This window comes from Miscanthus floridulus, chromosome 19 (genome assembly GCF_019320115.1).
Source record: "Miscanthus floridulus cultivar M001 chromosome 19, ASM1932011v1, whole genome shotgun sequence".
Classification (NCBI taxonomy): Eukaryota; Viridiplantae; Streptophyta; class Magnoliopsida; order Poales; family Poaceae; genus Miscanthus; species Miscanthus floridulus.
In genome coordinates, this window is record NC_089598.1 from 41,251,915 (window position 1) to 41,324,003 (window position 72,089).

Below are 72,089 nucleotides of genomic sequence, written 5' to 3' on the forward strand. Positions count from 1 at the left end.
TGGTGATAGAACTTTTCACCGACGGTTTGATTGCTATCCAAGCCCCACCGTGTCACTAACCGATGGTGAAACATATCCACCATCGGTTATGTAATAACCGGCCGTGATAATGGTGATTGGGATAGCTCAGTCTGTATTAGTGGTTCTTCTTTGGCAATATATACTGGTCATGCACATGGTGTATATCACGGATGGTAGAATTCCAGTGACAACTAGATTTGTCATATTAAACCGAGTGTTGATCAAAGGTTGACAACTTAGTTTGGTGTGATTAATTGGTGGGTCATCGCAGATAGCTAGGGTGATGCTAGAGCCACCAATAAGAGAGAGATATGGATGGCCTAATATATTTTTAATTTATATAAATTGGTTGGGCAATATTCATATTGCTAGATGAAAAATGGGATGTATATAAGAAAACCAACACATCTACACAAGCACATAGTCCTCTCCTTCTCACTTACCTATGGATCTACTCCATAAGTTCCAAATCGTAAGCCGTTTTGACTATTCTAGACTCATAGCTTTTACTATATATTTAGACATAAAGTATATCTAGATGCATAGCAAAATCTACGGGATCTAAAAAATCCTAAATGACTTACAATTTGAATGGAGCCAATGCTTGTCATGCTTCTTCCACAATGCCATGACAATTAAAATAGGGCTTATGTAATTAGCAAACAAATGAGAATGGAGTTTTCGAGTTGTCTCCAATTTGACTTGCATTGTTGATCCTTCCACTACTACAAAAAGTTTAATCACCGCCAGGACTTTCACCAACGGTTTTGAGACGACCGACGGCGATAATTATCACTGTCGGCTTGTGGCCTGAGGGACCCCTTCTAGTTGATTAACCGGAGGTGATAAAAGTTTTCACCACTGTCTCGGCATATGATCCAATGGTGAACAAGTTGCCAAACTTTGCCACCGTATTGTACGCCAAACCAGCGATAGAACATTTATCATCGTTGGTTGTTCATCCAATGTGCAACGCGCTAAGGAACCGGCACAGGTGTGAAGTTTTCACTAATGGTTTGAAGATGGATGGACACACCCCGTTGCACCCAAGGATGAAATAATATAGTACCGTCAAATGGTCTTATGATCTGGTGGAGGAAATTGCAATAATTCGACGTCTTGCCGCCTCACCATACCGACGGTGATAAGAAGACTTAGATGGTGAAGAAGGTGAAGGTAACTCAGAAGATGATGGTGACTAGTACGTGAATCCATATGTGGACACGGGAGTAAGAGATGTGCAAGTTTCTACTCATGTAGAGGAGACTACTCACTATGATTCATGGGTGAGGTTGAGCGAAGCACGACAGTACATTTTCCTTAAGCCTTACACAACCATTGAGATGATGCAACTGAGGTCGGTCAACATACCCTATAGCGATGTTCCCAACTATAGGGACATTAGCATGATCGATGAGGCTATTTGTGACACTGGCCTACAGTTGTCTAGGAAATCAATATATGACCCTCAGAATCGTTGGGGTAGTTGGAAGGAGGCGTACAACAGGGTTCCTATGATACTGTGTGCAATGGCTTAATACAACCTTGGCTTGAGATGGTTTCCATACACTAGAGGGACGTACTTTGTCTCCTCTACTAGTCTCATAACACATGTCCCACAACGTGTCTTTTGGTCCTTTTCATAGACGTAATAGTCTTTCCAATATTGTCGCCTAGTCATACTCGATGATGGCACTTTCCTTACGGGCTAGTACAAGGGCGTGTTGATGATGGCCACAGCTATTGATCTAGAGGATCAGATAGTGCCAATAGATTTGCATTGGTAGAGGGAGAAAACAATGATTCATGGTCATGGTTCATGTAGCTTCTATGGATACATGTGCTTCGCACCTCTCGGCGGGTATGTATGATCTCAGGTTGGCACATCGGATTGCATAATGCATCTAGAGAAGAGATTGATGGTTACCCACCTCTTGAGCTATGGCAGAACCACCCAAAATAACACACTTACGAAGGCGCTTGTCTTCCACTAGACACTAAAGCACCCCAAGAGCGAGCTACATCGGGGGGATTCCGTCGAGCACACCCCAAGGGAGAGCCTGAATAATCAACATTTTCCCCTTAGGATCCAATAATGAGAATGAGTTTACATTACTTAGTCCATTTCATACATCCAGAGTTCTTAAAAATACATTATTACAAGACCAAATATAGACTGTAGAAATTAAACAACGGAATGAAAAGAAACATCTATCAATAATATATAAGGATCCGTCTGTGCCCACCAGAAGAATCCTTCACACAACGGCTACTCCTTAAGTTGTACCTACAAAAGGGGTAAATAAACCCTAAGTACACAAGGTACTAGCAAGACTTATCCGACTAGTGGGAATAATTTCCCGACTCCAAGGGATATGATAAGCTTTATGGTTTGCTGGGTTCCTTTTTGCGGAAAGCAATACTAATAGTGAATCCTTACATATGTTAATTATTAGCATTCAAGATTAGTTTGTTATCTAACCATTCTATGTAAGAACCTGTTCTACTTTCAAGCCAGAGTTGAGCAAATAGTTCCATCTCACCACCTTTCATCTTTTAGTTCTTACTACGGTGCTAGACTATAGACAGGCCGTACCAGATCACTGGTGATTCGTGAATCAATGTGCCCAGCTGGGTACCCTAAAACATATGCCCCGCTTGTACCCCAAGCACAAGTAGGACCAACCCACCACTCTCCTATCACGGGGTCCATGTCCCTATCCAAACTTAGACTCTAAGCCCCCGCTCCTAAGTCCCAGACTCAGTGCGGTGCTTAGACCTCCACCATCCCAGCCTCCAATCAGTCGGTCCAGAAAGAGCCAGAACCCACGACAAGAGAGCAACAAGCCTTCTCTGCACCCATACATAAGTATGTGCTCGGGATAATAAGTCTGTGACTTGCCTAGAACCCAATGCAACGGCCGGTCCTTAACCGACACAGATAGGGAAATAGTGTAACTAAGCTATGCCCTGTTGGCCGTAGTACACAACCTCTTACACCCACCAAAACCCAAATCATATCCCTGCCCGGTCTTCATTTTTCCTTCCACCATTTTATCATGAATGATCATAATAATCACCTATTGTGAGTAACAGCAGGTTACTCATGCTACCAAAAATCCTAAGCATAGCAGCTATTCGATCTATGCTAGTAGGACTCATAGGTAGGTATATCTATGCATGTAGTTTCTATAAAATGCCTGTAACGTAAATGCACATCATATATATATTCAGTGATCACTCAAAATAAGGGTTATGCATCGGGGCTTGCCTTGGGCAGGCGGGCTATCAACAAAGTCAGCAACTGATGGCTCTGGGGCTCCCTCCTGTACGAGAATCTCCTCCTCGTACCCATCGATGATCTCCTCATACTCCTGCTCGCCTGTAGGCATGAACTCTACCAACTCGTTATCTACATGTACGAAATGATGTTGCAGCACTTAATAATACGGCAACAGAAACTCTTAAAACAAGAATACACCTATCAAGCTACTAAGCTAGTTCTACCGGCCAAGACGCTAAGTTACCTATTATTACCACTAAACAGGTGTGAAACATTGCATGTATTATCTTAGTAACTAAAGGCATTCTTACTCTTAATACCGATTTACTATATATATAATAAAACAAGGAGTATTAGCTACGATATTTATCAACCTATTCTAATGCTACAAAAATTACAGTGAGCACATAATAATCTAATGAACCTACTATAAAAATTTCATGGCTAAAGTTATCACAGATTTGCCACAAAACTCCTACAAGATTTATCCCAATAATATTAAGCATTTTCAATTGATTTAATGGACCTCAGCATCACCACTAATATGTATAAACAAATCACACTATCAAATAGGTCATGAATTTAGGGACCTAACAAAATTGATCTCACAATTTTTGGACACCTAGAAGAATTGATATTAATTATCAAAGTTCTGTTTAGATTAGAAAATACAAAACTATTGCTATTTCTTACGAAAAAGGAAAGGGCAAACTGGCCCAGTGCAACCCAACACTGCACGGCCCACGTATGCGAGACAGCCCACGCGGGGAAGCCGCACGCATGCTGGCAAACTTACAAAAATGCCCTTGAGCTACCCGATAATTGTGCGAGCACTAAACGCACTATTCCTTCAGTCAGCGACTACGCAAAACGGCCCTTGCAAAAATCTGTCTTCACATCGAGGGGTCCTTAACCTGGCCGCACACACCGGCACGGTAGCCGATGGCACCGATGACCCCCACCGGGCAACCGGGACCCTCCCAGCCCTAGCTAAGGAGCCGATACTTGCCTAGGCGCGAACGCGAAACGCTGGGCGATGAAAACATGAGCCGGGACGCTGAAGTAAAGCCTGACCATGGCGATAGAGCTCCTGTGGCAAAGCGGTGATGTTCTAGTGAGCCACAACGACGCCAGAGCAATAGGGGTAGCGCGTGAGCTCAAGGAACTCACCATGGACCCAGCCGAGGTGGTGGTTCGGCCAAAGGTAGCCCAAGCCAAGCTAGCCACGTGTGCACGGACGGTGCGGTGGTGCACCGCGGTGGCAAGACCGCGTCAGGGGCATCTAGGAGGTGGTAGCAAGTCGGCAAAGGTGCGCTGAGTGATGGGATGGTGGAGACGAGGCTGGCGGTGCAACGAATTGAACGCAAATGGCTCTGGAGTGGGGGTTCTACCACCGACGCATGCCGATACGGTCTTATCGACCCGGCGGGACAAAAACTCCAAACTAGAGCATGGCACAGCACGGATCAATGCGAGATGGGGTCTGGTGGCTGGCTGACTTCACAGTGAAGCCGTGAGCAAGATTAATTGGACCAAGGTGACTCCACCATGCCGAATTGAAGGTGCGGGTCTGGCGACCATGGCGATAGAGGAAACAGGGGAAAGAGTAGGCATGGTTTGGCTCATCGTTGCCTTGGAAGGACGTGGCTAGCAACTCGTAGTTCAAGCGCGCATATGCTACAGGCCGTTGGGGGATCAGCAAAACACACTCTAGAGCAGTTGGCCGCATTACCATAAACAACAAGCCAACGGCGGCTCAGCCATGTGCACCGCAGTGGCTGGCACCGAACTGGGGGAAGGCAGTCGTGCAGCATCGCAGCGAGCGCGGATGTGATGGCAATGGGCAGGCGGGGCAAGCCCACACGCATGTAGACGTGAAAGGTCAGCAGCAACAGTGGCTGTGCGATAGCAGTGGTCGGAGCACAGCGTGACCGTGGATGTAGCACAATGTGACGGCAAGCAACTACGGCACCACGCGGTAGCAGCCAGGATCGGCCAAGCCGTAGGCCAGCCGTGGCTAGGCCAAGGATGGCCCTAACACTATTAACATGACCACGCGCTCCTGGCATGGCCGGGACAACCACGGCGAGCATGGGCACAATGTGACCACGCACCCAGAGATAGGCGGCCGAGACATGAGTGTGTGCACGGTTATTAAAGCGTCCTAAAAATCCAAACCATCGATTCAATTGCCAAACCACCTATGCTATACTCAAGAGGGCATGTGAGGCTACTAAAACAAACCCTAATACCACATCACTTCTTAACCCAATTCTTCTACAAAAATTACCAAACCTAGCTTCGTCAAACCATTTTTCAGACTTACGAAATCGACTAAGTCTTGATCGGATTCGCATCAAATTCGATTTTCAAGCTATTAGACCAGTTAGCTAGTGAATTCATTATTCGACCATAGGTATTTCATCGTCATCTACAAAGTTTGTACTTCTAACTTTATTAAAGTTCCATATATACATTCTATAGTGTTTTCGTTGAATAAAAATTCATGAACATCCTTACTTGATAATTTCATAAGTCACGAACAACCTTTCGTTATGCATTTATGTTGGTCATTTTAAGTTACGGAAATTAATCCACACTCTATATTACATGCATTTACACATAAACATGATGCCCATGCAGTGCTTTAGTAAACGATTTACAGTGTAACACCGAGGGTGTTAGAAATCTACCCCCCATATACAAAATCTCGTCCCGAGATTTCATGTGCCTAGTGTGGGAAAAGAGATAAGGAATACATTTCAAGTTAAACAGCTACCTCAGTGACCATAAAGAAGGTGGGGATAATGCTCTAGGATGTAACTTTCTTGCTCCCACGTTGCTTCATCTTCTGAGTGATTTTGCCACTGAACTTTGTAGACCTTTACTACATTGTTTCTAGTCACTCTTTCTTTCTCATCTAAGATCTTTATAGGATGCTCAATATATGCCAAGTCAGGTTGGAGGAGAAGTCCTTCAATTTCCATAGCTTCATCAGGTACCCACAAACATTTCTTCAACTGAGATACGTGAAACACATCGTGTACCGCCGATAAAATATCTGGAAGTTGGAGACGATAAGCAACTGGGCCACACTGCTCCAAAACCTTATATGGACCCACATATCGAGGGGCTAGCTTTCCATGGACACCAAATCAATGCACCCCTCTCATAGGAGACACCTTGAGGTACACATGATCCCCAACTACAAACTGCAAAGGCCTTCTTCGCTTGTCCGCATAAGCTTTCTGTCGGCTTTGAGCTGCCTTCAAATGACTCTGAATAATACTGACTTGCTCTCGAGCTTCTTTGATGAAGTTAGGCCCAAAGTATCCATGGTCTCCCACTTCAACCTAGTTAAGTGGTGTCCTACATTTCTTTCCATACAGAGCTTCAAAGGGTGCCATACAAATGCTTTCTTGATAGCTATTGTTGTAGGAAAACTTAGCTAAGTTCAAGCATTCATCCCACTTCTCAGGAAAAGAAATGGCACAAGCTCTCATCATATCTTTAAGTACCTGGTTTACCCTTTTTGTTTGGCCATCAGTCTATGGATGATAGGCTGAACTGCGGAGGAAGCTAGTACCAAGACACTCCTAGAGTTGCTCCCAAAAGCGAGAGACAAAGACTAACCCTCTATCAGAGATGATAGTAAGGGGAACTCCATGCAGGGTCACAATCCGGTCAAAATATAGCTTGGCATACTTTCTAACTAAATATCTAATATCCACCAGGAGAAAATGAGCTGACTTGGTAAGGCAATCCACAATGACCCAAATAGAGTTATAACCATTGGACGTGTGGGGTAAACCCACAATGAAATCCATGGAAATATCTTCCCATTTCCAAACAGGAATGGGCAAGGGCTACAAATATCCTGGGGTATGCATATGGTCTGCCTTAACTCTCCCACAAGTGTCGCACTCTATGATGTACTTGGTGATATCCTGCTTCATATTAGACCACCAATACAAGTGACGCAAATCATGGTACATCTTGTTACTACCAGGATAGATAGACAACTTGGAATGATGAGCTTCATTCAAAATCTTCCTTCTAATCTCCTCATTTGATGGAACCACCAATCTATTCTTGTACCTTACAACCCCTTGCTCATCAACACTAAACTGAGGACCACGCCCTTTGGCAATTAATTTCTTGATGTGAGGAATTTCTAAAGTGTCTTGCCTTTGCTCCATAATAATCTGCTCAAGTAAATCTGAGACTAAGGCAATGTGAGCTAGCACCTTAGCATGGTTGAGAGACAGAGGTGCTTCTTTAACCTGATATGACTTCTAGCTCTAAGCATCAGCTACCACATTAGCTTTTTCGGGGTGGTAATGTACCTCCAAGTTATAATCCTTGATCAATTCCATCCATCTCCTTTGCCTCATATTTAACTCAGACTGAGTGAAAATATATTTGAGGCTCTTGTGGTCCGTAAAAATGTGTACTTTATTTCCCAATAGATAATGCCTCCAAATTTTCAGAGCGTGCACCACAGCAGCTAGCTCTAAATCATGGGTGGGGTAATTCACCTCTTGCTTTTTCAGCTGACATGAAGCATAAGCTATCACACGCCCATCCTACATTAGCAGACACCCCAACCCCATCTTCGAGGCATCACAATATACATCAAAAGGTCTGTCAATATCTGGTTGGGCCAGAACAGGAGTAGTAGTAAGAAATTTCTTCAAAGCTTGGAAGGCTTCTTCACAAGCCGGGCTCCAAACAAACTTGGCATCTTTCTAGAGCAGCTTGGTCATCGGCTGGGCTATTTTGGAGAAGTCAGGAATGAAACACCGATAGTATCAAGCAAGACCAAGGAACAGACTAATCTGGTGCATTAACTTGGGAGACTTCCGATTTAGCACATCTTGCACCTTGCTTGGGTCTACAGATATACCTTCAGGTGTCAGAACATGTCCCAAAAACTGCACTTGATCTAGCCAAAATTCACACATGCTGAATTTAGCATATAGCTTGTGTTCCTTCAATCGAGTCAGTACTATCCGAAGTTGTTGGGCATGCTCTTCCTTGTTCTTAGAATATATCAAGATATCATCAATGAATACCACCACAAACTTGTCCAACTCTGGCATAAAGACTGAATTCATGAGATACATGAAGAATGCAGAAGCATTGGTGAGACTAAAAGACATGACTAGGTATTCATACAGCCCATACCTAGTAGAAAAAGTTGTCTTTGGTATATCTTGTGGTCTAATCTTAATTTGATGATAGCCTGAATGGAGATCAATCTTGGAGAACACCTTGGCACCAGCTAGTTGATCGAACAAAGTATTAATACGAGGTAAAGGATACTTGTTCTTAATAGTTACCGCATTGAGAGGGCGGTAATCCACACACATCTGAAGAGTGCCATCTTTCTTCTTCACAAAAATGGCTGGACAACCCCATGGTGAAGAGCTAGGACGGATGAATCCCTTTTCCAACAACTCTTCTAACTGCTTCTTCATTTCAGCAAATTCCTTTGGGGTCATGCGGTACGGGCGTCGGGAGATAGGAGCAGTGCCAGGCTCTAACTCAATGGAGAACTCCACATCTCTATCTGGTGGCAACCTAGGTAGATCTTCAGGAAAGACATCCAAGAACTCATAGACTATAGGAATAGAGGCAAGATCAGGAGAAGCTTCAGCATGAGCAGCAATAGGTAAGGCTAGATCGAAGGGCATAAGAAGAGACATCCTATCCTCAAAAGAAGGAAGTTGTAGCTCAACAACTCTCTGCTTTAGATCCAAGACTACCCCATATACACACAACCAGTTCATGCTCAGAATTGCATCAATGCCTTGCCCAGGCAGCACCATGAACTAGAGATGATAAGTGTGAGTGGTTAGTACTAGCCCCACTATGTCCGTATAAGTATTAACGCACAGCCGTGTACCCAGAGTACTGATTCTATAGGCAAAAGATATAGCCATAAGAGATATATTGTGTCTGTGTATAAATCCCATGCTAATGAATGAATGTGATGCACTAGAATCAAACAACACATAACCTGGATGGGAATCAATGGTGAACATACCATCTATCACCGGTTCATTTTGCAATATTTCCTCAGCCTCTGTGAAATTAACGTGTCCAGAACGGCTCACTGGCACCTTCTTGATAATTGTCCACTTGATCAGGCGGGAGTTAGCTGAAGGCTGAGCAGACTGGGCAGGCTGGTTTTGCGGACACTCCCAGGCATAGTGGCCTTCCTTGCCACACTTGAAACAAGCACCAGGCTTATTCTCCTATCCTTGATGAGGTGGGACCTGCTGTCCTTGGGGCTGCTGAAGTTGCACCTGCTGAGTAGGTGCATGATACTGAGTGGAAGGTGCCTAAAAGGTCTGTTGAGGCTATCGAAACCAATGCCCACCCGAAGACTGATAGGGCACCCGTCTGACAACCTGTACCTTCTGTGTCTAGGGTGACTAGAAGACCCAGTAGCCACCCACTTGCGCTTCCATTCTGCCTAAGAGTCATGCTGCAATCCCTCCATGGCAATAGCAGCATTCATCATAGCCCCAAAGGTTTGGTAGTTCCCAGTATATAACTCCTTCCGTAGGCTGCAAGAAAGGCCATGATAGCAACGGTCCCTCTTCTTCTCATCCGTATCAATGTGAGTCCTAGCATACTGTGACAAGTGGTTGAACTTGTTGACATAGTCCATCCCGGACATGCTTCCTCGCCTCAGGTCTAGAAACTCTGTCAACTTCCTATTTAGAACTCCAGCAGGAATGTAATACTCTCTGAAGGCCACAGTAAACTCCTACCAGATCACCCAGTGATCCACCGGCTGCATGGCATTGAATGTGTCCCACCATGCACTAGCAGATCCCAACAGCTGTTGTGCTGCAAAGCGCACCTTCTGCTCCTCAGTTATGGTGAGTAGTAGAAACTTTTGCTCCTAAACATGAAGCCAATGCTCCGCATCCAGAGGCTCAGCAGTCGACGTGAACGTGGGTGGGTGCGTCTTCAAGAAATCCTGATAAGAGCAGGGTCCATCGGGACCACGGGCACCACCCCTGTTCCCACCATTTCCTCCATGGCCTCCATGAGTGAAGCCACCGATAGCCAGTGCTAACAGCTCCATGGCACGGGCTTACTTGCGACGAGCAGCCAACATCTCCACCATCATCTCCGTATGAGTCATCGGAGGCAGCGGTGGCGGAGGAGGAGGAGCCACAAGTGGGGCCTCATGGCTCTCCCCGTTGTCGTGCTCATTGCCCCGGCCACTTTCATCTTGGCCTTCACCAAGACCATGGCCCACTCTGGCACTGGTGCTCCCACGACTGAATCTCAACTTCATCTGAAAATAGATAGGAAGCAACCATTTAGGACAACCCACCTGATTAGGAACAAGAGAATAGAGAAATGATAAGAAATTTATTAAAGCATTCTTTTAGTTTAACCTATCCATGCACTAATCCAAATTATACGTGTAGGGGAAGTTTAGTTTAAGCAAGATTCTCTTATCATGATGCATGCATCGGCCTATACGTTCACTCAAGATGGAATATAGCGACATTCGCAAAAAATTTTGGCACATCGCACACTTGCTTTCCGTATGCTAAACGATTCTTACGCAGCGTAACTTAGTGTACCTATAGAAAACTAATTAGATAAAACCAGTGCCGCTATCCTAGATAGACCATCTTGCTAGGGCTTATACTTATTTATATAATTTTATCGCATCCTACTTTTTGCAAAACTTTTGTTGGTCAAATTTTAGGTTTTGGAAAAGAGTGATGAAACTCGTAGACTCATTATTGGCTCTGGTACCAACTGTGATAGAACCGCCTGAAATAACACACTTACGGAGGTGCTTGTCTTACACTAGACACTACGCACCTCGAGAGCGAGCTACATCGGGCGGATTCCATTGAGCACAGCCTAAGGGAGAGCCCAAATAATCCACATTTTCCCCTCAGGGTCCAATAATGTGAACGAGTTTACATTACTTAGTCCATTTCATACATCCAGAGTTCTTAAAAATACATTATTACAGGACCAAATTCAGAGTGTGGAAATTAAACAGTGGAATGAAAAGAAACATCTATCGATAATATACAAGGATCCATCTGTGCCCACCAGAAGAATCATTCACATAACGGCTACTCCTCAAGCTATACCAGCAATAGGGGTAAATAAACCCTGAGTACACAATGTACTCGCAAGACTTATCCGACTAGTGGGAATAATTTTCTGACTCCAAGGGATATGATAAGCTTTATGGTTTGCTAGGTTCCTTTTGCGAAAAGCAATACTATGTGTGAATCCTTATGTATGTTAATTATTAGCATTCATGATTAGTTTATTATCTAACCATTCTATGTAAGCAACTGTTCTACTTTCAAACAAGAGTTGAGCAAACAGTTCTATTTCACCACCTTTCATCTTTCAGTTCTTACTACGGTGCTAGACTGTAGACAAGCCATACCGGATCGCCGGTGATTCGTGAATCAATGTGCCCAGCTAGGTACCCCAAAACACACGCCCCATTTGTACCCCAGGCACAAGCAGGACCAACCCACCACTCTCCTGTCATGAGGTCCAGGTCCCCGTCCAAACTTGGACTCCAAGCCCCCGCTCCTAAGTCCCGGACTCAATGTGGTTCTTAGACCTCCACCATCCCCACCTCCAATTAGTCGGTCCAAAAAGAGCCAGAACTCACGACAAGAGAGCAACAAGCCTTATCTGCGCCCATACACAAGTATGTGCTTCGGATAATAAGTCTGTGACTTGCCTAGAACCCAATACAATGGTCGGTCCTTAATCGATACAGATAGGAAAACAGTGTAACCAAGCTATGCCCTATCGGCCGCAGGACATAACCTCTTACACCCACCAATACCCAAACCATATTCCTGCCCGGTCTCTATTTTTCCTTCCACCATTTTATCATGAGTTATCATAATAATCACCTATTGTGAGTAACAACAGGTTACTCACGCTACCGAAAATCCTAAGCATAGCAGCTATTTGACCTATGCTACTAGGACACATAGATAGGTGTATCTATGTATGTAGTTTCCATAAAATGCCTGTAACGTAAATGCACATCATATATATATATTCAGTGACCATTCAAAACAAGGGTTATGCACTGGGGCTTGCCTTGGGCAGGCGGGGTGTCAACAAAGTCAGCAACTGATGGCTCTAGGGCTCCCTCCTATACGAGAATCTCCTCCTCGTACCCATCGATGATCTCCTCGTACTCCTGCTCGCTCGCGGGCACGAACTCTACCAACTCGTTATCTACATGCATGAAATGATGACGCAACACATAATAATACGGCAACAGAAACTGTTAAAATAAGAATACATCTATCAAGCTACTAAGCTAGTTCTACCGACCAAGATGCTAAGTTACCTACTATTACCACTAAACAAGTGTGAAACATTGCATGTATTATCTTAGTAACTAAAGACATTCTTACTCTTAATACCAATTTACTATATATATAATAAAACAAGGAGTACTAGCTACCATATTTATCAACCTATTCTAATGTTACAAAAATTACAGTGAGCACAAAATAATCTAATGAACCTACTGCAAAAATTTCATGGCTAAAGTTATCACAGATTTGCCACAAAAATTCCTACAAGATTTATCCCAATAATATTAAGCATTTTCAATTGATTTAATGGACCTCAGCATCACCATAGATATGTATAAACAAATCACACTATCAAATAGGTCATGAATTTAGGGACCTAACAAAATTGGTCTCATAATTTTTGGACACCTAGAAGAATTGATATTAATTATCAAAGTTTTGCTCAGATTAGAAAAATACAAAACTATTGCTATTTCTTACGAAAATGGAAAGGGCAAACTGGCCTAGCGTAGCCCAACACTGCATGGCCCACGCACGCAAGACAGCCCACGCGGGGAAGCCGCACACGCGCTGGCAAACTTACAAAAACGCCCTTGAGCTACTCGATAATAGCGCGAGCACTAAACACACTATTCCTTCAGTCAGCGACTACGCAAAACGGCCCTTGCAAAAATCTGTCTTCACATCGCGGGGGGTCCCTGACCTGGCTGCGCATGCTGGCACGACAGCCGATGGCACCGACGACCCCCGCCGGGCAACCAGGACCCTCCCTGCCCTAGCTAAGGAGCCGATACTTGCCTAGGCGCGAATGCGAAACGCTGGGCGATGAAAACATGAGCGGGGACGCTGTAGTAAAGCCTGACCACGGTGGCGGAGCTCCTGCGGCAAAGCGATGATGTTCCGGTGAGCCACAACGACGTCGGAGCAATAGGGGTAGCGCGTGCGCTCAAGGAACTCACCACGGACCCAACCGAGGTGGTGGTTCGGCCAGAGGCGACCCAAGCCAAGCTGGCCACGTGCGCATGGACGTGCGCACGAACTCACCTCCTCTATGAAAAATAGCAAATAATGTCCAACGATTTCAAAATTTGTAAACATCTATAAGATGATCTGGTGAAGCTAGTCATACCACATCTATGAAAAGTTGTCTTTGAAGTTGTATTTAAATTTTGAGTTGAAAACTAGTAGTCAGCAATTAAGTGACAGCTCAGAATCTGATTTTCATTTATAGTTTTTCATAGTTGTGGGAAAATACTTGACACAGAACTTTGACATCCATTCCCATTCTAGTAATTAGACCTAAGTTCGTACTTCAAACATTAGTTTTTTTTAAGAGTTGTTATTAAGTTCTTATAAGGATCTAGCTTTGCAAATAACCCAAAATGACCACAACTTGCACAATTCAAACAAATCCACATAATTTTTTGTTTTTCAGCATTTTTGCAACATTAATGCGCATTATATGAGATGAATGCTGACATGAGTTTGTGCATAACATGTTTGTAGTGACACAAGGTGTCACACTCTGTGCCACTGAGATTTTGTGTGGTCCAATAATGTGTCACTGGATTGATTAATTAACACTACTCATATTTTTCAAACATTTTATTTCTCCATATTCAAGAAAAGTATCATATGGCGAAGGGTACATCAGTCAATTCCACCACATTCTTCTCTTTATGAAATCTAAATCCAAACAGTCAACCAAACGGTTTTAGCAGGTGATTTTGTTTCTCCTAACAAATGTTTCTAGATAGAATCTAGATCCGAAACGTTTATCTAAGAATCTGGATCTCTACCAAACATGTCATTTATGGAATGCTTAGATAAGTGGCTTATCGACGATGAATGATAACCTAGTGACGCATATTGTAAACAGATTAATCAAATATATAATTGGTAAGCGTAGAAGCATTGGACATCACCTCTTGTTGTTCCAAATTGCTCCATTATTAGATGTGGAGACCGGAGAGCATAAAAGGAAGTGGAATACAAGGGCCAGTGGAGTGAAGCCGTCACAATAAGGGCACGCTCAACGCGGGCTAACAGAGTCGTATTCCCCAGATAAATTATACAGGCCACGCACGCAGGAAGACGCGGGGACGCATATCACAGCAACACAGGCAGCATGGGCTGATGCCTTTAGCCCGTGTTTAGTTGTCAGACTAAATTCTAAAAAAGTGCTACAGTATCCATCACATCGAATCTTGCGATACGTGTATGGAGCATTAAATATAGGCGAAAAAAAACTAATTGCACAGTTTGGTTGAAAATCACGAGACGAACGTTTTGAGCCTAACTAGACCATGATTGAACACTAATTGTCAAATAAAAACGAAAGTGCTACAGTAGTCCAAAATCCAAAATTCACCCATTTGTCAGACCTTTTTACCATTCCGTGGGATGAGGCACCAGCAATTTCCTCCACAACGCTTGTTTTAACAGGTTCTTTAACCTTTTGTTGGGCAAGGCACTAGTCACTTCTGCAGGCACCTCTGAACCTGCGAAGCCATCAATACCGGTGATTTAGACGCTGGGCGTCGACGTGGAAGCTGGGAGGCTTTTACAATAAAACAGTTTCAGCAAGCTTATTAGCTAATTTTAATACCAGTCGAACCGGCCCAAGTCGGAGCAATGGGGCTGGCCTGATATCCTGTTTGCTTGGAAAATGAAAGAAAGAAAGAAAAAGGTACACACTAACTGACAAAGCATGGCGGCTTCTGTGTCAAGACTGGAGAGCACAGACGATTATGTCAGCGTCGCGAGGTGCTGCAGCGCCCGCGGCACCGGCGGCATGTCGACGTCGACGACGCCCTCCAGCGCCTGCACGACCTGCGCCATGGCCGGCCGGTGTGCCTCCTGGTCCTGGATGCACCAGCACGCCACCCGGCAGGCGCGCTCCAGCTCGTCCTCGCTCACGTCGCCGCGCAGCCGTGCGTCCGCCACGGCGGCCGTGTCCCCTTCCGCCACTCTGACCGCTGCCCAGACCGGGAAGAACGTAGACTCTCGGTCGCCGCCGTCCCTGTCGTCCCATGAGGCGCCGTGCCCCTCGACGTTGCGCCGCCCGGAGATGATCTCGAAGAGCACCATTCCGAAGCTGTACACGTCGGCCTTGGCGCTGATCGGCAGCCCGGAGATCCACTCCGGCGCGAGGTACCCGATGGTGCCCCGCATCGTGGTCAGGGCCCGGCTGAAGTCCCTCCCCACCAGCTTCGCCATCCCAAAGTCTGCGATCTTGGGCGTGAAAACCCTGTCCAGAAGTATGTTCTCCGGCTTGATGTCACAGTGTATGATGCGCTCGCGGCAGCCCTCGTGCAGGTAGGCCAGCCCCCTGGCGATGCCGACCATGACGCCGTAGCGGTCGCGCCAGCTTGGGCATGAGGAACCGGTTCCGAAGAGGTACGAGTCCAGGGAGCCGTTGGGCATGTACTCGTACACGAGCAGCTTCTCGTCCCCGGACGAGCAGAAGCCGAGGAGCCGGACGAGGTTGACGTGCTGGATGAGGCCCAGCGTGTTCACCTCCGTCCGGAACTGCTTGTCGCCCTGCCCAAGGCCCTCCATCTTCTTGACGGCCACTTCCACTTGGGTGTGTCCGTCTCCGTTCAGCACGCCGCGGTACACCGAGCCGAAGCTTCCGCCGCCCAGCCGCTCCGAGAAGTTGCTCGTGGCCGAGCGGAGGTCGCCGTAGCTGTACACTGCAAGGGAGGAGCTCTTCTGATTCGCCATTTCAGCCCGTCGTCTCCTCCTGGACACAAGGATCCACGCTGCTACTGCCGCCACGGCCAGTGCGGCAATGCAAGCCAAAACGATGCCAAGGGCGAGCCACAGCCTCCGCCTGTTCTTCCCCTTGGCGCCGCGCATACGCTGCTGCAATTCAGATTCCGACAGCCGGAGGTACAGGCTCGACGACGACGAACCCCCGCCCCCGGCATCTGGAAGCAGTTGCTGAAGGTTGCGGAATCCGTCGTGCCAGACGGCGCAGCCACCGCCAGAGAACGTGTAGGCCTGGCAGGAGCAGTTGTTTAGACAAGCCAACTCGCACTCTGCTTTGCTCTGGGGGCCCGCCACGGAGAGCGAATCGTCAGGGAGCTTCATGCCCGGCAGCTCCAGGAAGGCATCCGTTGACCCGTTGCCCCCGCACTGCAGCGGCAGGCTCCGGTGGCACCCGGCGCTCCAGTCGCTGAGGCCCCAGTCCCGGTCCGCCGCCGGAGCGAACCCGGGCGGGCATTGGCACGGCGGCTGGCTCCTCTGGTTGCAGACGCCGAAGGCACCGCAGAGCGCGTAGACGTCGCACTGGACGGTGGGCGCGGCCCAGAAGAACTGCCAGCTCTGGCTGCCTGGGACCCAGATGAACTGCTTCGTCTGGCCGGTGAGGTCCAGCACCATGCGCGTGACGGTCGCGTTGTCGTAGAGCACGCTGGTGACGCGCCGGTACGCCGGCGTCTCGACGTACGTCTGGTTGAAGAGCACGTTGTTGACGGCCTCCGGCATGTTGGCGAACACGCGCCCCGTCCAGACGCCGCTGCGCCAGTAGGCGCGGGAGCCGTTCCAGAGGTAGAAGAACTCGCTGCTGCCGTTGCGGTCCACCGTGCTCGTGAACATCCCCGGCGCGGGGTCCTCGGCGTTGCGCCACGACGTCAGCGTCTGGTACTCGCCGGTGAGCTTGTCCTCGCCGAGCCACGCCTCGGGCACCAGCGTGTCCGTCGGGTGGTCGAAGCTCTGCCACAGCACGTTGGAGGAGTTGCCGCTATCGAGGAGGACCAGGTTGCCGTTGTCACGCATCACCGCAACGTTCGACCCCGGCGAGGACGACACCGACGAAGACGACGACAGGTTCGACGACCACAGGACGCCTGGCGTGGCAGAGGATGGGCTGAGCCCGACGAGCTCAAGGTTCCCGTCGGAGGAGGACACCCGGAGCTCAGTGGAGGCAACACCGGAACCGGACAGGGGATTTACACGATTGCCGACCCAGATGACGGTCTGCACTGGCACGTTCTTGTACCAGATGCCGAGGTAGAACCGGCCGGAGCCGCCGGGGCTGAAGAGGCCGAGCTCGAACTTGCCCTGCGCCGAGACCACCGTGTCGATGCCCCGCAGCGGCCGCCGCGCCGAGACGGTGTCCCCCGACGCCACCGCACCGGGAAGTTCTGCCGTGATGCAACACGCGAGAACAACGGCGAGAGCGGTGGCAACGGAAGTAAGTGACATGCTTGGTTGCAGGGTGTTCTCTGATGAGGACGTGGTTTTCAAGCAGCTGCCACCGCCCTCAGTCCTCATGCCGTCATGCGCTAAGGTAGTGAGAACGGGAACGGGGACTACTGTCTCGTGCCTCCGACCTGGGCGGGCGCTTCCGTCCGTGGTCACCTGCTCACACTGGAATCCAAATTATTTACACGTCCAGTTGGATTTATTTACTCCCACAGGTTCCTCAGAGCAAGTTGTTTGGAGGTTGCTTTAAGCCAAACGTTTTAAATTTAGACTATAAATAATTTTGTTTATTGTTAAGTTTAGAAATATAAAAGTGATGTAGGTACTTCTCGAAATATAGTTTCATAAAAATATTTTTTAACTATATTTTGTAAATATTTTATAGCAAAAAAAATAGCAGTTAAGTTGTTTTCAAAACGACTTTCGGAGAAGCACTGAAGCAGCCCGCTGCTGATTTGGTCCCTTGGAGTCACTTTCTCGCTTTCTTATGCGGGCAGAATGAACGACGGGAAGCTTTTACTGCACTCCCTCGCGTTGAAACGTGCGACACTCACACACTCACCCATGTTTGTTTATTCATTTTGTGATGGAAGGATCGGCACGCAGGAGCGCTTCAATTTGATTTGGTGACTAGCTGGACTGCATGGTGCTCAAACCACAATAAATAAAGGTCTGCTGGTAGCAGGTGTGGAAAACATCACGGGCCGTATCTGAGTCATTTTTAATGACAGCGCTGCTCCTCTTGGAAGCTACTCCTACTTCGTATGTTGATCAAACACGGTGGCGGCTATGAAAATCAGTATTTACACAGACAGCCCAGCGACCGTCTGTGAAAGCATTGTCACAGTCGGTCTTCCATCCTAACAACTTTGAAAATATTTTTTCGCAGTTAGTTCACTGACCGTGAAAACATTTTTTCAGTCAGTTTCTTGCCTCAAATCAACCGTGAAATTACACTTGCACAGTCAATCGTGTCCACACAACCGACTCTCGCTACCTTAGATCGGCACATCACTACCGGTTCAAACCGTCCCTTTACTGCTGGATTTTGAACCGGACAACCAAATCGGCAGTGACGGAGGAGTGCCGGTTTTTTTTAACAGGCAGCGATCACAATCTTCACTGTTGATTCGTTACACGAGCCGACAGTGTTCTGTTGAGACAACACTGTCGGCTCTTGGTGTCAACTGATCTCGGTGGTTCGCACATAGCAGAGGCGAGTGAGCAGTAGAAAGTGGCACAAAAGCTAGTATATGCTAGACATAGCTATTGGAAGGTGGTAATGGAGAGGAGGGAGGTGCCAAGGTATCGGGAGAGATGAAGCATATGACAGGGAGGCCCAAGCTATACTTGAAAAACACCAAAAGAAGACCAAGGGGTTAAAGGATTGGTACCGTAGTTGAGCTGTCAAATTTATCAGGTTTTATAGTTTGGGGGTTAAAATTAGACAAACGTAAGAGTTAAGGGGCAAAAAAACAAACTTGTTCCTATAGAAAACATGATAAATTGTCTTGATATCTACACATGTTTTATTTCTCAATGGTGGTTATGGAATCCACAGTAGTATAAGAAAGGACAAGGGCCTGATATGTTTCATATTTAATTTATACACATTTATGGCAATACTTACAATTAATGATCCACATAATTTCTCCTCAAACGTAGCTAAGAAAATGGGATTGCTAGTGCTAGGACGTTTGGATGGACGTCCGTGCCTACACCCCGTTTCCCACACGTGCACTCCGTTTCTCGTGCCACGCGAGGCCCGCGCCATCCGAATGTCGCCCGCACCGCCCCACCACACGTGTGGATTGTTTACGCTCGCTCGACAGTGCCCTAGCAACTGTAGTAGATGACTCTAGTAGGTGGGTCCTATTGCAATATGTGCAACATCCGTTCTACTTTTTCAACATCTAGATGAAACACTTGCAACATATGTCTAAAACACTTACAAAAGACCAGGAAAAATTGAAAACATGTGTGTAGCCATTACAAACATACACAAACATCAAGATAAAATACTTACAACATGCGTATGAAAACACCTGAAACACTTATATATATATATATATATATATATATATATATATATATATATATATATATATATATATATATATATATATATATATATGTGTGTGTGTGTGTGTGTGTGTGTGTGTGTGTGTGTGTGTGCGCGCGCGCGCGCAACATCCAGATCTATTACAATATCCAAATGAAACACTTACAACATACGTCTGAAATAGATGAAACATTTGGAACATACGCTTGAAACATACGTGTATAGCCATTGAAACATGTATAACATCCCGTTCTAATTTTGCAACATCGATATAAAACACTTGCAACATACCTCTAGAACATCTGAACCACTTGAAACATATGCTTACAATATGTGTTTTTAGTGCAATGTCACCCTGCTGCTTCGACGAATGGAGGCTCGTCGTTGTAGAACTCGATGCCGGCACGTGGAGCTTGTGGCGGTGCGGAGCTCACCGGTGCGATAGCCGCACGGGCAACTCGCCGGCGGGGTGGCGTTACACGAAGCTCCTCCCCTGGCCTGTTTGCTGAAGCATCCGTCATGGAGGCTCACCGGTTCGGTGGAGCGGCCGTGGCGGGCGGATGCCGCGGTATAGGCGGGCGGCACGGTGGAGGCAGAGTGGGGAAGGTAGGCGACATGGTGGAGGCGGAGTATGGAAGGCGAGTGGCGCGGTGGAGGCAAAGCTCAGTGGAGAGAATTTTTTTAGCTTTAGGTGCTTCAGGTTGGTCAGGTCGTCCTCTGTTACCCGCGACTTGCATCCCAGGACTTGGCGTATCTCTTGTTGTGCTTTCCGCATCAGTTTTGGGTTCTTCATCAGCTCTAACATGGCCCATTGGATCGTCGTCGATGTTGTACTGCTTCCAGTCCCAAACATGTCCTGCAGAGATGTGTCGCGTAACGATTCATGAGGTCATATAAAAAATAATAAATCTCCCCTCATGTTGCCATTTATCCACTGAATCTGTTCAGCTTGTGGCTATCCTCCAGAACCTTCACCTCCAATCGTCACCTGATGTGTGGTCATACTCATGGGGTACCGGGGTTTATGTTTCAGCCCGAGCATATAAGCACCTAGTTGGCAGTCGACAGATTCATCGAGGCTTTCTTTGGCTCTGGCGTTCTTCTTGTCAGACTAAACGAAAATTCTTCTTCTGGCTGCTAATGGTTGATAGGCTTAATACCAGACAGATTCTTCGACGAAGAGGCATGGTTTTAGACAGCTACAATTGTGTTTTTTGATCCCACGCTGTTGAAGAGGATTTGTTTCACTTGTTTTTCCATTGCCCTTTTGCGGGGGCTTGCTGGAATACTCTTCAACTTTTGGTCCCCAATTGTTCGGAGTTTGATCAAGTTCTGGAAGCTCTCAAGATTCAGTTGCACCTTCCTTTCTTCATGGAGGTGATTGTCACTCTGTGTTGGCCCATCTGGTCGGTAAGAAACGATGCCATTTTCAACGGTGTTCCACCCTCAGTTCAGAACTGTAAGCTCATCTTCAAGAAGGAATTCGCCTTAGTTGTTCTAAGAGCGAAAGCTAAGCTCCACCCACATATAGACCAATGGCTAGGAACTTATGTGTAATCTTGCTCATTTTTTTCTTGACTCCTGAACACTTGTACTGCTCTTTGGACTTTTATTTTTAATAAAATTTCAGTAGGGGGTCAAACCCCTCCTGTTTCCTAAAAAAAAATGTTGATAGTAGTACTATATGCCAGGATGACAGCTTTCATGGTGAGAGGGCAGTCCAAGATCATCGTCGTGCTCCTGCAGCCTCAGAAGCACATCGAGCAAGTCGCGTGCATCGTTGGCGCCGTCGTCTTCGGCAGCTGCTCCAGCCTTCCTTTCGCGGCGCTGGTCGATGGAGCGATCCACCAGCTCGAACAGCTTGGCGTTCAGCGCTTTGGACTGACTCACCTATCAGCGGCACTTCTACGTCAGCTTCTGAACACGGCGGCAAGAAAAGCGACGTCGCCCAAACTGAATATGTCATCCTGGGCCCAAGGCGTGGTATGCGTATGAAGAAGCCCAGTGTTCGAACCAAAGGCCCAGCTGAAGATGGCGTGAGAGAGTAGCTTAAGTAGCCGAGAGAGAGAAGGGGAGAGATCATCAAACAACAAAAAACTTGTAATATTGTTAAGCACTCCTCTGTTCTATGAACTTCGTCTGAACTATCCCCTTGCTGTGCTCTTCGATCTGTATTCTGTTCTTCCAATTCCTATGCTTCCATCTGGTATCAGAAACAACAGATCCCTTCCGCTCTTCTCTTCTCCGAATCGTTGATCTTTGCAGCCGCTCCGGGTTGAGAGCTTGGATCGATCGATTCAACCTTCGATCTCCGTAATTCCTAGCAAGCGTTGATTCGACTCGTGAGCCGTGAACTGGAGCAATCGACCACGTGCACCCCACCACCTCTGCCGCCGCCACATCCCCACTACACGAGATTCGCTCGCCGTCGCAGAGCCATGAATCCTGAGTCGAAGCTTCTCCTGGACGAGATGCATCGCCTCTTCACCAAGTCGGACCGCAAGTGGGATTCACGCTTCGCCGATGCGGATCGGAAGTGGGATGCCCGCCTCGTCAACAGCGAGAAACGCCTTGAGCAGCGCTTTGTCGAGATCGATGACTCCATCACCAAGCGCTTCACCGAGGTCGACGATTCCCTCACCAAGCGATTAGCTGACTCCGATCTCAACTGGGAGCGGCGCATCACGGACTCCCAAGTTCGTCAATCCGCCCTCCTCACAGCTGTCGAGCAGCGTCATGACTCCCGCATCGACTCCGTCGTTCAGTCCACGGGTTCCCTAGAGTCCTAGCGTTAGAAATCTGAAGGCGCCGTGGATGACCTCAAACTAAAGATGATCGCTCCGTCCTCGACAACCCTCCTGCGTCGACCTGATTGATCACCACCATACCACCAACTGTGGAGCAGACCGCCGCGCACTCATCTGCGGGACCATCGGTTGCTCGGCCCAGCGGGCACGGCGTTCTTCCGACTACACGGGTTGATGGTACTGGGGGAAAATTTTCCCCAAACCAATCCTCGGCCAATGGTACGCATGTCACACCCACAATTCCTATGGCAAATCCTATTCCCCATGGTTATATTCATGAAATCCATTCTCGCACCACCATTCCCGATGATACCCACCCAAATACCCACCGCCTACCTAAATTCAATTTTCCAACCTATGATGGCGAAACAACCAAACTGTGGATTACCCAAGCTGAGAATTACTTTGATATGTATGGTGTTCCATCTCATCTTTGGGTTAAGGTCACGGCATGCATTTCAATGGGGCGGCCAAACGCTGGATTCAGTCATTAGAACGCCCTAGCCAACTCATTCCTTGGACTGAATTTTGCAAACTGCTACTCGATCGTTTTGCTCGTGATCAGCACGAAACCTTGCTTCGCCAAATGTTTCACATCCAGCAAACTTCTACAGTCATAGATTATGTAGAGAGGTTTTCCAGCATAGTTGATCAACTTAAAGCCTACACCAACTATCCTGACATGCACACATTTACCACCCGTTTTATCGACGGTCTTCGTCCTGACCTGACATTCGTGTTGTTGTCACTATGCAACGTCCTCCAAACCTCGATACTGCATATTCTTTGGTATTGTTACAGGAAGAGGTGGCGGAACCCGTGAAGAGAATATCCCAAGCACGGTGCTAACATGGGATACAAGAACAATCTCAGTAACGCGCTGCCTCTACCTCGACCGCCTCAAGCTGACAAGGCTCCTGAACCAGCTCCCTACGGCTGCAATGGCTACACCGGCAACGCATGGAGTAATAAGCTGTCGAAACTTCAACAGTACAGGCGTGCCCAAGGTTTGTGTGACCGTTGTGCAGAGAAATGGTTCCGGGGTCATAAGTGTCCTCCCACTATTCAGCTTCATGCCATGCAAGAATTGTGGGACTTGCTTGCTCTTGAGGAGTTGTCAGATTCATCTGAGGAACCAACTGAGCAATTACTGCTAGCTTTATCTCATGATGCACAGATGGGTTCACAAAGTCATCGGACTATTAAGTTTCAAGGCACTATTCATGGTAAACCAGTTGTCGTGCTTGTTGATTCGGGTAGCTCTGCCTCTTTTCTAGCCACTTCGGTCGCTTATCAGTGAAGACAGCTAATGGCCAGCTTCTGCGCTGCACTTCTGCTATTCAGAATTATCAATTCATTATTGAGGGGCATCAATTTCAGCATAACCTCAGGATTTTGCACCTAGACTCTTATGATTTGATTTTAGGTTTGGATTGGCTCGAATTGTACAGTTAAAAGGTTCTAATATGGCTAGAGGGGGGGGGTGAATAGCCTATTTAAAACTTCTACAAAGCACTAGAGCAAATTGTTTAGTAACACAAATGGCAAAATACAATTTTGCTCTAGCTCTACGAGGGTTGCAAGCCGCCTATTCGACAATTCTAGTTGCTATGACCACTAGGCACAAACAATAACTATGTCATTACTCACTAAGAGCTCTCAACAAGTCTACACTAAAGAGTTCCACTAGGTGATACTAAAATAGGAAGCAAGACAAGTTCTCAAAACTAATTATACCAAAGAGCTTGACAACTAGTTTGCAAGGAATATAAAAGAGTGAGTATGGTGATTATACGCCGCGTTGAGGAATGAACCAATCACAGGATGAAGACAATCTAATCACCAGAAGAAATCCAATCATACAAGAGACACATGATTTTTCTCCGATGTTCACATACTTACCGGCACGCTAGTCCCCGTTGTGTCGACCAACACTTAGTGGTTCGGCGGCTAATAAGTATCACACACCTAGCCCACCACAAGAGGCGCCGCAAAGAACCTACCCATAAGTGAGATAGCTCAATGACACGAGCAATTTACTAGAGTTGCCTTTGGCGCTCCATCGGAGAAGGCACAAGACCCCTCACAAGCAACCGATCGAGGCCAGAGACAATCACCAACTCCGCTTAACGTTCCTCCAATCACCGGGCCGTCTAGGTGTCGACAAACACCAAGAGTAACAAGCTCACAACCATCCCAAATCCCCCAACTAGTGCCACAAGATGATGCAACTCAATGTAATGCACTAGAGGCTCTTCAATCTCACCCAAGATGATGAAATCAAGTGAACAAGTGAGTGGAGTGTGTTGCTCAGCTTTCAAAGGGTGTGCACAAGTATATGAGGTGCCAAGAGAGTGGCCAAGGCCGGCCACACCATCTCTTTATAGCCACACAAGCAAATAGAGCCATTACCCTTTGGAGCTGCTTTCCACGAGGGCACTGGACAGGGCGGTGCACTTGCGATGATGAACTAGCTTGACTTATATCAACTTACACATTTGAGTTAGAGAGCACTTGATCTTTGTCATCTTCAACTTCAATCACCTCTCTAGTCCTTATATCACCAATATCTATATTCTTCACTCCTCAAGTGAACCACTAGCCAAATTTTAAACACAATAAGCCTTGCTAGTAATTAAGTAACCAAGCAAAAACTTTTATCGCATTTCTTCTAAAACTTGCTCAATCTAGTGCCTTTCTTCAATATGTAGCATTTGCAACCAAAAACCCAAAAATATGCAATATTGGGCTTTCTTCCATTCAAGAGCTGATAAGGTGTCTTCTCTATCATGGGGTGACAATAGAGTCGGTTGGTATAGTAGCAAGCCGTGTTGATTGCTTTGGCCCAAAATGAATAACTAACATTGTACACACTTAACATTGATCTTGTCATGTCAATCAAGGTTCTATTCTTCCTCTCAACTCGGCCATTTGATTGAGGAGTGTACTTGACCGAGAATTGATGCCTAATTCCAAACTCATCACATGAACCATCCACTCTTGTGTTCTTGAATTCACTTCTATTGTCACTTCTCACTTTCTTGATGGTTGTTTCAAACTTATTGTGAATTCTCTTGATAAATGTTATGTTTTGAAGGTTGCAAACACATCACTCTTGTCAACAAAAAAGAACAACCATATATATCTAGTGAAATCATCTACAATCGTAAATCCATATTTGTTTCCACCAATACTAGTGTATGTGGTTGGTTCAAATAAATCCATGTGCAACAACTCAAAATACTTTGGATGTGCTCGTCATGCTCTTCTTAGGATGTGTGTTACCAACTTGCTTTCTAGCTTGACATGCACTACAAAGCTTATCCTTCTCAAATGTCACATTTTTCAAGCCTCTAACTAGATCATGCTTAGTCAACTTGTTTAATTGTTTTAGTCCAACATGACTAAGCCTTCTATGTCATAACCAACCCATGCTAGACTTAGTGAGCAAACATGTTGACAATTGAGCTTCTCTAGCATTGAAATCAACCAAGTATAGATTCTCATATCTAAATTCTTTGAATATCAAGTTAGAGTCATCTACACTTATGATCTTGACATCATCCACACCAAATATGCACTTGAAACCAAGATCACAAAGTTGAGCTACCGATAATAGGTTAAAATTCAAGCTCTCTACTAGTAGCATATTGGAGATGCTCAAGTAATTGGATATTGCAATCTTACCAAGACCTTTGACCTTGTCTTTGCCATTGTCACCAAAAGTAATACTATCAATCCCATTGCTCTCATTCTCATTGATTGAATTGAACATTCTTGAATCACCGGTCATGTATTGTGTGCACCCACTATCAAGCACCCAATGCATTCCTCTGGCTTTACAATTGACCTACAAAAAGAATATCAATTCTTTTTAGGTACCTAAACTTGCTTGGGTCTTTAAAGGTTAGTTACCAAGGTCTTTGGTATCCAAATGACCTTCTTCTTTGGGCCCACAATTGGTGTACCAATGAACTTATCCTTCATACCATTGGCACCCTTGACAAGCATATAACAAGAATCAAATCTAATTGATGATACATTAGCTTGCTTGTTCTTATTAATCTTGTAATATTGATCTATATGTCCAACTTACTTGCATCTATTGCAAAACCGACCATTGCCCTTCACAAAGCTAGCTTTGGGAGTGACAAAAGTCGTCCTGCCTTTCTTGGGGGTATAGCCTAATCCCTCTTTATTAAGAGAAAACCTTTGGCTATCCAAGCACTTTATAAGCGGGCATCTCTACCATAGGCATTGCCTAAGGCACGAGTGAGCTTATTCACCTCCTTCTTGAGGGTCTCTTTTCCACCATTAGTGAAGCATCACAAGTGAAACCATCACTCAAAGGTGAAGTGAAAGTAGTAGTGCTACAAGAAGGTTTAGTGGGAGCAATAATAATGGGCTTATAAAAAGATTCATCAATAATATCATATGTTAGTCCCACATCACATGACACAATCACTTGCTCCTTCTTGGCTTCTTCCTCCTTGACTTGCTTGAGGAGAGAGGAGTGAGCCTTTTTAAGCTTAGAGTGCACTTTGCCAAGCATCTCATGGTCTTCCCTTAGACTCTCATGAGAGGCATTTAGCTCATCAAAGGATTGCTCGAGAGATTTGATCTTCTTGCCTAATTCTTTGCACTCCTTTCTCTTCATCTCAAAGCAAGTGTGCACTTGCTCACATATGTCCATGAGATCTTCCTTAGTGTATTCCTCCTCCTCATCACTTTCACAATCATCATCACTCACAATATATTTTATCTTGGTAGGCTTTGCCATGAGGCATGTCGATGGAGTGTCGAAGATGGAAGGCTTGTTGTTGATGGCGATGTTTGCTAGTGCTTTCTTGATAGATTTCTTTCCATCATCACTAGAACCATCACTATCCGAAGATCCATCACTATCCTAAGTGACCACATAGCCTTCACCCTTCTTCTTTTGGAAGGTCATCTTTTTCTCCTTCTTCTCCTTTTTTTTCTTGTTCTTCTTGTGCTTCTTCTTATCCTCATCATTATCATTATTGTAGGGACAATTCACTACAATGTGATTGGGGCTCTTGCAATTGTAGCATCTCCTCACATATTCCTTGCTCTTGTTGTTGTCTCTTATGTTTTTTGCACCATAGCCCTTCTTCTTCATGAATCTTCCAAACTTGCACACAAAGAGAGCCATGAATTCATCATCAATGTCACTAGCATCTTCATCATCACTTGACTCTTCTTTCTTGTACTTGCCCTTGTTCTTGGATGATGAGCTATTCTTAAATGCCACACTCTTCTTCTTCTTGTCTTCATTTTCCTTCTTGTCATCCTTGTCAATCCCCTATCTTTTCCACACGGTATATTTCTTGTGTCATGACATCACCTAGTACTTGGTTAGGGGTGAGTTGCTTCAATCCTCCTCTAATGATGATCAATCTCAATGTCTCAAATCTAGGAGGTAAGCACATCAAGAACCGATGAGAGACATCATCATAATTGATCTTCTCTCTCAAAGCCTTCAAGTCATTGACAATTACTTGCAATCTATGAAACATCTCCGGAATGCTTTCATCATCCTTCATCTTGAAGCTTGTCAACTTGTCATTGAGGATGTATAGCTTGGCACTCTTTACCGATGGTGTGCCCTCATAGGTCTCCTCTAATCTCTTCCACACTTCACTAGCTTTCTCACAATCCTTGATTTGCTCAAACACCTTGGAATCAATGGCATTGTAGATGGTGTTGAGAGCCATTGTATTACATTGCTTGTCGGCCTTGTCAGTGTTTGTGAGATTGTATGGATCAAGAATCACATAGTCACTCTCGGTCATATCCCACACTTGGTCATTGATTGAATCAAGGTACATATTCATCTTTCTCTTCCAATAGTCATAGCATGTACCATCAAAGAACGGTGGTTTACCCCTCACATGGTTGAATACAATTTGAGCCATCTTTTCACACTGAGGTTGTTGAGCCTTCAATCAAATGGTGACCATGGCTCCGATACCACTTAAAAGGTCCTAATATGGCTAGAGGGGTGGTGAATAGCCTATTTAAAACTTCTATAAAGCACTAGAACAAATTGGTTAGTAACACAAATGGCGAAATACAATTTTGCTCTAGCTCTACGAGAGTTGTAAGCCACTATTCGACAATTCTAGTTGCTATGATCACTAGACACAAACAATGGCTATATCACTACTCATTAAGAGCTCTCAATAAGTCTACACTAAAGAGCTCCACTATGTGATACTAAAATAGGAAGCAAGATAAGCTCTCAAAACTAATTACACTAAAGAGCTTGACAACTAGTTTGCAAGGAATGTAAAAGAGTGAGTATGGTGATTATACCACCGCGTCGAGGAATGAACCAATCACAAGATGAAGACAATCCAATCACCAGAATGGTCACCAGACAGGGGTGACGGTGCCCCAACGGTCGACCAATGGCTAGTTGGTCACCGAACAGGGGCGACGGTGGCACCGGACAGGGGGTAGCGATGCCACCCTGACTGAGCCCCCGTTTTCCCTCCTCTCTGGATAAATAGGGTGGTGCACCGCCACACCCATGGCGGTGACCATGGCGATGCCCCCCTCAGTTGTAAATCCAACTCGCTGCCCTCGAGTGAAACAGGGCGATGGCACCGGACAGGCAGTGACGGTGCACCACCGTGCCCATGGCAGTGAACACTGCGTGTCCGGTGACCACCCCACAACGGCGCTGCTCTCTGCCATATCCAGCATGTCACCGGACAGGCTAGGGTAGTGCACTGCTGCACCCAGGGCGGTGACCACCCTAAACCAGCTACTCTCAGCCATGTCTAGCCGGTGACCGGACAGGCCTGGGCGGTGCACCGCCTCACCCATGGCGGTGACCACCCTAAGGCAAAAACCTCCGTTAGCTGTGTTTTCGATTCGATCCACAAGCAGTCTAACACTACTTTGCAACCGATGCTAACTCTCAAAGTGTTTTCTCAAAAACATGTTAGAGCCAAGTTAGCATTTCTCAAAACATTTTCTATAAATATTTTCGCCTGCTCTTTGATGTGCACTAGGCCTAAATGCAATGCATGAAGTCCAACACCTAGTGGCACTAGATGACCGAATTGTCTAGTTAAGAACCCCTCTTAATAGTACGCCCATCTACTCTAAATGTGATCACACTCTCTATAGTGTCTTGATCACCGAAACAAAACCCCTATTTATACCTTTGCCTCGATCTCCATAGGATTTTGTTTTCTCTTTCTTCTTTTCTAAGTTGAGCACTTGATCATCATCACATGTGGTCATCTCATCATTTCATGTGATCAACATCACCATTTGAGTGCCACCATGCTCCTCACTTGGATTGCACCAACCTAGCTCATATCATCACTCATGACATGCTTAGGTTTCATCAACTATCCAAAACCAAACCAGGGCTTTCAACAATCCCATGAATATTCATTGGAAGTCCAAATGGATCTCATTGCCTTATCAAGGGTCTACAATTCTATTACAAGGCTTCACTACGTCTACTGCAACTGAGATATGGTGTTTCAGCTCATTTCGGAGGACTCTCCTGAATCGTCTGACACTTCTCTCCAATTGCCCCCAGAGATTGTAGCCTTGCTGGAGGAGTTTCCGTCAGTGTTCACTGCCCCATCTTCATTACCTCCTGTCAGGTTTTGTGATCATGCAATTCCTTTGGTCATTGGAGCTTCACCTGTCAATATCCGAGCATACTGATACCACCAACACCGAAGGATGAAATTGAGCGGCAAGTATAGTGAGACATGCTTGATAAGGGGTTCATTCAACCAAGTTCATCTCCATTCTCTTCTCCGGTGCTTTTGGTGAGGAAAAAGGATGGCTCCTGGCGTTTCTGTGTGAATTATCGATATCTGAACGCCTTGACTGTCAAATCTGTGTACCCCATACTAGTGTTTGATCAGCTTGTCGATGAGTTGGGCTCAGCCTCGTGGTTCTCTATACTGGATTTGCACTCAGGGTATCACCAGATTCGCCTTCAGTCTGGTGAGGAGTTCAAGGCGGCATTCCCCACACATGCAGGCCACTATGAATTCATAGTTGTTCCCTTTGACTTGTCTGGCGCCCCGGGAACGTTTCAGGGAGCAATGAACTCAACCTGGCCACTCTCCGAAAGTGTGTTGTAGTATTTTTTGACGATATCTTGGTATATAGTAATACTTATGAGGAGCACATCAGTCATCTTAGAGCAGTGTTGATTCTTTTGGCCAAAGATTAATGGATCGTTAAACTCAAAAAGTGTCAGTTTGCTCAGCAAGAGATTCACTACTTGGGCCACATCTTGAGTGCTAAAGGAGTCCATACAGATCCAGATAAAGTTGCTACTGTTTTACATTGGCCTCAACCGACAAATGTGAAGGAGTTGCGTGAGTTTTTGGGGCTAGCAGGATTCTGTCACAAATTTGTCCGTCACTTTGCAATTCTGGCTCGACCTCTTACAAACTTACTCAAGAAGCCTGTTCTGTTTGTCTGGACTGACGACATTTCAGGCACTACAGCAGGCTTTGTGTACAGCCGCGGCTTTGGCTATTCCGGATTTCACAAAACTGTTCGCAATTGAAACTGATGCTTGTCACAATGGTGTTGGGGCTGTTCTATTGCAAGCTGGGCATCCCTTGGCCTATGTGAGCAAACCGCTCGGTCTCAAAACTCAGGGTCTATCCACATATGAAAAGGAATATCTTGCCATTTTAGTTGCAGTGGAGAAATGGCGTTCCTATTTGCAGCTCGCGGAATTTGAAATTCATACTGACCAACAAGCACTGGTACACCTCAACGACCATAGGCTTCACACTGTATGGCAGCAAAAGGTTTTCACAAAGCCTTTGGGTCTTCGTTACAAGATCGTTTACAAAGAAGGGTCTGACAACAGTGCGGCCGATGCACTTTCCAGGCGACAGCACCCACTCCCAACCTGTTTTTGCTCTGTTAGTGGTGACACGGTGACACCTGCATGGTGCTCTGATATTCGCCAAGGTTATCAGTCTGATGATCAAGCCACTACTCCTCTGACCAAATTGGCAGCGAAGGCCGACTCAGTTCCTAATTTCTCTTTGGTGGATGGCCTCATACATTATAAAGACAGACCGTGGGTGGGCAACAACACATCCCTGCAACAACAGTTGTTGCGCAGATACATAGCTCTCCTATTGGCGGTCATTCGGGAATTCCAGCCACTGTCAAGCGGCTGCAGGCCCTCTTTGCCTGGCCCAGTCTCAAGAAACATGTTCATGACTTTGTGAAGAGCTGCCCTACATGCTAGCAAGCCAAGCCTGAGCGAGTTCAATACCCAGGCCTCTTACAGCCACTCCAGACACCTTCAGCAGCCTAGCAGGTGATATCACTTGACTTCGTTGAAGGGTTGCCCCAGTCACATGGCTTCAACTGCATTCTAGTAGTTGTTGACCTTTTTCTCCAAATATAGCCATTTCGTTGCCATGAAACATCCCTTCAGTGCCCTTTCGGTGGCCAAGCTCTTCATGATTCATATTTACCGGCTCCATGGTCTTCCAACTGCGATCGTCTCAGATCGTGACCGCATCTTCCCCAGTCATCTGTGGCGTGAGCTGTTCAGTCTCTCCGGGGTGGAGCTGAGAATGAGTTCAACATATCATCCTCAGTCCGATGAACAGACTGAGCGTGTGAAGCAATGCATGGAACCTTCCTCCGGTGTTTTGCAAACGCAGTACCCTCTAAATGGTTTGACTGGCTACATTTGGCAGAATTTTGGTACAAGACCACATGGCATTCCTCTTTACAGCAGTCACCATTTCAGGCACTCTATGGATAGTCTCTTAGACAGTTGGGTATTGATGCATCTGCTGCATGTGCTCCGGACTCTTTAGCTGAGGTGATGCAGCAGAAGTCTGCTATGCAAGCATTGATCCAGCAACACCTTGCTCGGGCCAAGAATCGCATGAAAAGTCAGGCGGACAAGAAACGAACAGAACGGTCCTTCAATGTGGGTTATTGGGTCTATGCTAAGCTCCAGCCCTATGTCCAAACATCAGTGGCGCCTCGCGCTAACCAAAAGCTGGCTTACCGTTTCTTCGGGCCGTACCAGATTATGGACCGTATTGGTTCTGTCGCCTACAAGTTGCTTTTACCCGGAGAATCCACCATTCATCCGGTGTTTCATGTTTCACAGCTGAAAGGTGATGTCCTAGTTGCTCTTCCTGCCTCTCCAAGTCTCCATTACCAGTTTCATTCACTGGCCTGCAGGTTCCTGAGCGTATTCTTCAGAAGCGAGTCGCCAGCACAAATTCAGGTGTTGATCTCCAAGCTTTGATTCAGTGGTCGGGGCTACCCGCTGCACTGGCAACATGGGAGGATGTTGAAGCCCTTCGTCAACGCTTTCCGCACGCACCAGCTTGGGGGCAAGCTGGTTCCTATCAGGGAGGGGATGTCAGCGGCACTTCTACCTCAGCTTCTGAACATGGCGGCAAGACAAGCGACGTCGCTCAGGAGCTAGCGTGAACGCGACGTCGCCCAAACTGAATATGTCATCCTGGGCCCAAGGCATGGTATGCGTATGAAGAAGCAAAGTGTTCGAACCCAAGGCCTAGAGTGGGCGTGACCAGCCCAGCTGAAGATGGCGTGAGAGAGTAGCTTAAGTAGCCGAGAGAGAAGGGGAGACATCATCAAACAACAGAATACTTGTAATATTGTTAAGCACTCCTCTGTTCTATGAACTTCGTCTGAACTTGCTGTGCTCTTCGATCTGTATTCTGTTCTTCCGATTCGCCCTGTTGGTTTGGGCTGGTTTGGCTTATAAGCCATGGCTGAAAGTATTGTTGACTGGTTTAGTGTGAGAAAAAAATACTGTTTATTGGCTGATAAGCCATGGCTTATAAGTCAAATACTACTTAGCGAATAGGTCCTCGGCGCCCCACGTCATGGCCTTAGGCCAGCGTGGCCATGAACTCGTCCCGCCACCTGAACCGCTCGCCCATGATGGCGCGCAGAACGGTGTCGGACACGTACAGGGATACCAGCTCGCTGACGTTGACCAACGACTGATGACGCTCGCCGGAGCGCACGTCTGTGGCGATGGCGCGGGCGAGGTGCGCGGCCTCATCCTCCCGGATGGAGCGGAAGGATCGAACGCGCCTTGCGCTCAGAAGCTCCGTCGTGCAGATCCTGTGGAGCCTCCGCCACATGGCGCCGTGGGGCGACAGGACGAGCCCCACCTTGTCTCCGATGGTGGCTCTGATGGTCGCGGTCATTGTCCGGGTGGCGAAGTTGGTGTCGTTCTCCCTGATGACTTGCGTGCGGCGTTGGCCGACGAGACGACGACGGCGTGCAGCTCGCCTAGCCGGATGTACATGACGGGGGCGTCCCAGCGGCGTGCGAGGACGGCCAAGGCACGGTGCACGAGGCGTGGATTTTCCATGGTCATTAGGTGATGGAGTGTGCCAATTACTGGGAGCTGCCACGGTCCCGGCGGCAACTTTGTCCCTGGCGCAGAAGGTAGACAATGCATATCGAGGAGTACTAGAGCTAATAATCATATATATGCACAGCTCCATGGCTTTGCTCCACTATGATGTTAATGATGTAAACAAGACGAGGAACTGGGCTAATATAATGAACGTGTAAATTCAGCCTCAGGCTGTATATTTATGGATAGAGTTGTAACACCGGGAGGAAATAGATGCTGTGTCTAAGGGCGTCTCCAATAGTTTCTAAAATAAATCACTTGGTAAGTTAATGAGTTTTTCAAATGACTAAAAATAATTGGAACTGTTTTTAAAATCTCACCCCTAATAAGATAACTTTGCATCAAGAATCACGAGATATTTCTAAATCACTTTAACCATTTTTATACTTTGTTTATCTCTGGTACATTTACTTTACAAACCTACCCTACTCCTTATTCTTCCTAATATCCTTTCATCTTCGGATTGCCTTATGGATACGTGCGTTGTGAGAGAGCATTTCCAAGAGTTTCAAAAAACCACTCCCAGTCTTAATTTTTTGGCAAGATTGAAAAAGTGCTCTCCAACAACTCTCTACTTAACTCCCAATCTTTCCGCACTTGGGAAAATCAACCTAATCACGTAGAAATATACACACGCATATCTATAGACCAATCTGGAGGTGGAAGGATCTGGTGAAAAATAAAGAGGATAGGACTCCTAATGCAAATATACAAGAGAGAAAGAAAGTATAAAAGCGGTTAGGGTGATTTGGAAATAGTCTAGGATTCTTGATGCAAAATAATTTTCACCGCACCATAAATCCAGGAGTAAAATGCACTAGTGGCCCGTAAACTTGGCAGAGGGTATCATCTAGATCCCCAAACTCCGAACTCCTAAAATGCATATCCACACTACTACACAAAAAAATTTACAAGCCATTTCCAAAATAGGCTCCGAGGCGGTTGGGCCGGTTGACCGCCTCGGTTATTCATGGCAAGGTAGCCGGCCTAGCAACAGCCTCAAATCATTAACCGAGGCGGACAACCTAACGTACATTAACCGAAACGGTTTCCCTAACGCAACCGCCTCCTAAACTCTATTAATGGCCTCCAAAAATGCCTCCATTTTTAGAAGCGGACATCTAATAAGGCCCGCCTCGGTTAATATTCTATAGGCCCAGAAAAAACCCAAATCGGGTTCTTCTTGGGCTCCTATAAATACGAGGACTTAGGGTTTCACTCCAATCTAGCTCTCTCTTTCACAGCGCCCCAGCGCAGCGCCCCTCTCCTCCCGATGTGGCGTGCTTCCCTCTCCTCGGTAGTGCTCACATGATCTCTCCTCCCCTCCCCTCCCACTCCCTCTCCCAGCTCGGTGGCCCTCCACCTCTCCCCGGTGGCGCCCCACCACTCTCCCCCCTCCCCTCCCACTCCCTTTCCCAGCTCGGCAGCCCTCCACCTCTCCCCTCCCGTCGGCGCACCTCCTCTCCCAGCCCGGCGGCCCTCCAACTCTTCCCTCCCATCGGTGCTCCTCCCCTCCCGACGACGGCCCCGGCATGCGAGCGTGCGGGCACTGGTCCAGCCCCAGCGGTGGGCGTCATTTCCTGGCGGTGTCCATGGATGTATGGGGCTCTCCTACGGTGGCGCTCCCTCCTCGGCCCGACGACGCTCCTTCCCAGGCCAGATCCGAGGCACTCCCCTCCTTCCCTAGCCAGATCTGATCCCGGCGGTGGCGGATCCGGCCAGCGTGGGTCTCCAGCGATGGGGTACATGTGGGGCCGCCTTGGACAGTGGCAGCCGCGTGGATCCACAGCAGTGGCTCCTCCGAATTGAGCTCCCCTGATGGCGGCGGCAAGCAGGGGAGTCGACGGCGAGGCCTAGATCTAGGCCTGGTTGGGTTGCGATCTTTTCCTTTTTTCGATTTACCGAGGTGGGCATCGAACTGCCTCGAAAAAGGTCCATTTACCGTGACCTTTCGTCCGAAGTGGTAGCGATGCCCACCTCGGTAAATCGAATCTACCCACCTCGGTAAAGTTTTCCGTAGTAGTGCCGAGTCCTTGAACTTGGCACATGGACTAGACCCATTTACTGACATGGCGGTCCACGCTGGCACCGATGCCAGATCAACCTCTAAACTTGGTAGAGTGTGTTATCTAGGTCCCTAAACTTTTTACTTTCAAAATACTCATCAAGATATATAGTTTAAAATATATAAAAATAACATGTATAATAAACATTCAATAACTAAATATATCAAAAATCAATAAAACTACAAATAATATTTATCAATAGATGGTTTAAAATACATAAAACTAATATGATTAGCCATATTAAAACTAAACTTTATATATCATTAATAATAAGGAGATAAGTTTTAAATAGTTTGAATGATGCATATTTTTTGTTACATTGAAGTTGATATTATTTACGAGATCGTAACATATGGGTATGTTAAGCCTTGGGATCAATGGTTCTTGACTGAAGGGACTTCTCGATCGACCCCTCCAGGATCACCCGGGGGCTCAGGAGCTATACCCATCGGGTACGCTTGCACACACCCTCAGACCAAGGAACCCGGCTGAGCCCGAGCTCGCCGTGGCCTCTGCTTAGGGCTCAGGGGCACGCTCGAGCCTCAGGCTCCCGATCGACGGGGAGCCTAAGCCCGATCTTTGGCTCCTGCCCGGCCTATGACACCAGCCATGGCCCGGGCACTACAAGACACTCCTCGAGCCATCGAGGCTCGGGGCACCCCGATGCTGCACTTTGGGCACGACGCTGCTAGCCGCTCCCTCGATAGGGTTGTGCACAGGGCGTGACACAAGAAGACAAGCTCTCCATGGCCTCTAGGGGTCGGGGACTTCTGGGCCCGCACGTCAGCCCCTCGAGCCGACCTCCCTCGCAACCAAGAAGACTCCAGAAGGTGCGCCTAGGGAGGCCGGTGCAAGTCGACATAGCCTGATACTTAGCGTGTTAGAACAGGCCAGTCAGATGACGTCTAGGGCTTCTTCGGCTCCACGACACCGTCACGGTCCATAGAGCGCCGCTGCAAGACCCTCCTAGACTCCAGTGCATGTAGACCATAGGCTCAACCCATAAACCGTCAAGTACCCGACCTATCTCGATATATAAGGGATGAGGTCGGATCCTAGAGGGGAGAAGGGAGGACGATCCCAGACAGATCATTCTATTCCTTATCGATCCGATACTACTCGGCACCGAGAGCAGAGCAACCTAGAGAGGAGAACCGAGAGCTCCTCCACCGCACCCGTCGTCTTCCTCCTCTCCGACGAGGGGATGGCTCCACCGGTGGTGAGGCAATCTTAGGATTAGCACCGAGCTAACCCCCTACCAAATCTCTCTTTACCTCCTATACACTCTCTTGTAACCCTCGATTTTGGGTGCTCTTGAGTATAAGGATCATCAGCTGTTGAACGTAGAGCATTGATTGGCCCGAACCAGGATAAACTATTGCGTCCTCTCTGTGATTCTTGTGTTCTTGAGTCCACCCGAGCCACTGGAGACACATACTATGACACCGACTCGAACACCAATGCTTGCCGCGGTTCTGAACCCGCAACACTAATTAATTGTAGATACAAGTTTTAGATGACTTTACAGGTTACTTTATTATTTGCGGATACGGATAATGTTGGGTATTTGACATTTTTTGGAATATGAATGTGGAATGTACTAGAGAAAAATTAAGAAATCATACACGGACACATCCACTTAGTATCCAGATAAAATCGAATATTAATACAAATAAGAATATCCACATTGACACTAAGGTAAATACGGATACAGGATTGTAACGTACCATGTACCAAATTCAAGGATTTGGATGTGCATTTTAGAGTCTGGGGACCTAATGACACCCTGCCAAATTTAGGGCCGACATTTGACTCTGAATTCTGCTTTTGACTTTTAGCTTTCTGTGTATCTCAAATGGGGGAAATAATGAGACATTTTACGACCGTTTTTTCGAGGGAGATAAAAGAGAGGTTATGTCTCATGGTTGTTTTTACCAAACAATGTACAACTTTTTTTCACAGCACATAACTCACAATAATTTTTTCATTTCTCATAAAAACTTTTTCACAACTCATAGCTGAATTAAATAGACCCTTTTTTTTATCCAAAATTAACCTTCTGAGGAATGCAACAATGCATGAGAAGATATAATTAGGATATAAATGATGCTAGATACGTTACATTGCGTCACTATGCTTAAGTAAATTTGATGCCGAAAGCCACTTAGTTGAAGCCCTTGCCAAGATGCCGCAGCAGGAGAGAGAGGCTGCCCCCGCAGCTGTAATAAATATAAAAATTAGTGACAACTTTCTTACAGTATGCTTAAAAAACTTGATGCCAAAAGCCACGTTGTTGAAGCCGAAGCCAAGATGCGGCAGCAGGAGATTGTGGTGGCACCCGCAGTAGTTGTAAACATAAATTTTTTTACAACTTTCTTACAATGCGCTTAAAAAAAATTGATGCCAAAAGCCATGTTGTTGAAGCAAAGCCAAGATGCGGCAGCAGGAGATTGTGGCGGCGTCCGCACCTGTTGGAAAATTCTCAAAAGAAAAAAATAACTTTCTTACAGATTCGTTATATAATTTATCATAGAATCCATACGCTAGACTAAGGTACACAACAAATCCTTTTTAAATGTTAAAAAAATTGTTCGGTTGTTGTCTGTCATTTATAGTTCACATTGGTAGGACACTTTTAACAAGAGACTTATCTTTGAGTTTATTCCATGTAATGCTTTCCCGCAAAACAATAAGCTTATGTGTACCATTCAGAGTCCATAATCTCAGTTAATTAGGCATTTAAGAATCACCAAAAGTTTATTATGTATGGAAAATTTATTATTTAGATCGAAATTCATGTATAAGATAAACTAGGAGGGACATCATATCAGTAGAATATTGCTCTTAAGATGGGAAAAATCTATTGGTACTCTTAGTGAATATAAGATTAAATCATATAACACTGGACAAAGAAGTTATAGTGGTTTTGTAACAAGAAAACTAACAAGGTGGCATGTGCAAATAGTTCGGATAGTTAGCTGGTTTCATTACAACATTTAGATTTTTTACATGAAAATATTTTTATTGGTAGCATTGTTTCTTTGTTCGATTACATCGGTCCTTTCTCTATGCAACTCCATTGCAGCCATAGACACAAACTCTATATAGCTATCGCTAATCAATCCTTTGGCTTAAAGCTATTATCATCTTTCTTTTTTTCCTACTCCTGTCAACTGGCTATAATTTTTTTTAGATGCTAAATCAATGTAGCATTTAGTTTCCTTTTTGTGTGCTCCATAACTCCATAAAACAATTGTAAGTCTTTCAGAAATTGTTTAGTTCCTTGGCCCTCTTCTTAATTTAAATTTTGAATGATCATGTGCATTCTATGGTGGGTTTGTGGTTCACAATGCTTCTCATATCTATTGGAGCCACTTCTGCTTCAAATAGCTTATGGGAGGCCTTGTCACCACGCCATGGAATCATTCCCTAGTGATCTGCTAATCTTAGGCCTACTACCCATGCTACTCTGTGGCATCCGCATTAGGGAATTGACATGCCAACTGCATGTAAGATATCAAAAGAATGGATAGAGACAAGGAAAAAGAGTTTTAGCCAATAGCCAAGTTTTACAGTTGAATCTCTGTAGATGATATGTGCTCGTTAAATCATCATGATTTCTAATCTCAAAAAAAAAAAATCATGATTTCCCCATTGGTGATACCCTGTCTCTAAGAAACCAACACCAGATTCCCTACTTTGAGCAACTTCGCTGCTTATTGCAATTTCAAGAACTGGCTGCCAGGCTAAGTTCTATTATGTTCTTTTCCCAAACTCCGACGATAGAATAAGAAACTAGTAAATAGTTAGTTGTTATTTACTAAATTTCTTATATGCACAGCTTGCCTTGGTTTAGTTGTTCCGTTTACTCCTGGAGTTGAGAACCTAACAGGTTTAAATGAGTTGTTTTTCACATTAATTTTTTTACGTGAGGAACCTTCCCCATTCCCATTGCATTCAACGGAAATACAGCATTCAAGAGTTTACAGAAAGCAGTTAAGAGCGATTAAGAAAACTACCGCAACCTGCCCCCACGACTCGTCTGCATCAGAAGACTTACAGAAATAAGTTTGAGGACCTGACATATGAGAGACAGAAAGCTAGGCAAAAGGAAAGACAGTCTTTGCAAAAGAGGCCATCGCACTGGTAACAGAAGCATAGCCAATTCTGAATCAGTGCACTTCAAGCAGGTTGAACCATCAGTCTTGGGCTTCATCTTGACCGTCCTTCAGCAGGAGATGTCCTTGTTTCTTCTTCTTGGCCACCAACTTCATCGCAATCGCCAGCATAGTGTTTACACCCTCCAGCAAGCTTTCTTTGTCACTCTCCAGAAAAAAGATTTGCCCAGTAACCCATGAGCGAACATGCATAGCAAATAATCGCAGCAGGGTTTGTAACAGATTTGCCTTCAAAGCAGATGGCGTTACAAGTTTTCCAAATAGCCCAGCAAATAGATGCAATGCCCAGCGTATGAAATTTTGTACCAGTAGGAAGCCAAAGCTCACACCAATTCCAACACTGATTAAATGATTTAGGGATATTTCTGGCACCAATAGCATGGGCAACAATTGCCCATATAGATTTCGCTGTACTACACTGAAAAACAAATGTTGTATGTTCTCATCACTGTTACAGAAATAACAGGTGGGGGTTCCAGACCATCTTCTTTTGATCAAGTTATCTTTGCATAATGAGCCATAAAAAGATTTTAATTTTGGAGGGAACTTTCCCTCACCTTCCAAATCTTCTTATGATAAGGCCCAGCGTCACTACTAGTCATGGCTTTATATGTAGATTTAACACTGAAATGACCATTACTGCCAAAGCGCCAGAACAGAGTCTTTTCCATCTGTCAACGGTATGTTAGCAATTTCTTTCTGAATGTTCTCCGCCAGAGATCATCTATCAACCATCTGGTAAAAGCTACATGGTTGGGATCAAGTTTCACATGATATAAAGATATGTCTGGTTGCTCACAAATCTTAAATAGATCAGGAAACAGAGAGCTGAGGGGTTTGTCACAGATCCAAGTATCTCTCTAGAACAGGGTACTGTTAAAACCAGGCCCGTCCTATGGGGGAGGGCAGCCTGTGCTATACCCATGGGCCCATGAGGCTGGGGGCCTATGAGGGTACCCGTGTGTGTATACTATATAGTAGATGCTATCAGCTCATACGCCGGCAAGGCAACAGTGCGTACCAACAGACCTGCGTACCAATTGGCGAGCAGAATTAAATATATGCTACAAGTTATATACTTTAATCGTCCTATTCAAATATTACATTGTCGGACCCTTAGTGTCTTACTGGCCCAAGGGCCCATAAAATTTATGGGACGGCCCTGGTTAAAACTATTGAATCGCTTGGACCATAGATCTTGCCGGGGTGCTTGATAAAACAAAGACCTAGAACATGTTCTAGTGCAACGATAGTGAGACAGAGAGAGGTGGATGAGGTCTGACGAACTTGACACCGCGGAGGGGGTAGATCCAGAGGCCTCCATCGGGTTCGTTGATGAAGTCTGCGCACGGGCAGCGACGGTCAGGGAAGACATGTCGGAGATGCGGTGCCGGCGGTGAAGATCGATGACGGCGCAGTGCTGTGGTAGGGTACTTCCCGTCACAGGCTGCGCCCCTCACTTAGATCGGGTTTAGGGTTTGTCGGTGGGGAGCTCGGCTTAGGCGAACCTCGTGATAAGAGCCGCTGGCCCCCACCTCTTTTATAGCACAGGGTGACAGGGGTCCTCCAGCCATGGTGGGCTGGGCGCCCCCGATCAGGGCGTGAATCAAACGCCCAACTGGGCCGTTGGGTCCAGTTAGGTTAGAGATCAATCTAACAATCTCCCCCTTGATCTCTTTCCATCTTTCAATTTTATATCATTTACTTTTGTTCATTCCATTACAGATTAGCGCACAGAGCATGTCTCATCGTCACGGTCTATTGCCGATATATTTAACATCTACATCACACTACTCTGTTCTGAAATAGATACTTGTCTTTGGACCTTCTTTTGTCCAGGAATTATAGGCTTTCCCTTAAACCCATGTCGGCTACATGTTTTCTAAACACGTTGGGTGGTAAGCCTTTTGTAAGCGGATCCGCGAGCATCTTTACAATACTTATATGCTCAAGACATATGACTTGATCCCGGACTTTATCTTTCACAACATAATACTTCATGTCAATGTGTTTGGCAGCACCACTTGACTTATTGTTGTGAGCATACTGTACTGCCGGATTATTATCGCAGTATAACTTTAGTGGTCTATAGATGTCGTCAACCACCTTCAAACCGGGTATGAACTTCTTTAGCCAGTTCACATGCCCCGTTGTCTCATAACACGCTACAAACTCAGCATACATTGTGGACGATGTAGTGACGGTTTGTTTTGAGCTTTTCCATGAAATAGCTCCCCCTGCGAGAGTGAATACATATCCAGACATGGATTTTCTATCATCTCCCGCATAATCAAAATCTGAATACCCCCACTATATGGAGTGAATCAGATCTTCTATACGTCATCATGAGGCCTTTCGTTCCTTGCAAACAATGCAAGACTTTCTTTACTAATTTCCAGTGTTCTATTCTAGGATTGCTCTGGAATCTGCCAAGTAACCCAGTAACAAATGCCAAGTTAGGGCGCGTGCATACTTGAGCATATTGCAAGCTTCCGACAGCTGAAGCATATGGAACCGCTTTCATTTGATCGATCTCATATTGGTTCCTGGGGCATTGAAAATCCCCATATCTATTGCCCTTGATTATAGGAGCAGGTGAGGGACTACATTTGTGCATACTGAATTTCTTTGAGATTTTCTCTATGTATGCCTTTTGTGACAGTCCTAATACCCCTTTACTTCTATCTCGGTGAATCTCGATCCCTAGAACGAACGAAGCTTCACCAAGATCTTTCATATCAAATTTTGAGGACAAAAACTTCTTTGTCTCTGGTAATAGACTGACATCACTACTAGCAAGTAAGATATCATCCACATATAGGACAAGGAAGATGAACTTCCCATTCTTAAACTTTGTATAGACACAATTGTTCTCTACATTCTCTTTAAATCCAAAATTTCTTATTGTCTGATCAAACTTCAAGTACCACTGTCTTGAAGCTTGTTTTAATCCATAAATGGTTTTCTTTAGGCGGCATCCCATTCGTTCTTTTCCTTCCATGACAAAACCTTTCGGTTGTGCCATGTAAACATTTTTCTCCAAGTCCCCGTTGAGAAATGGCGTCTTTACATCCATCTGATGTAATTCTAAATCGTAATGTGCCACTAATATCATTATGATTCTGAAGGAATCCTTACATGAGACTGGAGAAAAGGTCTCATTGTAATCAATCCATTCTCTTTGTGTAAAGCCTTTTGCCATAAGTCGCGCTTTATATCTCTCTATACTCCCTTGAGAGTCAAGTTTTGTTTTGTAGACCCATTTACAGCCTACTGTTTTGGCTCCTTTAGGAATTATTTCCAAATCCCAAATTTTATTGGCATTCATAGATCTCATTTCATCTTCCATGGCCTCAAACCACTTTGATGAATGATCACTTCTCATGGCTTCTTCAAATGAGGTGGGATCATCCTCTATTTGAAATTCCTCAGTGTTGTACACTTCATAGTCAGCAGGAATAGCTGATTTTCTAATTCTTTGAGACCTTCTAGGGGCCTCCACATTTGGCATATCTTCTGTTTGAGGCTGTTGTTGCTCCCTCTCATGTGTGGCAATCGGTTCAATAGGATCCTAAAGAACAGGTTCCTCATCATCATTCGTTGTTGCCACCGACGGAATAACAACAGGTGCTGGCACCACAGTATCTTGTACTGTCGGTGTAGCGACAGCTGGTAGTGAGAAAAATGGCTCATGAATCATCAGAGTGGGCGCATACACCTGCTTCTCTTCAAGGTCAATTTCTCAAGCTACCATGCTCCCCCTCATCATTTCATCCTCTAGGAAGACAACGTGTCTCGTTTCCATAAACTTTGTATGTCTGTCTGGACAGTAGAAACGAAAACCTTTTGACTTTTCTAGGTAATCAATGAAATGGCAACTCACTATTTTGGGATCTAGCTTTCCAATGTTTGGGTTAAATACTTTAGCCTCAGTAGGACTCCCCCACACACGTAAGTGGTTTAGTAAGGGTACTCTTCCTGTCCACAACTCATACGGTGTTTTGGGCACCGACTTACTTGGTACTCTATTAAGAATATGAATGGCGGTTTTTAACGCCTCCATCCACAGGCTCATCGGTAAGGTGGAGTAACTTATCATACTGCGCACCATATCCATCAGGGTACGATTACGCCTTTCAGCTACTCCATTCTGCTGAGGTTCGCCCGGTGTAGAATACTGGGCTACTATGCCATTCTCCTGTAAGAACCTTGCAAAAGGTCCAGGAACTTGGCCATATGGAGTATGCCGACCGTAGTACTCCCCCCACGGTCGGACCTGACTATCTTAATCTTTAAATTGTGTTGGTTTTCAACTTTTGCCTTAAATATCGCATACAACATTCACATTATCACGTAGTGATAACAAATAAAGCTCATTTTGTAAGATAGCATGACCAACACATGCATTATTAAATGTTATCTTACATTTGCCATTTCCAAAATAGCAATCATATCCATCATTGTCCAAGCATGAAACACTAATTAAGTTTCTCTGTAACGAGGGAACATAAAGAACATCTCTAAGTATAAGTTTAAAACCATCAGCAAGCTCTAGAGAAAGATCGCCAACGGCTTCAACTTCTGCTTGGACTCCATTTGCTACTTTAACGTGTCTTTCGCTTCTTTGTGTAGTCCTCGTCGAACGGAATCCCTGTAAAGAATTAGCAACATGAATAGTTGCACCTGAGTCAATCCACCAAGTAGATTTTGAATACTGTACATACAGGGATTCATTTATGAATGTAATAATGTTCTCACCTTTCTTTGCCATGATCATCTTTAGGTAATCGGGACAATCTTTCTTATAATGTCCCGTCTTCTTGCAGTAGAGACATTGATCTTTCTCTATTGTGAACTTGTTTTGCTGAGGCTGATGCAGCATGGGACCCTTTCCCTTTGACTTTGAGGAGGAGTTAGCATTATTATTCTTTTTCTTATTGTCTTTCAAATAATTGATAGAGCGACCATTGGCAACTTTCATTCTCTCCTCCTCTTGCACACACATAGCCATGAGCCTCTCCATGTCCCACTTCTTAGGCTATATGTTGTAGTTGACAACAAAAGTGTCAAACTCTTTTGGCAAGGAAGCAAAAATCAGATGGATAAGGAACTCATTCTTGAGAGCCAGATCCATTGGTTTTAGCTTGGATGCCAAATTGCTCATCCTTAGTATGTGCTCTCTTATACCACCATTACCTGAGTACCTTTCTATCACCAGCTGCTTTATCAGCTGGGTAGCATATGTCTTTGAAGAGCCAGTGAACTGACTCTTTATTCTTTCGATATACTCGACGACGGTGTTACATTCTGGGATTAAGCCTACAATTGCAGGCTCAATTGTGTTCTTTATCACAGCCAAACACTTTTTATTGGCAGTGACCCACTTCCTATGCTCAAGGTCATAGGACATTCTTTGAGATGCAAAATCCCTCTCTCTGGTTGCCCAAGCGGCATCAGCCTCGTTTGTCTCCCTCACTAGTGTCACAGGCTCTGTGGGACACAGTGTGGTGACTACCCAGTCCACCTCAGCCAAGATGAAGGCTAGGTCGATCTTTTTCTTCCACTCAATGTAGTTATCACCTTTGAGAGTGGGGATCTCTTTGATACAACCCATCAAGTTGTATCCACCTGAAAACACAATTCAAATAGTGTGAGAACATAAATAATGACAATAACAATTGCATGCCTTAGTTTCAACGTTAGTCAAAATTAAAACATACAATTGTTCTCTACACTAATTCTACATCACCGTTGGGCAGAAATAGAATTAATGCATGACAAAGCATCATAATATTGCCATTAATCAATGTTGGTCAGAATAATAACAATATTATGATCAATTAAAACATATCCATTTTTCAAAATTAAATTCTCCCGTTGGTTCGAATTTAATAATGAAAATAATATCTTTAAATACGCAGTGGAATAAATGAACTCATTTTCTTCAATTTTACCCATAGGGAACAATACTTTTTCTATTTTCTTTTGAGCCAATTTCCATTTTTCAATTTTCTGGAAAAAGAAAATGCAAAATTAGGCTCATTCTTTACTGTTTTGGCCCAAAACCGGCAAAAAAGACGGCTCGGCCCGTAGCTCCGCGCGCGCGCAGGCCACACCCAGGCCACAACCTGGGCCTAGGCCGGCAAAGTCGCGCTGCCGCGCGCGCTCGCCTGGGCTGTGAAATGGCCCGATCAATCTCGGCCGTCCACGCCGATCTGACGGTCGTCCGCGCCCATTGTAGGATCAAAACCGGCGACCGCCGCGGCGCCCTTGAACCCTAGCGCCATTCGGCCTTCACCTCTCTCTTTCTTCACCGCTCTATCTTCTCTCCTCACCACAGCGAGGCAAGCGGCGATCGAGCGGACACAGCGAGTGAGCGGGCAGCCATGGCACCGTCGCCGGCCCCCACGCCGGCGTGCGTGCTGCCCTGCGGGTGAGCGCGCCGCCATCGAGTGGCCTGGCCATGGTGCCCCTTTGGCCAAGCCTGGCGAGCAGCGCCCTGGCTCGGCGTTCTTTTCCCCGTGCGCCGATGAGGCAGTATCGCTGCGCAGCAGCGAGGTAGGCCACCCTTTCCCCTTTGGATTTGGTTCTCTTTTGGTGCTCGGATTCAACCGATTTGGGATGGGGATCAAAGTTAGGGTTAGTGTTTACACCAAAATTTGGGAGAAGAGCGCGGGCAGGCTTCCAGAATTATGCCAATCAAGGAATCGATAGAGTAAAGATTGATATCTGCTGGATCGAATGCAACACTGGATCCATTCTCTTCGAATGATGTCAGCAGATGAAGATGACAGGATATGATTGGCGCCAAGAAGATACATATCAGACTCTACAAAAGGGGAAAGATTAGAGTCCAGGTTATCTTAAGATAGGAATATTTCCTTCATGCCAAAGAATTGTATTAAGTCGTACTCGAGTAGGATTCGTTTTTAGGCTCCGGGTATAAATACCAAACCCCGGCTATTGTAAGACAACAATCAATAAGATACAAAGTCAATTACTTTTTTCAGCTCCGGCCACCCCATAGGAGTAGGAGTAGAGTAGATCTCAGCAAGTTCTTCAGCGAGTATGGCTGCATCGATCTGGTCGACCTCCACTACTTGTCTATAAGTACTGTCATGGTTTATACCTCTATTTGTATGGCTGCATCGATCCGGTCGACCCCCACTGCGACTCTGGTATAGGCTAGTTATCAATTCTTGTCTAATTCAAGTATGGCCTGTGTGATTCTGCCTCACACCCCACTGCTTGAATTAGATCAAGGTCAAGTTATCGGCTCTACCTTAGTATGGCAGTCTTTGGTAGATTCATTAAGTTACCGATATTGCTTATTGCTTTCATTGTTTATCTAATTACAACAATATCACTCTACCCGATTGAGATTGATCTGGATCGGCCTTATATCTTGTTTAACTCATCGTTTGCTAATCTAAAACTGATCTAATCCACATCTTAAGTGATGAGTTATGTTTTTTATCGGCTGTTTTGTGTCAATCTTAATCGTGCATAGTGTGCGGTTAAGGCATGTTCGATCTTGAGTAGATCTATTAGTTAATGAAAACCGTTCCATGGCTCGTCATCATGGCCTGTGGGAATCTGCCTCTCACCCCACTGTTGGCACTGTGGAGTGGGGATCGTTAGTTAGTAGACCTGTTCCTGAGAAGGCATGACCTTAATTGTGCGCTATGCCTGAATCAGCTGTTTAGCCGATATCGAATGCTTTCACGAACAGTTCACATTACGGGATCATTGAAGTAGAGATAAGTTGAAAGATGCATTAGCCCCATGATCTTGTTATGGTATTATGGCCTGCATGATTCTGCCTTATGCCCCACTGATATTAGTAATGAGTTAGGGTCATCGAGTCTATTGTTGTTTCTACAGCTTGCATGATTCTACCTCATACCCCACTGGTCATGGCGATAGATGAGATATAACATATTCATTAGATTTACCTTTATTAAATGGTTAAGAAGTGTTGAGTTGTTTCTTTAAATAAAAAGGAGTTCAGTTACTTGTAATCATTGGCTCAGTATAAACCAATCATCATCGATATCTTATTACCATTGATTAATATTTGCTTAAACAACATTTATCCTGAATGATAACCGATCCTTCTTATACAACCCCACGAGCTTTAATCGATTCATTCTTGTGAACATGCTGGGATTGACTATTTAGTCAATTTCCTCTCATATCGGCTCTTAGAGCCGCACATTCAGGACTGTCTGACAACACCGGCACGTCCCATCCTTAATTACTGATAAGCTTTCTCTCCTTGTCAATTGCAGGGTCAAATTGACTGACACATCTTGGGAGGATTGTGCAGGATCGACCACCATTGCACTAAAGCCAGGCGGATCTGCTCCATCGAGCGGATCCTTCCAGCTTGCTGCGTGTGTCCTCGGCATGGAGGCGAAAATTCTATGTCAACACATGTTTCTGGCACGCCTGGTAGGACACCACAATTGTCATGGCAGCTCACAACAACGACAACATCCTTATGGTACACTATGAAGACCTACCTGATGAGGATAAGGATACCATTGGCAAGACTACAGAAGAATTTCAGAAGAATTATTTGTTGTCCTACACCAAAACACGTGACAGCACAATTATGTAGAAATTTCCACTACCAAGGGTTCTACTACACAGGTAGACAGATACAGTTGAAGCTGAAGACATGCATTTCTTTATAGAAGCCATAGACAAATCTATTCGTGATGCCATATCAAGCCGCAATGAAGCTTTCGTTGACGCATTTTACAACGCCATGAAAGAGGCGATTCATGTGATTCTAGTTGGTCAGGTTGGATCGACTTGTTACAATATTCTAGATCCATCGACTCAAGGGACTAATCAAGTCAGTACTAGCCATCAAGAAGCAGTACCAGCTGGTAATGGTGATGTCCAGACACTTCAAGGTTCATCTAAACAAACTTCAGGCACTGCTACGAATCAGGTATAGTACAATCCTGGACCGTCAATACAGCATGTACAACAGCCGACGGGGCAAAGTTAGAACCAGGTGATCAATTTTGGCACATCAGGCCACATACCATCGTCGGCTCAAAAAATAGCACCATCAATTCAAAAGATCCATAGAGATATAGATCCTTATGTCTATAATCAGAGACTTCAAGCAACAAGCCAGCAAAGGACCCAATAGATTGAGATTCCACAAGGCTATCACTATGGCATGGATTATAACACCCTCCACATGATGCCAAATCTAGGATATCAAGGCACACGAGATTCTAATCCACAGATGGGTCAGCAAGTACCGAGAAATCCAAATTCGCAAGCTGATGAGTTGCTGCTGAAGGTGACCGAGATGATGAAGAATCAGTTCGGTTTGAAGCCGAAGGGGCTGACCTTTTCATATAAATGTCCATATCCAGAATGGTATGATTTGGTCGCTCTTCCTACAAATTACAGGCTCCTAGAGTTCGCCAAGTTCACTAGTCAAGACAGTACAAGCACAATAGAATATGTCAGTCGATATCTTACATAATTGGGTGAAGCATCAGTTGAGGATACCCATCGGGTTCGTTTTTTCTCCTTATCCCTATCAGGGCCCGCCCTCACTTGGTTCTCGTCACTACTGGTCAACTCCAATACCAATTGGGCTGACCTAGAGAAGAAGTTTAATACATATTTTTACACTGGGACTAGAGAAAAGAAGATCACCGATCTGACGACCATGAGACAGAGGACTAATGAATCGGGCACTGAGTTTCTTCAGAGATTCCGAGAGACTAGGAATTTGTGCTTCTCATTGTGTTTGGCCAATGATCAGCTAGCTGCTTTAACTGTCCAAGGAATGTTGCCAATGTGGAAGGAAAAGCTGCTAGGACAAGAATTTGACAACTTGGGTCAATTGGCTCAACGAGTAGCAGCGCTCAACAGCCAATTCCAAAGTATGCATAGAGACACCCGATTCCAGAAGAGTACCACCATAGCCAAAACTTATGATCCATACTCAGCAGATGATGGCTATGAAGATGAAGAAGAGGAGGTTGCTGCAGCTGATTGGAGTTGGGGCAAGAAGATAGTAATGGTGCCAAATCCTTGGGGAAGAAGAGTCGATGAGAGCTATGACTTTGATGTCACAAAATCAGACAAGCTCTTTGACTTTTTACTTGAGAAGGACTAGATCAAATTGCCAGACAATCATGTTATGTTGCCCCCTGAATAGTTGAAGAATAAGAAGTTCTACAAGTTCCATAATACTACTTCTCATTCCACTAATGAGTGCAGAATTTTCCGGCAGCATATACAGAGGGCTATTTAGCAAGGGAGACTCAAGTTCGATACGCCTCGGAAGATGAAAGTTGATGATAATCCTTTCCCAGGAGATCAAAATATGGTTGATGTTGGGATATTCAAAGGAAAAACTAAGGTCCTAACATCAGCCAAATCAAGAAAAGATGGAACAGTCGATCCCAAGATGCAAATGTCGGCTGGTGAATACAGAGAGGTTAAAAAACATCATGATCAGTAGAAGAGCCGACATGAGCAGGGGGAACGTCAAAGGATGGAGCAACGAGGCCACGAGTCACATCTCAGATCCTATTGAATAAGTGGTGGCGGCAGAAGGAAAAAGATTATTAGCAATGGTTAGAGGATCAAGAAAACCAGCATCAACTGGAAGAAGAGAGGTATGAAAGGAAGCAAGTCGAATCACACTGGAATTGTCCTTTCTTCAGATACTGCTGGAATGAAGGTTTGAAATTACATACCAAACATGACTGTCTGGAATGCAGTAATCAATATTGGGAGTTTAGGCAATCTCAAATCAACCGTCGGTCTATCCATGCCCAGCATGCATATCATCATAATAACATGGATCGGCGCTTAAAAAATAAAAGTATTCATGATTGGCTGGGAAATAGAGTTGTTGACCAAGACTGGGCTGATCATGAAGAAGGAAACAACCAGAGGGAACATGTTTGGCAGGAAGGCCAATGGTGCCCTAGAGGTTTAACAAGAAGCCAGAAGAGAAGAATGCAACGCCTAAGGAATAAGGAGATGGAATAGGCTCAGCCATCCGAATTCAGAGCTCTGGTAGATCAGGGAGTTTACTCAGACTTCGATGAATCAGAGTATGAAGAGATGGTTGCCAAGTTGACGGTTACACACCAAGCAATATTTGATAAGCCAGTCAAACATTGGCACTTGAAGGCTTTATACATGAAAGGTTTTGTTGATGGGAAGCCGATGAACAAAATGTTAGTGGACGGAGGTGCTTCTATCAATCTTATGCCTTACACTACTTTTTGTAAGCTTGGCAAGGGACTAGGAGTTTTGCTTGAGATCGACATGATGCTTAGAGACTTCGAAGGGAATACATCTAAGATCCGGGGCAATAAACATCGAGTTAACAATCGAAAGTAAAACTCTGCTCACCACGTTTTTTGTCATCGATGGAAAAGGCTCATACAGTTTACCCCTCGGTGATGACTGGATTCACGCAAACCATTGTGTGCCATCAACCATGCATCAATGTTTGATTCAATGGCATGGGGATGATATCGAGGTGGTTCGCGCTGATGAGTCTATGAGCATTGCAACAACCGATCCAGTGTTTTGGGAATTAGGAGATCTTGAGTGCCTTTCCGGCAAAACATGGGCTTCATCAGGATTAACAATGAAGGCCAATAGCTAGTTCAAGCAATCAGCTCTGAAAGTTTGTTTTAATCAATAATCATGGCGTCACGTTGGCCATTGAGTTAAGGAAAAATAAACATTGAGTATTGGAAATGGGTTTGGGCCGACGTAGGTGAATGCTGAATTAAAGTGTAAGTGTGATTCAGAGTTGATGGATTTCTTAATAGGATGCTTGACTTGGATTGATCGATCATTTGATCTTTGGAATGAAAAATGCATGAAGTGATGTTATTCTGACATCTGAATTTGATAGCCGATTCGTTCTCGGCTCCAATAGCCGGTACTAGGAAGGTATCGCCTCTAGTTCAAAAATGAAAGATCTTCAAAGATAGTAAAAGCCGATACAATATGTATCGCCTACAGAGCAAAAACAAAAAAGATAAGAATAGTCGTACACATGAGCGTTGTACTAAGATACATTCATGAAAGAACAGGAGTCTTTGTTCATCAGGCTACCCTAAGTACAAACTAATCGAAGACCTTGTTCACTACATCTTGAGCGGATGTGATGTCCACTATGGCCTCCGCTGCCATGATGAACTCTTCCAGCATGTCCTCATGTTCTTCAGGGCCGTCGCCCGATGGGAAACTAGCCTCCATGGCATAGAGTTCGTACCTAGTCTGAACTTGTGCCATGGTCAGCGCCACCGCCGCACCATGACGAACACCGTGGAGGGCGATCTCCCGAACACGGGCTGGAACATCATGGAGACGAGCATTGATAAGGGAGCCGTGGGCATTGACGGCGTCAACAGCCATGTTCGCTGCCAGTTGGGGAGATTCCAACTGCATCGTCAGGGCTGATGATCACAGAAAAGGCAGAAACTATCAAGATGAAGGCAGTAAGAAATCAGAATGGAAACATCCCTGAAGATCATCTTACCTGTTACCACAGCGTCAGACTCGGCCAGCCGCGCTCGGACGGCACTAGCCTCCTCCTCAGCCACATGAAGAGCAGCCTGAGAAGCCCCGAGATAGATCTCGAGTTGGCCATTTTCTCGAGTCGCCTCGGAGTAGCGGTTCTGAGCCACCCTCCACCCCCAGAGGAAACACGAGCATCGTTGTCGTTGTACGAATCGGAGGAATCCGACGATGAGGATGGCGCTGAGGACACAGCATCGGAAGGTTCACCAGCCCTGGGAAGAGGACAAAGCCTGTCGTTCATGACAAACCTTGGAACAAGAGTTCACCCCTATGAACAGAAAGTTGCAAATCGTCGCCATAAGCGAAAGGCACCAATCTCACCTCATGCGTCGGAGGCGCTGGCTCACCGGCATGTTCTCCTCCAGAGTCTCCTCCGCCGCACGCTTGCCGCGGTTGTCCTCACCAGCCATGTAGTTGCTTGGATCTATTGAAAAGGGAGAAAACTGCTACAGGGTTGCGAAGGCGGAGATGTGCAAAGGAACAGGAGCGGTTGCAAGTATAGATGTGTTCGAGGCCGGAGCCCTCGGCTGGTATTTGAAGCCGTGGAGTGAAGAGACGAACGCCTCGAGGAAGTACAAAAGGCAACCACAATTAATAGAAAGCGAAGCGCCGCCACGCTAAATACCGAGAAAAATGCGGTGTCAGGTGACTGAAGATAGAACGTCGAGAGGTTCTCTCAATAAAAGCCATGTTTTTAGATTCAATTAAGATCAAGATCATAAATCTAGGATCGACTGTTTTCAAATCGGCTCCTCGGCCAAAGAAAGAAATACAACAAGACAAATATAGTTATCGTACACAAGATATATATGTCGACCTACGGATTATACGTTCAGAACATCCTGAATGATTTTTAGTATTGCAAGCCGGACATCATTAGCCTCTACGATCTTACGCTTGCGTTCTTTAGCTGTTCCAGGGGCATTCTCAAGGCTGCTACGGATAGTTCTACTTTCTTTCACTTTGGCCAATAGTTCCTATTTTTTCTGTTTGATGGCATTAGGTATTTGAGCTAGAGTAGACTTGCGATGATCAATGGCGGCCTTCACGTTTTCTAGCTCCCTCTCAAGCTCTGCACGTTTGGCTTCCAATTGAGACAACTCTAGATCAGTCCCGAGGGAAGAGTTCTTCAGAGCATCAATCGACTGTGTCAGTTCTTTGACCTCTTGCCTGTTGGAGTCCCTTTTGGCCAGCAAGGCTTCACGGTTGGACAAGTTCCTCTGGATTGTTTTCACCTTCAAGGCCTAATCTTCGAAAATAGGCAGATATGATAGGACCTTGGAGAGAGCTGGGGATGGATCACCCTGAATAGCCAAGAAGACTCGCTGCATTGATTCAGTATCCTAGACCAAATCGACTATGTTCTTCTCAAATACAGGCAGTATATCTTTTAGCCGATTTCTAGTCTCCTCTGGCAAGGATTCAGCAGAAGAGGCGGTGGACGATCTGATTTCATGTTCATCAAAATACTCTTCAAGATTGAAAGAACAACTCTGTGCTAGAGGATCGGGTGCCTGTATATAGGGGAAATATTGATTAAGAGGTTTGAATCAGTTTATCACAAAAATGGATGGTGAAAAGATACAGTACCTTCTCTATAGTAGCCTCTATCAGAAGAGGGGAAACAACTGGTGATGCACCAATAGCATCTGGTTGAATTGGCTTTAGATTCTCAGCGCTGATATTTGCAATGGCAAGAGGAGATTTTTATTCATGTTTATTGCAGAAGAATAGGCCAAGCATATGATTTCCTTACTATCAGATGTGTGCCGAGTTGGGGAATCGACAGTATGAGTATCAACAATGGAACTGTTCCCAGCATCAACGGGATCGTTGTTAATAGGTGAATTGCCAGGCCCCTGCTCTTGCAAGGGTATTTCCTCAGAAGATGTCTAGCGTGACAAATGATTAGATAAAGGTTGGAAAGCCGGGCAAATCAAGAAATTAAAAGGAAAGTACTCCAACGGATATCAAGGATAAAACTCACATTTTCTACCATCGTGAAAGCATCAGTTGCCTCTACTAAAATTGACTTCTCCTGAGATGAAGGTTCGGTTGGTGATGGATCAAGTGCCTAAGATAGCTGTCCCGCGCCCAAAGTAGACTGAGACGTGATGCTTGACAACTGTGAGGAAAAATGGGATAAAAAAATTGAACGTCAGTTTGAGGAAAGTGTGAATCGTTCACCTGAGCAACTGATGGTCTTGTCCTACGGAGTCTTTTTCTAGTAGTGGCTTTCTGAGTTGCCCCTAGAACCACTTTGTGCTTAGGAGATGGACATGTCATGATCATGGGAGCAGCATGGGTTCTCATCAACTTCTTCAAAGAAGGTGCGGTTGATCCCATCTTTGAAACTGGGCATGACGGCTAGTAATCTATCGGGCGCCCTCTCCTATCTCGGCTTGGAGGATCGAATTCAATATCCTAGAAGGATCGGTTAGGACAGTTGGCAAGAAGATTTGCCAAGTAATTTCTCTGAAAAGAGAATGAAGGGGTTACCTCACTATCAGAAGTAAATTCCCCATCTAGGGCTATGCACAGAGGATAGATCGGCCCACAGAAGAGATGGGAATGCCATTCTTACCACCAGGAGTCAAAGAAATTGGAAGAAAAGCTGGCCCTGACCTAGTCGTGCAAGGAAAAGAAGGAAGGTTTGATCCCAATTGGAAGACTCTAGAAGTTTCTGGCACGTCACTGATATCTTCCCTCGGCTTCAGGGTGTTCTTGAAGAACAGACAAGGGGGAGTTGACCAAAGCCGAACTGACGGGCCACAAATGAAGGATTGTAAAACTCATAGGTTGGAGGATTGCCTAAGATGGAGGAGCCTTTAATCATTTTACCACGACCGTGATGAAATTTGGTTGGAAGGACACAGGGTTTAATAAAAGAATTGAAGATTGCAGCCGCTGTTTCGTCCGAACAGCCAGATTCAAATCGAAAGCTGAAAGGAAAAATTAGTTCATCCTCCTCATTATAAGGTAGCCAGGTCAGGACGGCCGCATCAAACCCTCTGTAAAATTTTTTGAAGAGGTGGCCAGCATCGGAGTTGATTATTATGGCCGATGCAGCCTCGCCATAGTTCGTACACCATCGAGTTCTTCCTTCTTTGCCTCTATATTCCTCACCAAAATTAGAGGAGGGAAAGCTCAAGTCTCTGAGGTCAGGCTTTACAGTCTTGTGCATATACAAATTGAGCCACAATTGTATCAGCCACCAAGCACCGCTGATAGTCTGTATCGGCTCATTCTTCAGTAATTGGGCAGCCACCTGGTACATCAGATGATAAGCAGCTCCTAGTAGATATTTTTTGAGAGGGATATTCTTGCCTAATGCTAGGTGCTCCGCTATGAGTTTGTGATTATAGGTTGGACCACAAGATGACCCATAGAAAATGAATCTTTCCAACCACATATTCAAAAAGGCCACGTATTCCCTTTCACTGACGGCTGGTCCATCTTCAATATGATTCAGAATATAACTTGCCCATCCGGTACAGTCTGCAATTTTGGCCAATCTCTTGGAACCGGCACTCAAATACTCATAAGGTTCTACCGATCCAGTAATCCTAAGGCCGATCAGCATGTATATGTCGGCCAGAGTGATAGTCATTGGGCCGTGACAAAAAATGAAAGCATTCAGAGCATTAGACCGGAAATAAGAAGCCGAGATCAAAAGTGAATCATTCCTCTCCATTTCGGACAACGAAAGTGTTAAGCATTGATTTAGATCATAAAGCTCCTAGCCTCGGCCTTTTTTCGCAGATACCCTACAGAACCAATCTCTCCATCCCTTAGGTGCGTTAGGCCAGTTTCTGAAGGAAGTTCTGTTCTAGGAGGATGAATCCACTACAGACTGTTTAAAAGGGATCTAGTTGGTTTCTTGGCGGATAAAATCAGATGGATTAGAATCACCCATAGGCCCAAGAAAGTAAGCATTAGGGACGGCAACCGATGGAATCAAGATCTCGTTCCTCATTTCCTAGAAATCAGATAAAATAAATTCAAGAAGAAAGAAGATATGGGGTGGCGGCTGATACTCAGAAACTGGGAACTAGGGGACATTCCTTAGGGATGTGGTCGATGGTCGCCATCGCGGTCGAAAACTGGTTTGGATCTGGCAAAGATCGCTTGGACGATGGCTCGTTGGAACAGATGATCTGCTAGGGTTTGAGGCCTCGACGATGACGGTGTTGGCTGTTGAAGTTGGCTTAAGAAGAAGGAAGAAGGCAAACAGGCCGAGTAAGTTACAAAATATACTGTTGGGATGTTATATAGAACTCAGGCCAAGGAGTTAGGAGTCGTGCATATATTTTAGATGGTGCAGTTGCAGCGTGGTAAACCAGTGAACCGGAATTTTCGGGATAAAATCATTTTATCTCAAAATTGGGGGGCATGTGTTTACACCAAAATTTAGGAGAAGAGCGTGGGAACTCGCAAGCTTCTAGAATTATGCCAATAAAAGAATTGATAGAGTAAAGATTGATATCTGCTGGATCGAATGCAACACTGGATCCATTCTCTTCGAATGATGTCAGTAGATGATGATGACAGGATATGATTGGCGCCAAGAAGATACATATCGGACTCTACAAAAGGGGAAAGATTAGAGTCCAGGTTATCTTAAGATAGGAATATTTCCTTCATGCCAAAGAATTGTATTAAGTCATACTCGAGTAGTATTCATTTTTAGGCTCCGGGTATAAATACCAAACCTTGGCTATTGTAAGACAACAATCAATAAAATACAAAGTCAATTACTTTTTTTGGCTTCGGCCACCCCTTAAGAGTAGGAGTAGAGTAGATCTCGGTGAGTTCTTTAGCGAGTATGGCTGCATCATTCCGGTCGACCTCCACTGCTTGTCTGTAATTACCGTCATGGTTTATACCTCTGTTCGTATGACTGCATCGATCCGGTCGACCCCCACTGCGACTCTGGTATAGGCTAGTTATCGATTCTTGTCTAATTCAAGTATGGCCTGTGTGATTCTGCCTCACACCCCACTGCTTGAATTAGATCAAGGTCAAGTTATTGGCTCTACCTTAGTATGGCAGTCTTTGGTAGATTCATTAAGTTACTGATATTGTTTATTGCTTTCATTGTTTATCTAATTACAACAATATCACTCTGCCCGATTGAGATTGATCTGGATCGGCCTTATATCTTATTTAACTCATCGTTTGCTAATCTAAAACTGATCTAATCCACATCTTAAGCGACGAGTTATGTTTTTTATCGGTTGTTTTGCGTCAATTTTAATCGTGCATAGTGTGCGGTTAAGGCATGTCCGATCTTGAGTAGATCTATTAGTTAATGAAAACCGTTCCATGGCCCATCATCACGGCCTGTGGGATTCTGCCTCTCACCCCACTGTTGGCATCATGGAGTGGGGATCATTAGTTAGTAGACCTGTTCCTAAGAAGGCATGACCTTAACTGTGCCCTATGCCTGAATCGGCTGTTTAGCCGATATCGAATGCTTTCACGAATAGTTCACATTACAGGATCATTGAAGTAGAGATAAGTTGAAAGATGTGTTAGCCCCATGATCTTGTTATGGTATTATGGCCTGCATGATTCTGCCTCATGCCCCACTGATATTAGTAATGAGTTAGGGTCATCGAGTCTATTGTTGTTTCTACGACCTGCATGATTTTGCCTCATGCCCCGCTGGTCATGGTGATAGATGAGATCTAACATGTTCATTAGATTTATCTTTATTAAATGGTTAAGAAGTGTTGAGTTGTTTCTTTAAATAAAAGGAGTTCGGTTACTTGTAATCATTGGCTCAGTATAAACCAATCATCATCGATATCTTATTGCCATTGATTAATATTTGCTTAAACAACATTTATCCTGAATGATAACCGATCCTTCTTATACAACCCCACGAGCTTTAATCGATTCATTCTTGTGAACATGCTGGGATCGGCTATTTAGTCGATTTTCTCTCATATCGGCTCTCAGAGCCGCACATTCGGGACTATCTGGCAACATCGGCACGTTCCGCCCTTAATTAATGATAAACTTTCTCTCCTTGTCAATTACAGGGTCAAATTGACTGGCACGTCTCGGAAGGATTGCGCAGGATCGACCACCCTTGCACTGAAGCTAGGCGGATCTGCTCTATCGAGCGGACCCTTCCGGCTTGCTGCGTGTGTCCTCGGTACGGAGGCGAAAATTCTGTGTCGACAGTTAGGGTTTTACTGTTTCTTTTTCCCGAATTGATTGCGGGTTTTAGAGTTCGGTTTAAACGTGAAACCGAGCCTCCTTCTTCTTTCTTTAGCCCAGTTAGGGTTAGGGTTCATCCGAACCCTCCTTTCTTTAACCCAGTTAGGGTTAGGGTTCGGCTTTCTTCTGAAACCCCTTCTTTTCTCAGATCCGAAAGGATCTAAACTGATAAGCTAGATCTATACCTAAACCTAGCTCTGATACCAATGTTAAAACTGTTGAATCGCTAGGACCATAGATCTAGCTGAGGTGCTTGATGAAACAAAGGCCTAGAACACGTTCTAGTGCAACGATAGTGAGACAGAGAGAGGTGGATGAGGTCTGACAAACCTAACACCGCGGAGGGGGTAGATCTAGAGGCCTCCATCGGGTTCATTGGTGAAGTCTATGCATGGGCAGCGATGGTCGGGGAAGACGTATCGGAGATGCGGTGCCGGCGGTGAAGATCGATGATGACGTAGTGTTGTGGTGGGGTACTTCTCGTCACTGGCTGTGCCCCTCACTTAGATCGGGTTTAGGGTTTGTTGGTGGGGAGCTCGGCTCAGGCGAACCTCGTGATAAGAGCCGTCGGCCCCCACCTCTTTTTATAGCGCTGGGTGACAGGGGTCCTCCAACCATGGTGGGCTAGGCGCCCTCGACCAGGGCGCGAATCAAAGGCCCAACGGGGCCGTTGGGTCCAGTTAGGTTAGAGATCAATCTAATAGGTACTCCTACCATCCTTGACTTTTTGTTGTCTACCTTGAAGGTAGATATCTCTAACTTTCAATAGATCAGACCACATGGCGGAATCAGTTTGATCACAGTACAAACAGATTTGCCATTCAAGTATTTGAAGTGAATGATTTTGTTGCCATAAACCCTCCTCTTTCTCAAGTTTCCACCACCACTTACACAATATACTAACATTCATTTTCTTGATATCTTTGATGCCAAGGCCCCCTTTCTTCTTGTGTATGCAAATTTTAGTCCACTTAACAAGATGATACTTCCTCTTATTACCCCCTCCTTGCCAGAAAACTCTTCTCCTAATTTTATCCAGTGTATATATTATGGTTTTGGGCAGAAGGTAAATGGACATGTGATAAATTGGAGCATTCTTAAGCTAGAACTAATCAAGGTTGATCTACCAGCTATAGACATAGTTCATCCCTTCCAGATGTAAATCTTTTAGCACTCTTCTCAAAAAGAGGCAACCAGTCACAAACATGTAGCCTACGGGGGCTAACTGGGACCCCAAGATATTTGATAGAAAAAGTCCCAATTTGACAATTGAATATTTAAAAGCTCTAGATTGGTTTGGGTGAATTGATAAAACCCTAAGTACTAACCTTTGGCTCTAAGTGATTATGAGATAGGTTAGTACACACAAAATGTTGGAGCAAATAAATGAAGATCATAATAATGGTGGAGGCCTTAGAGATGATCAAGCTCCGGACTTGGAAAAGAAGAAAGAGAAAAACAAAATGGACTCAAGGCAAAGGTATATTTGATAGGACCATTTTGTTTTGGTGCTCAAGACACTTAGTGAGTGTGATCACATTTAGAATAGATAGCCGTACTATTAAGAGGGGTGAAACTAGTCGTGAAATGCGATTATCAAAGTGCCACTAGATATTCTAACTCATTGCATATGCATTTAGATTCTAGTGAGTGCTAACACCCTTAAAAATGCTTGTGAAAAATGCTAACACACGTGCACAATGATGATACACTTGGTGGCGGCACATTTGAGAAGGGTGGTGAAGTTTGAGAAGTGGAAGAGGCATCTCGTAGTGACCGGACGCTGTCCTGGCAGTGACCAGACTCGGTGCCTGCGTCCGGTCTGTGGCGCGTAGGGAAGGGCACGCTCGGGCGTGTGATTGAACTCTGGTCCAAGTGAAGGACTGGACGCGCAGGGGGTGCGTCTGGTCTCGCTGACGTGGCATGGCGCGCAGGAGCTAGAGAGGACTAGACTTTGCTTCGGTCCGATCAGCCTCGATCTGACGCGTTCGATCGTGTTTTGCCAGCTGCGGACCCTCTTTGGAGTCGACCGAACTCCAGGCGGCGGCATGTCCGGTCGCTCCATGGCGGGTCCGATCAGTGGCGCAGGCGCGCGCGCGAGCGGACGCTGCTCTGGCACCTCGGCTCTATTCGTTTAGGGGCTCTATAAATATGTGGTAGCTGGCTTGGGCTCACACTCTTGGTCATTTCTATTGATAATACACCCTAGTAAGCCTAGCCATTCCTCTCTAACTCATTTTGCTTGATTGATTCATCATTTGGTGAGATTGGAGAGCATCCAAATGCATTGCTTTGAGTGATTGCATCTAGAGGCACTCGGTGATCACGTTTTGCTGTGGGATTCGCTTGTTACTCTTGGTGGTTGCCGCTACCTAGACGGCTTGGTGCAGCGAGGATCGTTGAGCGGAGGAAGGTGCTTGTCTCCGACTCCGATTGTAGTGATTGTGTGGGGTTCTTGACCTTTCCTCGATGGAGTACCAAAAGGTACTCTAGTGGATTGCTCATAGCTTGTGGATCCCCATCTTGTGTTGGTTGTGCCGCATTCGATTGCAGGTTAGACATGTGATGTCTATTAGCGCGTGAACCTCCAAGTGGACGAATCACTACAACGGGGACGTAGCGTGCCGGCAAGCAAGTGAACATCGGTGAAAAATCATTGTGTCATCTTGTCTTTGAGGATTTTATTGGTATCCATTGTGATCGATTGATTATCTCTTGCCGCGGTGGTATAACACTCACTATCTCTTTTGTATTTACTTTATAGCGTAGCTAACCTCTTAGGTGTAACTAGTTTTAAGAGCTAGCTTGTGTTTTGTTAGTTTGGTTAGTAAGACTCTTTAGTTAGTCTTTGAGAGCTCACAACTTAGAAGAGTAGTGACTTAGCCCTTATGTGGAATAGAGATCGTAGCAATTAAAATTATGGATACGTGGCTTGTATTTTTAGTAAGCTAGCACAACATTCGTTTCGCCACTTAATTATCTAACTAATTGGTTTAAGTGTTATTGTAGAAATTTTTATAGGCTATTTATCCCGTAGCCATCAGGACTTTTCAACATCTCAACATTAGGACTTTTCAACATCTCAGCATAAAAGGCAGCCCAGTTAATATATATTTTTATTATGGCTCGTTTGATCCTTTTTTTTTCATATGATGATCCACCAAACAACTTGACGACACACGAAGCTCACATAAAAGATGCTCTTTGATTGAGGGCAGTTGTGAGAAGCCATCTGGCTCTATCCGTCGACGCGCACGGCGGCGAAAGCCTTCAGTTTGTTCGGGTGCCGAAAGATCTCCGGCTTGTAGCAGAAAACGACGTACTCGCCGTACTCGAAGGGCCTGTAGACGGCAGGATGCTCGGTGTCCACTGTCTCCTCGATCGCGCGAACGATGACATCGTCTTTCGGGGAGGAGAAGAGGATGGTGGAGTAGCGGGTCTTGTCGCCGGACATTACCACGCGGTGCAGCGGGTTGAACACCCGACCGTTCGTCAGTACCTTGAACGTGTCACCGGCGAAGATGAGGAATGAGCCGGGCGACAGCGCGGGGCGGGCCCAGATGCCACCCTCGCCGCGGCCACACTCCACCTCCACGCCGTCGATGTCGTTCTGCGTGAGCACGGCGAGGAAGCTCGTGTCCCGGTGCGCGGGGAGGCCGACGACCCTCTTCCCATCCGCCGTGCCGGGCGCCGCGTACTCCGTCAGCCGGAGCTTGAACGACGTCGCCTTCGCCTGCTCTTCGATGTACTCGGCGGTTGCGCCCGCGCTCTCCAGCACCATGCGCCGCACCACGGCCTCCAGCACCGCCACTTTCTCCGCGTACGCGTGCATCGACTCGCTGCATGCAACAAAAATTTTCGTCGAAAATCAACGTTTTTCGAACGACCAAGGGAAGGTTTCTGAACTTGATCGAGTGACGAGTGTTCACCAGAAGGATTTGTTGCCGGTGTCGGGCCACATGAGGTCGGCGAAGGCGCGGACTGCGTCGGGGTTGAGCGGGTCGTCGATGCCCAAGCTCTCGTACGGCAAGCCGGGGATCGAGCCGATGTAGCCGCGGTAGGGCTTCTCGCTGGTGTTGCGCGCCTTGGCGCTGACAGGCAGAGAGAGGAGGGATTCCACCGCGCCACCCGGGCCGAGAACGGCCGCGCTGAGCTCCGGAGCGATGAGGCCGTCCATGACGGCCTCGAAGCAGCCGTGCTCGAGGAGCGCGTCCATGACGGCCGCGCGCACGGTGGTCCACCGGGCGTCGCAGGGACCTGCGGCTGGGTCGATGCCGGTGAAGTCGATCCTGGGGATGCTGCCCTGCATGTCGTTGTTGGCCATTTTCTGCAGCTTCCCGTGGCCTCTAGCGGCTGTTGCGGCTTTGTGAGACTGTTTGGTCTGAAAGTGAATGCTGATGTTCGTGCTAGCGCGTCTTTATAAAGGTGGATTACTTGACTCATTCAATAATTTGTAGGGAGATAATTTTCACATCGTACTGATGCTGAACCTCAACCGACAAAGGGGGTATACAATTTTGCATTAAGTTTTTGTGCTGCCAATGTTCCTCTTCTGATGGACAGGGAGATTCCATTATCTCAGAAGCTTCAGCTTGCGATATGCCCACTCTGTTCTTTCTGCTGTTTGTTTTTCACCCTAGTAGGAGTACACATGTTTGATCACTAATAATAAATAAAAAGGCCTTAAGAATCATCTCTTAATAAATAGGAAGAAGCATGGATAATAAATTGACCAGGGATATCCTCACATGATATAATACTGAGCAGTATAAATAATGATAGCTAATACTGAGCAGTATAAATAATGACTGTACAGAGTACCAGAACATGACATTAAACACTAGCGGTGGTTCTCACTAAAGCCCTGTGTGATTGAAGCTGCTAAATTTTAGCCAACTAAACCAACCGCTAAACTTTAGTCATTCTTGTTTGGTTTGGTGGACTAAAAGAGACTAAAAGAGGCCTTTTAGTTCCTTTTAGTCAGGGTGTTTGACTACAAAGTGACTAAAAGGTGAGGCGGTCTGACTTTTAGTCCAGTTTAGCTTCCCCTTGTTGACTAAACTTTAGCTCCCCTTTTAGTCCCATGTAGTCCATGTGTTTGGGTAAAAAGTAACTAAGGCCCCGTTCGCTTCGCTGAAAAAAACAAGCCGAAACACTGTTTCGACTGATTTGTTGTGAGAGAAAAACACTGTTCCGCTGAAAAAACAAGCTGAAAAGTACAGATTATAAGAGAAACGAACATGGCCTAAATGGGCTAAAGTTTAACCAGCTAAAGTTTAGCAGCCCTAACGGAGCCGCCGGAGTGGCAATGGTGAGGCCCAACCGAGTAGAGAGGCCGAGGAGGGCCACCGCCCAGAGGGGCCCTGCGAGGAGCGCCATCTCCCAAGCAGCCCCTGACGTCGTGGGCTGCTCTAGCACCCTCGCCACCCCCAACAACACGTACCCCATTGGAGCCGGTTGGCCGAGCAGCAATGGGGTGGGGGGACAGACGTGACGGTGCATGTGTGGGTGACGGTGGGGGTGGGTTAGGAGATGAAGCGCACGGCGCGGCGCAAGATGGAGCGCGCTGGGGGAATGGGGAGCCAAGCATCACGGGCGGGAGCGAGCACCGGGGAAGCGGCAGTAGCGAGGGGAAGTGTGGGCGCGGCGACGCTTAGAGAATGGGTGCAGCCACAGTGGGTTCGAGAGGAAAGTGAGCCGATATTTTTTTTTATTAAGCAATGCGAGCAACGGTGTGTATGATTGTGTTGGGCCGTTCAGGCGGGGTCGAGGCCCACCAACGTGGATGTCCGTACGATTGGATGCCCTACCCATAGCATTTTCCGCTCATTTAAATGTGTTAGGTTCTCATGTTCAGGAGTAAACGGAACAACTCAACCAAGGCAAGCTGTGCATATGAGGAATTTAGTTAACAATAACAACTAACTATTTACTAGTTCATTCTATCGCCGGAGTTTGGGAAAAGAACATAGTAGAACTTAGCCTGGCAGCCAGTTCTTGAAATTGCAATAAGCAGCGAAGTCGCTCAAGTAGGGAATCTGGTGTTGGTTTCTTAGAGACAGGGTATTACCAATTGGGGAAATCATGATGATTTAACGAACACATATATACAGAGATTCAACTATGAAACTTGAATATTGGCTAACACTCTTTTTCCTTGTCTCTAACAACCATTCTTTTGATATTTTACATGCAGTTGGCACGTCAATTCTATAATGCGCATGCCACAGAGTAGCATGGGTAGTAGGCCTAAGATTAGCAGATCACTAGGGGATGGTTCCATGGCGTGGTGACAAGGCCTCCCATCAGCTATTTGAAGCAGAAGTGGCTCCGACAGGTATGAGAAGCATTGAGAACCACAAATCCACCATGCATAGAATGCCCATTATCATTCAAAATTTAAATTAAGAAGAGGGCCAAGGAACTAAACAATTTATGAAAGACTTGCAATTGTTTTATGGAGTTATGGAGCACACAAAAAGGAAACTAAATGCTCCATTGATTTGGCATCTACAAAAAGTTTATAGCCAGTAGACAGGAGTAGGAAAAAAGAAAGAAAGACCATAATAGCTTTAAGCCAAAGAATTGATTAACTGTAGCTAGAGTTCGTGTCGATCGCTGCAATGGAGTTGCATAGAGAAAGGACCGATGTAACCGAACGAAGAAACAATGCTATTAACAAAATATATATATATATATATATATATATATATATATATATATATATATATATATATATATATATATATATATATATATATATATATATATATAATCTAAATGTTGTAATGAAAGCAGCTAACTATCCGAACTATTTGCACATGCCACCTTGTTAGTTTTCTTCTTACAAAACTACTATAACTTCTTTGTCCAGTGTGTTTTATGATTTAATCTTATCTTCACTAAGATTTTTCTCATCTTAAGAGCAATATTTTACTGATGTCTCTCCTAGTTTATTTTATGCATGAATTTTGATCTAAATAATAAATTTTCCATACATAATTAAACTGTTGGTGATTCTTTTTTTGATTCAACTGTTGGTGATTCCTAAATGCCTAATTAACCGATCATGGACTCTGAATGGTACAAATGAGCATTAAATTGTTTTGCAGGAAAGTATTACATGGAATAAACTCTAAGATTAAGTCTCTTAATTGTTAAAGTCCTACCAGTGTGAACTATCAAGGACAAACAACAAACGAACAATTTTTTTAACTTGCGTAAAAAGAATTCGTTGTGTAGCTTACGCTAGCGTACGGATTCTACGATAAATTGTATAGCAAATCTGTAAGAAAGTTAATATTTTTTTGAGAATCTTCGAACAGGTCCGCCACAATCTCCTGCTGCCGCATCTTGGCTTCAGCTTCAACAACATGGCTTCTGGCATCAAGTTCTTTTTTTTAGCACACTGTAAGAAAGTTGTTAAATTTTTTTGTTTATAACTGCTGCGGGTGCCGCCACAATCTCCTTCTGCCGCATCTTAGCTTCAGCTTCAACGACGTGGCTTTCGGCATCAAATATTGGCTTCGGCTTCAACGACGTGGCTTTTGGCAAAAGTCTTTTAGGCCTTGTTTACTACAAAAAAAAGTTTTCCCAAAAAGTGCTATAGTAGCCATCATATCGAATCTTGCGATACATGTATGGAGCATTAAACGTAGATGAAAAAAAATTAATTGCACAGTTTGGTTGGAAATTGCGAGACGAACGTTTTGAGTCTAATTAGTCCATGATTGAATACTAATTGTCAAATAAAAATGAAAATGCTACAGTAGCCAACCTCTCAAATTTCACCCAACTAAACAAAGCCTTAAGCATAATGCTGTAAGAAAGTTGTCAGTAATTTTTATATTTATTACAGCTGGTGCGGGCACAGCCACTCTCTCCTGCTGCGGCATCTTGGCACGGGCTTCAACAACTAGGCTTTCGGCATCAAATTTATTTAAGGATTGGGTTCACACCTTTAGTCTTGGTTGTGCTAAGGTACAATACTAATACGAGCATTAGTCCCGAATCTAAATTTTACAGGCACCGAAGACCCTTTTATTCTAGTTGGTAACACCAACCGAGACTAAAAGACACTCTTTAGTTCCGGTTGGTATTACCAATCTGGACTCGGTTGGAGTTACCAACCCGGACTAAAGATTTTCCACCCAGGGCTAAAGGTCCCCACGGGTTAATTTAAAAGGAGAGCATCCAAGACACTGTCACATGTGGTGTGCAGTTGAGTTGATAAGGGACCTACGCACGAGGCAAGAGGTCTTGGATTCTAATCTCACGCATCACAAGAGAGGTCTCTTAGGATTTAAACTATTTTTTAGTTCCAATGATGGGCTTTAGTCCTGATTCCGTGACCCAAGATTAAATGTCACAGCCTTTAGTCCCGGTTAGACAACCGTGACTAAAGCCAGTTTCCAACCAGAATTGAAGCTCACCTATGCACTAGTGGACATAGTATAACTTATCTAGCATGACATAGTGTAACGTATCTGGCATCGTTTTTTTCCTAATTATATCTTCTCATGCATTGTTGCATTCATGAAAGGGTTAATTTTGAATAAATAAAGGGTCTGTTTGGTTCCGCTATGAGTTGTAAAAAAATTGTTGTGAGCTATGAAAAGTTATTGTGAGTTATGTGCTATGAAAAAAACTATAAGTTGTTCGGTTAAAACAACTATGAGACATATCCTTTCTCTCCCTTGAAACAACTGTAAAACATTTCCCACCCACTTGAAAAAGCAAAAAGCTAAAAGTCAAAAGTAGGATTCAGAGTAAAATACATCATCGGCCCCTAAACTTGGCAGATAGTGTCATTTAGGTCCCAAACTCCTAAAATACACATCAGGATTCTTGAACTTGGCACATGGTGCGTCACAGGTCCACACGGGTGCAGACTAGACCCATTTGCTGAAGTCACAGTCCACGCTAGCACTAGCGATGCCAGACCAGCCCCTAAACATGGTAGGGTGTGCCTTCTAGGTCCCTTAACTTTAAAATGCACATCCGCATAAATAAACTAGACCCACGCTATGTCACAGGTTCGGTGTCTGTATTTGTCTTAGTGTCAATGTAGATGTGACAGAACCACCCAATTTATACAAGATCAAGTATGGATGTCCCCTGTTTAACACGTTGATGCACGTATACTTTCACTTATATTCGGTAAATCAACATCACAACCAAGATCGCATGATTAAGTAAATACACATCACATACATAGAGTTACAGTGGAAATAATATTACAAATGGGTTTACAAATAAAAGTACAAGTTTGGGTTTCAAAACCGGTTAAGGAAAACAACATAGCTTTCAATTATTACATTAATATAAGTTCCAAATACATTGCTAGCATAAGTGACATCTTCTGATAAAAGCATATAGATGAGAAATAAATATAGAGTCACCGAACCTACCGGCGGTTAGCCACCATCTTCAGCAAGCCAAAACTTCACCTGCAACATGGTTGGACAAACCCTGAGTACTCGAATGTACTCAGCTAGACTTACCCGTCATAAACAAAAAATAAAGCGACACCAAGGATCATGCAAGGCTTTTGTCGGTGTTTCGAGTTGCCACCGACTAGTAAATTTCTAATATTACGCGTCTGGCTCGAATGGTGTGCTAAGAGGATACGAGGTTTATACTAGTTCGGGTAGAATGTCCCTATGTCCAGTTCATTGCTGCTGCTCGTGTTACTAGCACTAAAAGTTCGTAGTAGGGGTTACAAATGGTCGAGAGAGGGATAGGTCCCAAGTCTTTGGTGAGAGGAGCGAACGGATGCCGAGAGCTCGGTCGCTTCCCGGCTGTGTGCTTGTGTGTTCTGATCGGTTCGAGGTTCGATGGATTCGAGTCCCGTTCATGGGACGACCTGCTTTCCCTTTTATAGGCCAAGGGAAAGGACAAGTTATACTGGAGGGAAAGAGGAGAATGAGAAGGAGAAGAAGTCCTCCAGGATCATTGGGTCCTTCTTTTCTTTCACATGGGTCCCACATACCCTGTAGAGGTCAATAGGGATAGCTCCACGTCGCGGCCCTGTCCGTCACTAGCGCCATGCGTAGGCGTCGTCTCCCGGTCGTGGCGCTCCACTCCATCCCAATGGACGTCGTGGTGAACTGATGCGCCTATCAGTGCTCATACGAGGGTGAGGCAGAATAGCACTGGTACGCCCAATGCTATTCCTGATGTGAATCTCCAGGTATGGCCCGTCACGACCACAGGTTATATCGGGGCATGCCAGTCACCTCCCTAGTGTTAGAGCTTTGACTCAGGGCCATTCGCTTGGACCTGGAGTGGTTGGCGGCGGTGTGGGTCTCCATTGGGCGAGACAGATCCCCAACATCGAGGTCGGTCGAGGCGAAGTCCCCCCCTAGAGGCCAGGCGAGGCAGAGCGTAAATCCAAGGGTCGGGCAAGGCGGAGCCCGCCCCTAGAGTTCGGACAAGGCAGAGCTCGCCCTTAGAGGCCGAGCAAGGCGGAGCCAGCCCTTAGAGGTTGGGTGAGGCAGAGCTCGTGGCCTCGATGTTGGGCCAGGCAAAGCCCGCCCTTAGAAGTCGGGCGAGGCAGAGCACAAACCCAAGGGTCGGGTGAGGCGGAGCCCGCCCCCAGAGGTCGGGCGAGGCATAGCCAGCCCTTAGAGGTCGGGCAAGGCAGAGCCCGTGGCCTCGGTGTCGGGCGAGGCAGAGCTCGCCCTCAGAGGTCAGGCAAGACAGAGCACAAACTCAAGGTTCGGGTGAGGCAGAGCCCACCCCCAGAGATCGGGCGAGGCGAAGGCCGACCTCAGAAGCTAGGCGAGGCAGAGCCTGCCCTTAGAGGTCAGGCGAGGTGGAGCCCGTGGCCTCGGTGTCGGGCGAGGCGGTGCCCATCCCCAGAGGTTGGGCGAGGCATAGCCCACCTTCAAAGGCCGGGCGAGGCGGAGCCAGCCCTCAGAGGTCAGGCAAGGTAGAGCCCGCGGCTGCGGTGTCAGGCAAGGCGGAGCCCACACCTAGAGGCCGAGCGATGTGAAGCTTGCGTACCTGGGGGTCGGTTGGAGCTGTAGTCACGCTCTTGACTGCTCGGATGAATCAATGTTGATGGTTATTAGCTCCTCCTCTTTGGGTACCCTAGTATTGGTCCTCGACAGTAGCCCCCGAGCCCGCGGAGGAGTAGAATACTCCTTCGGAGGTTTTTTTGAACAAGAAGACTCTAAAAGCCTCGACCTTCTTTTGTTACCCATAGCGTGACCTAGGGGCGGTGATTCCCTTTCCTCGAGCCCCCTCCCGTAGCTAGGGCCCGGTCGAGGATCGGTTCGTCTTTGCGATTGTCTTCCCTCAAGCATTTTTTCTGATAAAAGCAGAGGGGTCGAGCCATGCCACGATTTTCCTCTAAGGACAAATCATGGCACTTGGTGAGCTGTTAATGGGCTAGTCTGAGTGGGCCCCCTGGCTTCCCCTTCATGAGGATTCAGCTTGGGTTAGCTTGGTGACAGACCCCAGATTCTCAACGATCAATCCATATAGTTCTCGGGTCCGTTTGACCAATCCTGAGGGCTAAGTACCTTTCTTCGAAAAAAACCATGGATCATAACCGGCCAAGACTCGAACATCAGCCAGGATACCCACAACGCTCGTGCACCCGGGTACTGGCCGCTAGCGGGCCCATCCCTTTCCACCTCTCACCCTAAACGTGCCTAGAACGGTTGTAGAACCTGTTGATGGGCTGACCTGCAAACTCTTGGGCCCAATCGGGCTGTAGAGGCGCTTTTTGATCCGTATTCCTCTTACTCGTGATGAGTCATGGCCCGTCCGGAGAGGCAAAACGCCCGGCGAGTTTTCTGAGGGAATGGACAGAGATTGCGTGCGCATGTCTCATGGTGGGATATTACAGCAGATCATGGTAGGCACGGAGATCTAGGCAGGCGGTTGGTTTCCTCACATCCATCGTCCCTATAAAACCAAAGGGTTCGCCCCTCGGATTCCATACCTTGCATCCTTGCCTCCATAGCCATGACTGTCGCCGCCAATAGCTTAGGTTTCCTGTCTCCACATCCCCACCGCCGTTGAGCTCGCATCCACCCACCCCATCTCCAATGGATCCATGGTGCCGCTCTGACATCACCTTCTAGCATATGGAGGCCCTCGTCCATCGTGGTCTTCTCCGTGTGCGTACCGCGGTCAAGGAGTGGCTACTGCCCGGTGAGGAGGATGTGCCGTCGCCGCCCGATGGCTATATGGTGTCGTTCGCCCACATCTATGAGCATGGGTTTGTGACCCCCGCCCACAGATTTCTTTGAGGGCTACTGCACTACTACAAGATCAAAGTGCAGCATCTCAATCCCAATGGGATCCAGCACATGGTGGTGTTCGTCGTCCTGTGCGAGGGGTTCCTAGGGATCAGCCCCCACTTCGATTTGTGGAGGTACTTCTTTGCCGTCACCCTCCAGAAGATGAGGGAGAAGAGAGGTAGGCAGGAGCTGCACATGCCAATGGGGTGCACTGGCATCCAGCTTTGGAACAATCGGGTCGACGAGTACCCATTGATGCGGCTATCAATGTCCAACAAGGGGTGGCACTCGCAGTGGTTCTACCTCAAGAATGACACCGCCACCCCTCTACCGGAGTTCACTGGGCGCCTGATCGAAGAGGCCCCGGAGTCATAGAGGAAGTGGGGCGTCCCGGAGAAGGACAAGAAGAAGATCCGGGACCACATCGCTGCCATCCACATCCTCAAGGAGAACGGCTTGAAGGGGTCAGGTGTCATTGGGGCCTACCACACAAGGAGGGTGGCGCCGTTGATGACACGCGCGCTCCTGCTATACATGATGGTGCCTAAGGCATCATTCGATGAAATTGTGCTCACCG

The 72,089-nt window shown here is 45.8% G+C and overlaps 2 protein-coding genes and 1 pseudogene across 2 annotated transcripts; all 3 read right to left on the bottom strand.

Annotated features, from left to right (window-relative positions):
* Positions 1–14,927: 14,927 nt before the first annotated feature.
* Positions 14,928–17,909, bottom strand: LOC136529105 (G-type lectin S-receptor-like serine/threonine-protein kinase At2g19130). Its single transcript, XM_066522174.1, has one exon. The coding sequence runs from the start codon at positions 17,866–17,868 to the stop codon at positions 15,406–15,408; it is 2,463 nt and encodes an 820-aa protein (XP_066378271.1). The 5' UTR covers positions 17,869–17,909; the 3' UTR covers positions 14,928–15,405.
* A 2,538-nt stretch (positions 17,910–20,447) lies between these two features.
* On the bottom strand, positions 20,448–46,723 carry LOC136525927 (desmethyl-deoxy-podophyllotoxin synthase-like; annotated as a pseudogene).
* A 15,773-nt stretch (positions 46,724–62,496) lies between these two features.
* Positions 62,497–63,582, bottom strand: LOC136525159 (probable 2-oxoglutarate-dependent dioxygenase AOP1). Its single transcript, XM_066518157.1, has 2 exons — positions 63,188–63,582; positions 62,497–63,097 (listed from the first exon to the last, which is right to left on the bottom strand). Exons 1-2 carry the CDS (start codon positions 63,580–63,582, stop codon positions 62,497–62,499), a joined length of 996 nt encoding a protein of 331 aa, XP_066374254.1.
* Between the last annotated feature and the right edge of the window lie 8,507 nt (positions 63,583–72,089).

Excerpts from the sequence above, each read along its gene's own strand:
- LOC136529105 (XM_066522174.1), bottom strand. The coding sequence starts at position 17,868 with ATGTCACTTACTTCCGTTGCCACCGCTCTCGCCGTTGTTCTCGCGTGT.
- LOC136525159 (XM_066518157.1), bottom strand. The coding sequence starts at position 63,582 with ATGGCCAACAACGACATGCAGGGCAGCATCCCCAGGATCGACTTCACC. Across the intron at positions 63,098-63,187 it reads ACCGGCAACAAATCCTTCTG|CGAGTCGATGCACGCGTACG; the intron begins GTGAACACTCGT and ends TGTTGCATGCAG.